The sequence below is a fragment of the Stegostoma tigrinum genome, chromosome 46 (genome assembly GCF_030684315.1).
Source record: "Stegostoma tigrinum isolate sSteTig4 chromosome 46, sSteTig4.hap1, whole genome shotgun sequence".
Taxonomy (NCBI): Eukaryota; Metazoa; Chordata; class Chondrichthyes; order Orectolobiformes; family Stegostomatidae; genus Stegostoma; species Stegostoma tigrinum.
Window position 1 is genome coordinate 3,000,649 of NC_081399.1, and position 72,089 is coordinate 3,072,737.

General features: G+C 42.9%; 2 protein-coding genes across 2 annotated transcripts; both read left to right on the forward strand.

Moving 5' to 3' along the window:
* Positions 1-9,074: 9,074 nt before the first annotated feature.
* On the forward strand, positions 9,075-17,421 carry LOC132207369 (probable G-protein coupled receptor 139). Its single transcript, XM_059642784.1, has 2 exons — positions 9,075-9,171; positions 16,514-17,421. The coding sequence occupies exons 1-2, from the start codon at positions 9,102-9,104 to the stop codon at positions 17,419-17,421; spliced, it is 978 nt and encodes a 325-aa protein (XP_059498767.1). The 5' UTR covers positions 9,075-9,101.
* Positions 17,422-41,587: 24,166 nt separating this feature from the next.
* LOC125449547 (probable G-protein coupled receptor 139) lies at positions 41,588-52,406 on the forward strand. Its single transcript, XM_048525363.1, has 2 exons — positions 41,588-41,681; positions 51,490-52,406. Exons 1-2 carry the CDS (start codon positions 41,612-41,614, stop codon positions 52,404-52,406), a joined length of 987 nt encoding a protein of 328 aa, XP_048381320.1. The 5' UTR covers positions 41,588-41,611.
* The last annotated feature ends 19,683 nt before the right edge of the window (positions 52,407-72,089 follow it).

Here is a 72,089-nt window from a genome sequence, read left to right on the forward strand (position 1 = left end):
AACGACATGACCCACTATCACTCGTATCCTTACACACAGATGAGGAAGGACACCACTTTGATGAGGACAACACATCCATCCTAGTACAAGCCAAACAGAGACACGCACGAGATTTCCTAGAAGCATGGCATTCCAACCGGAACTCCATGAGCAAACACATTCATTTGGAGCCAATCTACCATCCCCTGAGAAAAAGAACAGGAAATGACATCACCAACACAGGAAATGACATCACCAACCCAAGGAAATCGAAACAGATAAATAGAAAGCAGGACAGACCCAGCGGTTGGTCAGAGGCTCACTGATGATGTTACCTAGAATGGTGACAAAACATCTGGGAACAAACCTTCCAGCTCAGTGAACCAGCTTACATCTGGAACAAAATAAAGACCCACTCTTTTGTGGACCGAGAGGAGGAGAGCGCTGTGTTGGAGGTGGAAGGAAGACGTCGGGTTGGCTGTGCACCCTTGCAACCGATGGATCTTATTGCTGGCTTCGGCCTAACGCTGGTTCAGGGGAGCAGCCAACCTGCAACGATGGCTGCGGCAAGTGCTCGTGCCCCAGGTCAGGGGTCCGGAACACCATCCGTGTTTCCGTGAAGAAGGTGGATGAAGGTGCACCTGTGGACCGCACCTTCTTCGTGAAGAGGGTCCTGTTGGACTCTTGTGGGTTCGCTGCTGCGGACATTTACTGCCTGCAGGATTTCCCTGGAGGAGGTTTTTGCGATGTGACCTTCAGGAGTGCCAAGCTTTGCGAGCACTTCCTGGAGGTTTTCAAGGAGAAAGGAGGTGAGGGCCCTCTCTCTGTATTGACCGCTGTCCCGCTGTTTGTGATGCCAACACAGAGGAGCTGTATGGTGATTGTACACATGTACAACCCGCATGTGCCAGCAGTTGATGTCCTGACCTTCCTTGGAAGGTACGTGTAGGTGGAAGGGGACCTAACCGACACCATGGACCCCTTTGGCATCTGGACCAGTAAGAGGCAGGTCAAGGTGACGCTGAGGATGGGTGCAGATGGGAACATTGTACACCCACTGTTCAGCTTTGCAATCGGCGGGAGCAAGGGCTACCTGACCTACGCAGGGCAACCTTAAGTCTGCCATGCCTGTGGTAGGTCAGGTCACGTGGCGGCCGACTGCAAAGCCACCATCTGCAGGAACTGCAGGGAGGAGGGACACCTTTCAAAGGATTGCCCACAAGAGAAAAACTGCAACCTTTGTGGGGAAGCGGGCCACCTCGATAGGGCATGCCCGCAGCGGGGCACCACCTATGCCCTGGTCGCCGGCAGGGGTAATGTGGGGCCAGCTCCCCCAGAGGAGAGGAAGGCACCAGGGCCCTGCAAGGACCCCACTAATGTGCAGGAGGGCCAGGCAGTGCAGGAGGGCCCAGCCCCGCAGGATGGGACCGAGGCCAGCAAAGCGGCCCTCAGGCTCCACACTCCCCCCCCGACAACCCGGAGTCGATGGAGGCAGCGACAGGCGGCCCAGGGGAGTGGACAACAGTCCGGGAAGCAAGGAGGAAGGCGCATCGGTGGGCCCAGGAACCGCAACCATCAGGCGGGAAGAGGCAGCTACAGGGGGGCTATAAGAGCTCCTCTGACGAGGGAGATTCGGAGGGGGCCCGGCCTAAGCAGAAGTTAAAGATCTCAAGGGAGAAGGAAAGCAGCACCCGGCTTCCAGGTGACGGGAGGCATCCTGAGGCTCCCTCCGACACCCAGTCACGTGCCGCTGGGGCCCTGGAGTGCCCCCCAGAACTTCCAGGTGGGAAGGATGAAACAGCGCATCCCCAGCCTGTCCCAGAGCCGGACTCTCCTGCCTCCATACCCCCAATGGGCGGATGCCGCCCAGAAGGCAGCACGGACGGTTTCCTGATCCCGGAGAGGGTCCAGCAGTTAGTCTGGGCAATGGGCATGAAGGGACAGAAGGAGGGGCTGGACCTTGGACTTGGAGAGGGTACTGCATTCACTGCCCACAATGAGGGTACGGGTTGCGAGCATTAACGTGCACAGCGTCAAGTCCACCGCAAGATGTGTGTCCACATTGGCCTACCTGACCACCGTCAATGCGGACCTCCTGTTTCTGCAGGAGTGCGGGATACCGCACCTCAGCAGGTACGGGAAATGGTCCGGCGCCTGGACCTGTGGCCTTCGATCTGGTTGGGGCGGAACGACTGTCGCTCCTTGGGCCTGGCAATTCTGTTGCGGGGGAGCAACTTCACCATCTCTCAAGTTCAGGAGGTGGTGGGCGGGCGCCTCCTAGTGACTGACATCACCTTCAGGCACGCTCCCCTGAGGCTGATCAACGCATATGCCCCAGCGGTACGGAGTGAGCAGTTGGCCGTCCTCCAGCGGCTTCCACCCCTGCTGGCTACGTCCAGGCCGTTCATCCTAGGCGGAGGCTTCAACTGCATCATCGATGCAGATGGAAGATCCGGCATGGGGACAGTGGGTGGGGGAAGTCAACTGGACGTCACGTCCAGATTCCTGATGGGCACGGTGAAGGATGCCAAGCTGCTCGACGTCTTCAGCACCCCTGTAGACGGAGCACAGCGGAGGTACACCTGGTCGCGGCCAGACAGGTCTATTCGCTCAAGGATAGACTTCCTGTTTGTGTCACGGGCGTTCTCGGTCATGACCACCGGCGTCAAGCCGGTGTTCTTCTCTGACCACTGCCTCCTGCTGGCCGACTGTCAATTACAGGACAACCAGCAGGCCGGCAAGGGGACGTGGAAGCTCAACATGACTCTGTTGACCCCAGAGAACATAGAGGTGCTTAAGAGGGAGTACGCCGGTTGGAGAACCGTGAAACCCCTCTTTGAGTCTCCGGGCGACTGGTGGGAGACGGTGAAGGAGAACATCAAGATGTTCTTTGTCCTCAAGGGTGTTCGTAAGACGAGAGAGAGGTGGGGAAAGCTGTCGCGACTCCAGAAAAGGGTGCAGAGCCTGCTCCTTCTGCAGTTGATGGGGGTCGATGTCACGGAGGACCTCTGCGAGGTGAGGGGTCAGCAAGCCTCGCTCCTCACCACGAGGCCTCCAGGATAATCTTCCAGTCCAGGGTACGCTCCGTGGAGCAGGACGAGACGTGCTCGCATTTCTTCTTTCAGAAGGTGCACAAAGAGAGCTCTGTGCTTAGCCGGCTGAAGGAGGACGACGGCTCGGTGACGTCGTCTCGGCCCGACATTTTGAGGATCAGCAGATCCTTCTGTACCAGACTGTGTGACACGAAGCCCACGGACAGCATGGCCTCTGTGTCGTTCCTGTCATCTATCATGGAGGTCTTAGACGACGGCACGAGGGAGTGGCTGGACCGGCTGATATCCCTGGATGAGCTGACCAGAGCCCTCAAGTCCTTGGAGAGGAACAGGACTCCCGGAAGCGACGGCTTACCAGTCGAGCTGTATTCTGCTCTGTGGGACCTGGTCGGCCAGGACCTGCTGGAGGTTTACAATTGTGCGCTTCGGGCAGGGGAAATGTGCAAGTCCATGAGGAAGGGCATCATCACCCTCATTTACAATAGGAAGGGGGAGAGGGAAGAAATTAAGAATTGGCGTCCCATTTCACTATTGAACGTGGACTACAAAATCATGGCCAAGGTCATAGCCAACCGGGTCAGGTCTGTCCTGGAGTCAGTGATTCACCCTGACCAAACCTGTGCTGTGCCGGGCAGAAAGATCGCTGAGAGCCTCGCGCTCATCAGGGATACGATCGCCTACGTACAGGACAGGCAGGTGGAGACCAGCCTCATCAGCCTGGACCAGGAGAAGACCTTCGACAGGGTCTCTCATGCTTACATGAGGGACGTCCTCTCCAAATTGGGGTTCGGGGCGGTCATCCGCAATTGGATCCGGCTAACCTACACCAAAATTGTTAGCGCAGTCTCGATCAACGGGTGGGAATCGGACAGTTTTCCAGTCAGATCTGGAGTCAGACAGGACTGCACGTTCTCTCCTGCCTTGTTCATGTGCTGTGTGGTGCCCTTCGCCACATCCATCAGGAAGGACGTGAGCCTGAAGGGCGTGACTATCCCAGGCAGCGGAGTTCTTCAGGTCAAGACCTCCCTGTACATTGACGATGTCGCCATCTTCTGCACTGATCGTCGGTCGGTGAGTAGGCTGTTGGACATCTGCGGCCAGTTTGAACTGGCCTCGGGTGCCAAAGTCAATAGGGGTAAGAGCGAGGTCATGTTCTTCGGGAACTGGGACGACCGCTCCTTCATCCCCCTTCACCATCAGGCCAGACTACTTGAAGGTGCTGGATGTTTGGTTCGGTGGAGCTAGGGCGTGCACTAAGTTTTGGGAGGAGTGTATCACCAAATTGAAGCAGAAGCTGGGCAGGTGGACGCTCCGGTCCCTCTCCATCGCGGGTAAGAACCTGGTTGTCAGGTGCGAGGGGCTTTCGGTACTGTTGTATGTGGCGCAGGCCTGGCCTATTCCCTGGAACTGCGCCACTGCGGTCACCCGGGCCATCTTCCACTTCATTTGGGGGTCGAGGGTAGACCGGGTCTGCAGGGACACCATGTACAAAGATATGGAAAATGGGGGAAAGGGCGTACCGAACGCCACCCTCGCTCTGATGGCTACCTTTGTATGTGGCTGCATCAAGCTGTGCATAGATCCTCAGTACGCAAACACCAAGTGTCACTACTTACTGAGGTTCTACCTGTCCCTGGTGTTGCGAAGGATGGGCCTGGCCTCGTTGCCGCGGAACGCTCCGAGTAGTTGGACCGTTCCGTACCATCTGTCCTACGTGGAGAAATTTTTGAAGGGAAACACCTTTGACCACAAGGCCATCAGGCAGTGGTCAGCACGTAGTATCCTCCGGACCCTTCGGGAAAAGGAGAGGGTGGATCCCGTCGTGTGGTTCCCCACGCAGACTGCCAAAGTCGTTTGGCAGAATGCCTCATCGCCAGAACTTTCAAACAAGCGCAAGGACGTTGCTTGGCTGGCTGTGAGAGGGGGTCTGCCAGTGAGATCCTTTATGCATGCCCGGAATCTCTGCACCACCGCACGCTGCCCTCGAGGTGGCTGTTTTGGGTGTGACGAGACTGTCGATCACCTCCTTCTGGAGTGTGTCTATGCGCAGGAGGTCTGGAGGGGGATGCAGTGGTATTTGTCGAGGTTCGTCCCGAGCAGCTCCGTGACGCGGGACTCCGTGCTCTACGGGCTGTTTCCCGGGACGCACACCGAGACCAACATCAACTGCGCCTGGAGGACCATCAATGCGGTGAAAGACGCTCTTTGGTTTGCCCGCAACTTGTTGGTCTGCCAGCTGAAAGAACTGACCCCGACCGAGTGTTGCAGACTGGCGCACTCCAAGGTCAAGGACTACGTGCTGAGGGACGCGCTAAAGCTTGGGGCAGCCGCCGCCAAGGCGCGGTGGGGAAAGACCAGCGTATGAAACCCCTCGTCTAGAATAGAAAAAAAGGCCCTATCTGGTAACTGTGCCCAGCTGGCGCCTTCCCCAACTGGTCAGGGGGCCAACGGGGACTGTGTGGGGAGACGACTGCCGGGGTGTTTTCTTTGCTTTGTTTTTTTTCTTTGTTTTTTTTCCTTTAGTTGGTGTATGTACCGCCTGGGTAACCCGGAGCAGCTTGCATGACTGGGTAGGTGTATAAATATGTTTTGTTTTGTACATCTTTTGAATAAAGTGTATTTTTTCAAATTAAAAAAAGGTGACTCAACATCTGAAAACTAACCTTCCAGTTCAGCGAGAAAATTAACAGGCAACTCTTGAAAACATTGCGCAGAATGTCTCTTGCTCCAGTTTCTGCTTTAAATTACTTCCACATCGCCCTTTCTTTTCATAATGCATATTAATTTTCGGTCTTATTATGCCATGGATACTTCCGAAATTTAAAAATGTCATAATATTTCGGGAAATTGAGAACTGCAACAGGACTGAAGAGGGAAGGTAAGCAACAGATGAAGTTTAATTCAAATTAGTTTATTGTTGTCCAACGAACAGAGATACAGTGAAAATAATTGTTTTGTGTGCGATACAGGCACACTGTTTGATACAAAGAATTTCACGGTACCACAATTGAGTGCAGAATACTGTGTTGTAGTCACAAAGAAGGCGCAGAGAGAGAGGGGGATAATGATAGAGAGAGATCATAATTAACATTTATGAAGTCTGTTCAAAAGTCTGATAACAACCAGGAATAAGTTTTTCTTGAATCTGTTTGTTACATATCGAGCCATAGACCTGTACAGCATGGAAGCAGAAACTTCGGTCCAACTTCATGTAGACTACTTGTCATTAATTAATCTCGTCCTAATTGTCCGCAATTGGACTATATCCTTCTAAACCCTTCCAGTCATACACCCATCCAGCTATCTTTTAAACATTTTAACTGTACCCACCTCCACCACTTTTTCTGGGAATTCATTGTACAAACAAACGACTTTCTGCATGAAAGAAAATGCCACTTATGTCCCTTTTATATCCTTCTACGCTCAAACTGAACTTACGCCTTTTAGTTTTTGACTTCCCTTCGCTGGTGAAAATATCTTGGCTATTCACCCTCACCATGAACCTCGTGATTTTGTACATTTCTATACAGTCACACTTTAGCCTCTGACACTCCAGGGAAAATAGCTCCAACCTATTCAGCCCCTCCCTATAGCTCAAACCCGCCAAACCTGACAACATCCTTGCAAATCGTTTCTGAGCCCTTTCAAGTTGCAGAGCATCCTTGCTGTAGCAGGGAGAATGAAATTGAACACAATATTCCAAAAGTGGCCAAGCGGTCAGCCAAACATGAACACTGAACTACAACACTCAATGCTCTGTACAGTGAAGGTAAACATATCAAATGTCTTCTTCCTCTGAATAGTACATACAGTTGTGGCCAGCACGCTCCCAGTAATATGCGGATGCTTTGGAAAGGGTATGGGAAACGTTTTACGAGGATGTTGCCTGGTATGGGGGATTTGAGCGATGAAGAAATGTTGGATATGTTGGGTTTGTCTCTACTGGAACGCAAGAGGTCAAGGGGGTACCTGACAGACGTTTATAGGATGATGAATGGCATGGATAGATTTCAATGTATGCGGCTTTTCCCGAGGTAGAGAGGTCAATTACTAGTGGACACAGGTGTTATGTGCGAGGAGGTATGTGAGGCACGTTTGTCACACAAAGGATGGTAAGTGTCTTGAACGTGTTACCAGAAGAGGTGTTGGAAGCAGCCACAATAACAACATTCAGAAAGCACCTGGATGAACATGTGAACAAGAAGGGATCGGAGGTATAGGGATTCTGTAAGTGAAGACGTTTTTAGTATGGGAGGGCAAAATGTGTTGGCGCAGCCTTAGATGGCCGAAGTGCCTGTTCCAGTGCTACATTACTCCTTGTTCATCGTTCAGAGTTCATTGTCCTGTCTAAGTGCGACTCCACTTTCATGGAAGTATGAGCCTCATTTTTCCAATTATATATCTTCTGCCTGACAGAAGAGGGTAGAAGAGAACATAACTAGGGTAGGACATGTCTTTGCTTATGTTACTTATATGTCACTTAGAACACAGAACAGTACAACACAGTACAGGCCGTTCAGCCCACGATGTGCTGACATATTATCCTAATAGCATCAATGTACCCTCCATGCCCTACATTTTGCTATCCTCCACGTGCCTATTCAAGAGTCGCTTAAACGTCTCTAAAGTACCTGACTCCACTACTACCGCCGGCAGTGCATTTCACACACCCACCTCTCTCTGTGTGAAGAACCTACTCGTGACTTCTCCCCTATACCTTCCTCCAGTCACCTTAAAATTATGCCCCCTCGTAATTGTCATTTACGCCCTGGGAAAAGCGTCTCTGACTATCCACTCTAACTACGCCTCTCACCATCTTCTAAATCTCTGTCGAGATACCTGTCATTCTTTTTCACTCCAATGAAAAAAGCCCAAGCTCCCTCAACCTTTCTTCATAAGACCTGTCCTCCAGCCTAGGCAGCATCCTGGTAAATCTCCTCTGCGCCCTCTCTAAATTTTCCACATCTTTCTTATAATGATGTGACCACAAGTGAACACAATATTCCAAGTGTAGTCGAACCAGAGATTTGTAGAGCTGCAGCATAACCTCAAAGCCCTTAAACTCAATTCCCCTGCCAATGAAAGCCAACACACCACACACCTTCTTTACGACCCTAACAACTTGGGTAGGAATGCTGAGGGATCTATGGACGTGGACCCCAAGATCCCTCTGTTCTTCCACGCTGCCGAGAATCCTACAATTAACCCTATATTCTGCATTCAAACTCGACCTTGAAAAATGAATCACTTCACACTTTTCTGGGTTGAATTCCACCTGCCACTTCTTTGCCCAGCTCTGCATCCTGTCAATCTCCTGTTGCAACCTACAACAGCCCTCCACACTGTCTACAACTCCACCAACCTTCGTGCCATTGACGAACTCACTAACCCACCCTTCCACTTCCTTATCCAAGTCATTTATAAAGATCACAAACAGCAGAGGCCCCAGAATAGATCCCTGTGGAACACCATGGGTCACCGAGATCCAGGATGAATACTTTCCATCTACTACCACCCTCTGTGTTCTATTGGACAGCCAGTTTTGAATCCAGACAGCCAAATTTCCCTGAATCCCACGCCTCCTTACTTTCTGAATGAGCCTACCATGTGGAGCCTTATCGAATGCCTTGCTAAAATCCATATACACCACATCCAATGCTCTGCTTTCATGGACGTGTTTTCTCACATCCTCAATGAATACAGTAAGGCTTGTGAGGCATGATCTCCCGCTCACAAACCATGCCGACTATTTCTAATCAAACAGTGCCTTTCCAAATAATCATAAATGCTATCTCTCGGAATCCTATCCAATAATTTGCCCACCACACCAGTAATTTATGTCCTTATTTGATTCAATAGCAATTTAACTGATGTATTTTGGAGTGTTTGATCACATGATAGCGTGTATTTTTAAGTCTGCTTGTGAAAAAGCATGCACCAACTATTTTCATAACAGACTTCACTAATTCCTTTGAGGGGTGGCAAGCAGTTAAATAGAAGGCGATTCATCTCGCACCGGTGTGGATTTGTCTGAGTCTGTCACTTCGAACAGAACTGCCTCTCAGAAAAATGGACGGTCCAGTGATTCTGCTGATGAAGGATATCTACTATCCCGTTCTTGCAGCCATCGGTTTTCCTGGTGAGACCGGCTTAAAATTTTTATTGTCAATTTGCGTGAATTGCTTCATGATTCCAAGCTATTCTTGAAAACCAAACTTTTCTCTCTCCGATCTCATCACTACATTGGCTGAATTCCTGCTAACCACCTGCCAGCCATCGATCCACATTATTTTTGGTGTGATAGGACTGGCAAACTTGCTGATGTTAACGCATTTTTAAGGTATACAAAGTTATAAAAGAATCGATAAAGTCGATGTGGAAATGATGGTTCCTCGTGAGGGGCAATCTCGGTCGAGAGTTCATGGGTTTTAGATGGCAGCAGCGGACTTTGGCACAGACGAGGAAAACTTGCTTATTCCAAAGGGCCATAAATCTATGGATTTTGCTAACCCAGAAAGTGGTAGAAAGTCAAACGTTGAGTAAACTTAATAAGGGGATAGGCTGACTTGTATATTGTCATGAGTTGAGGGGTTATGGAGAATTCTGGAGGCCGAGTTATGTTCGTGTTAAATGGCGGAGCATGTTCTCAGGGTTGGTAGGATTAGTTCTGCTACCAGATCTTATATTATTGAACGAATAACTCTTGGGTCTTTCAATTTCTTTCTCAATAAGGTTCTCATTTGAATGTTTCAATTGGTTTTCCTCTAGATGGCTTTAAAAATGTTTTATGCTGTCATCTGTACAACCACGTATGCAACTAAATTTACTTATTTTGAAATTGAACTCCATACCTAATCTGATGATAAAAAGCTTGCCTTCGTATTGTGGTCTTATCACATTGACTGAATATCTCCTCAAACTCTTTGGTTCCACACAGAATGGTTCCATTTGTTCCACTTTTTCCTATTTCTTCAAATGAGGAAATAATTTGGTGACATTCTCCCCGGATGGCTTGGAGAAGCACAAGGTGTGTGGGTGATAAATCCTTCTAACAGTACCAAAACACAAATTATCTGAAACTTGTCCAATACATCTTCCTAGCCAATTCCTTCTTTGTGAAACTTATGATTTCACGTGCTTTGCTGAGTATGATCCCACTGTATGTTCATGATGACTCCCACGAATTCCCACTCAGTTTGTAATGATTCACTACTAACGTTCTTCTTGGCTGCACTAACTCACTCACCAAAGTAAATTCCGTTCTGACAGGTACATATGTACATATTGAACCCTCAATCTCCGAATCGATGCTCACGAAAATTCAAGCTAACTGCTGTCTGCCCCGATCATCACTACAATTCTGAAGCAGTTGCTATTGGCAAGTTCTGAGATTGTGCTTCAAAGATCTTTGTCCAACATCCCGATATCCAAAAATATCAATGCACTGCAACTCACTTTATCGATTCGCTTGCTACTTCTTTATTTTATCCATGCTGATAGTGTTTATTCCAGTGTATGAAACGTGATGTTTTTGCAGTAAATGTCAAACATTTTTTGCCATTTTGCACAAACTGCTTTCTCCTCAGCAAAAGTGTTGACTGCAAAAGTTAGCCACTTTACGCATATGCTTTATGTTAATTTTGTTAATTCAAACAGTCTCCTTTCCTTGTTTTATTCACTCGTTTTAGGTAATTGTCACGCGCTAAATCAGCTTTTATTTTCCGTCCTTTCTTGAAAAAACTGACGTCTGTCTGCTGTTGGTAGAGCTACAATTTCCGTAGGAGAGGACATCCATGATTTATTTTTCCAGCGGCAGTGAAGGAATGGCGATAGATTCCCAAGTCACGGTGGAGTGGCCTGGAGGGGAGCTTGTAGGCGTTTGCGGTACCATGTATCTGCTGCCCTTGTCCTTCCAAACGACGTGATGTTTGCATGTAGGTTATTGTCATAGGATCTTTGGTGATGTTTTTGCAGTGCATCTTGAAGGTAATAGACATTTCTGCTACTGAGCGTTCGTCGTGATATTTATGGATATGGAGCCAACCAATGAGTTGCTTTGCCCTGGCTTGTGTCGGACTTCTTGACTGTTTTTGGAGTTGTACTCATTCAGCAAGTGGCATGTACGTTGCAAATTGTGGAAAAGCTTTGGACAATTAGTTGCTGATTTACGTTTCGCAGTAATTCTAGTCTCTGATCTGCTCTTAACGGCATTATATTTATATTGTGTGTCCAGTGTGATAGAGGCAAAAATCTGTCAGACTTTTTAACTGCTATTATTAAAGATTTTACATTCTGAGCCATTAGCAGTGACAAAATAAGGGCCAGAGGTAATTTGCAATGCAAAGTTTCTTTAAAAAAAATAGATTTCCACATTCAATCCTATAAAATCCTATGATAAGGCGGTGTGAGGCTGGATGAACACAGCAGGTCAAGCAGCATCAGAGGGGCAGGAAAGCTCGACGTTTCGGGTCGGGGCCCTTCTTCAGAAATGGGGGGCCGAGTGTGGGAAAGGGATTCTGAAATAAATAGGGAGACCCGGGGAGGCGGATAGAAGATGGATAAAGGAGAAGGTAGGGGGAGAGGAGACAGACAGGTCAAAGAGGCGGGTTTAGAGCCAGTGAAGGTAAATGTAGGTGGGGAGTTAGGGAGGGGATAGGTCAGTCCAGGGAGGACGGATGGTTGTGTTTCAATTTCGATCCTTCAGAGCTTGCCAGGAGAAGAGGCTATGATGACAAGAGAGGAGGGTTCCAAACATTCTAGATTCCATTTAGCAATCTCTTGGTGCAGATTTGATAATTCTAAACTCGACATAAATAGCCATTCCCAGTACAAGGTGTTTTATTTTTAATTTGAATCACTTTCAAATACTTTACAGTTTTGATTTCTTTGTATAATGTGCACAATCCTCTGACTTAGGAGACAAAGATCCATCAGAACCATGACATCTTCTAAGGTTTCTTTTTCCGTTGCTTGGCAACATATTTCGTATTTTCCATACATCGCCCATTTAATATTCTCTCCCAGCTGTAATGGTAAAAGATTTCAACGATGTTCCCAATGCACATGAGCAGCACATCAGGCTTGTTGAAAGACTACCTTCCAAGCAGGCGATATTACCTACTGTACCCTGATTTAGAGCTCATGCATGATAACATGAACTTTGTGTGTACTTGGTCCTATAAAGTTTCCCTCGCCATCACTGATGATCCTTCTTGAACTCCCTTCCAAACGTGTTTGATCAATACAAGATGCTGAGTCCAAGGTTGTGACTCTCCATCATATTCTGCAGCCCATTTAGGGATGGTTCGCCTAAACAAAAAAGATGACATTCCGAGGAAGAACACAATAAGGAGCTGATACAAAAATACAGAAGTCGGCTTTATGCCACCTTCTTTTGTTTTCATTTTTGTCTCTCTGAAAGTGCTGTTATTCACGCCAATTTTGATGATTTAAATTGCTGCACTAGACGTGCTTTTATGAGAGAATTGTGATAAAGAGAATTGTGAAAGAGGGGTGTTACATCCTGTGTGCCTTGGCTCAAGCGATTTTTCTTCAGAGCTGGAGTAGCACATTACATGGGAGAGCCCAGACGACACCTCACGTAGGGTACTGTTGCCTGTTAATGCAGCTCAGATCGGAGGTCAATGGCAATCTGAGTTCCCCAGAGAAATACATCATATTTTTTTACTATTTGAACAACATCATTTACGTGCAACATTGATACATTGTTAGCCACATTCCTAGATCTATACATTCAATTCAGTAAACACACAATCAATGATGGACAACGTGGTGGACAACTCTAGATCCTCCCAAGATCTCATGAAGTTTACGAGATACCTTCAGCATCTGTCTTTGGTATATTACAATGCTTATAACAGTTTGATTTCTTTTCAGGCATTTTCCAGCTGCATTGCATTATTTACCAATAGGCTAATCGTTGTTTTTTCACTAAGAACTCTTCCAAATCCTGTGGTAATTTTGGCATGGCACATTAGGAAAGATATTGATTGCTACCAAATGATATAAAGTATTTAAAATCAACTCTAATACAAAGTTACTAAATTTTCAATTCTATATAAGTATTTACTATTTCCACTTTGAAAACTTCCCAATACTAATTACTTTTTCTTAATGAATAACATCTGTTTGAATTCCATTGATGAGGGTGATATTGAATCGCGACAACTTTATCTAAACATTTAATGAAACTTATTTAGATTCCACCAACAACTATGCAACATTCACTTCTTCATGCTATATTTCGTAATCCATCTTTGTCACTTTTCCCTAAATCTATGGATTGAAGAATTTCTTTGGATTATCTACATCTGCACTTCAGTATAAATTATTTATTTCTCACCATCTTCTCCTCTCTAAGGATAACCAATCCAGTACCCGCTTCCCGTGGGAATTGATTCTTTGCAATAGTTACACTATTTATACATTTATCTTCCATAATAATGCATTGTCCATTTTGATTGCACATAAACATTCACGCAATGAATTAAACTAAGATTTCCACGCTAATTTGTTCTTTTTTTTCCCCTTTTAATTCTGCAATTACCTGAACAGATCAAAACGCCATAGAATAAGACTCTTCCTTTTGCTTCTTAACAAATTACAAACTTGGAACTGTGGCTAAAGTAGGCCTGACAAAAATGTCCCAAATGAAAATGTATTTATCTTTAGAACTGCCTGTTTACTGAAATCTAAATTCCTTAACGAGCCTTCCTGTGGAGAATCTTATCTTATCTCATATATCTGTATAGAGAGTACAATCAAGCTGTGACCATCTGTTGCATGTAACTGTCAAAAGCCTTCAGGTTAGATTAAAAAAAGTCCCAGGCAGCCATATTGCCAAGTTAGTGATGGGCTGTTACAACAAGAACAAAACCATGTCACTCAAGCCAGGCTTTACATGTTTCATCATATCCTCTATCTCCATAATATAAATGGAGGCCTGGATTCTGTTCTGAATCTATCCTTTTGGAATTAACAAATTACAAACTTGGAACTGTGGCTAAAGTAGGCCTGACAAAAATGTCCCAAATGAAAATGTATTTATCTTTAGAACTGCCTGTTTACTGAAATCTAAATTCCTTAACGAGCCTTCCTGTGGAGAATCTTATCTTATCTCATATATCTGTATAGAGAGTACAATCAAGCTGTGACCATCTGTTGCATGTAACTGTCAAAAGCCTTCAGGTTAGATTAAAAAAAGTCCCAGGCAGCCATATTGCCAAGTTAGTGATGGGCTGTTACAACAAGAACAAAACCATGTCACTCAAGCCAGGCTTTACATGTTTCATCATATCCTTTATCTCCATAATATAAATGGAGGCCTGGATTCTGTTCTGAATCTATCCTTTTGGAATTTTCCTCACTTGCAAGTAACACAACTGATCTTATGATTGTTGCTCCCGAAAATTTAACCTTTTAAATGTAGATTTAACTTTATGTTGGCTCTCTTCTCATTCTATTGATCAAATTCACCTTGAACATTGAAACTTCTTTAGTTTGTTTCTTGCCCTGATGGTTGGCCAACTGAATCAAGTTACTTTGATGGCCACACCACTCAACAGTTCCCTCGTTTCTCAACACAGAATCCTGAAAAATCAATCTGGACAACACTGTTGTCTGGAAAGTCCTGTTGAACATATTTCAGAAACGACTCCCACTTTTCCTTTGACTCTATGTATAACCCCACATGGATTGAGTTGCTAAGGTCCCTGGATGAAATATTTGAATGTATTTGGACATCTTTATTACACACAAATTGTAATCCACCACTATTTCCGTTATCCTGTTGTGGAAGAAATGCAAACAGGTAAAACAAGAACATTGAATTTCATTTATGAAAACTAAATTAATTTAAAAAATTTAAAAAAAGCATGCTTTGTCCACAGATCTTGACTGATTTGCCAAAATTCCCAGTAGTTTCTGAATCCATGACGCATATCTACATCCAAAGCTTATCGCCCACCCTCACTCTCAAACAACTAAATACACCTTCTTTGCCATTGTGATTCACTGTCCAGTCTAAAACTTTTTATTTTACAGTGTGCAATTATTAGGCACACATTCCATCTTGCCTTGAAATGACATTTCGGTAACTATTTAAAACAATTAGTCTTATATCTGATTGAATTTCACCAGGCAGATCAAATTTCATGAGATTCCACATCGATAGTATCTTGTCTCAGCAGAGATTCAGTTGCTCATCTGTCTTCAACTCTGAGGGAAGTGAGATGTCTCCTAGTTTGGACATAATCCACAAATTGACACAAAAGCCTCTGTCACATTTCTTACAAATGAACATACATCATCAGAAATGGTAGGGCATTTCCAGCCCCCGCACTCCTTCAGCTACCTGCTTTGCTTTGCCACCTTTTCTCCTAACTTTGCCTAGCGGCTTTCCATGAATTAAAACTATTAGTAACTGACTTCTATGAGATTGTGCCAAAATCCATAATGTATTTCACTTGTAGTTTTTTTGTAACAGATATCTCGCCATGGATTAGGCAAAACCAATCACTAATTTTACTAGACCAGCGATCTCACAAGGGCATTCCAAACCTACATTCTTAATGACTGAAAGTTTTCCATGATCACCACCACCATGCAGTGCATGTCCATGGTACGAAGATTTTATGTCCCTTTGATTTAGTGTAGAGAATCCATCCGAAGTTTGTAGATATTCACCCAAACGCACCAGAGCATTCAAACGTGAGTTTCGTTTTTTTGTTCCAATTTGCTTTTTTAACCTAAGTTCATCCAACTGAAAGTAGTCTCACAGTAGAGGGGAAAAATATCTTCAATTTAATAAGCTGGAGAATTTGATGACTCAATGTGTTCGGAAGACATTGGCTTGGGTTGATTGATTTTTGTTCAAAATTCGTGTGATGTAATGTCATTCACATTCCATGAACATTCCAGTTTCGAACGTTAAGACCAATATGTTCTAACTGCATGCAAATGTTATTTTGGAATGTTATGTTTTATTGTTTCCCAAAGATGATAAAAGCATATGTTCCCAGTCACAACATGCCATCAGCATGAAGATTGTATGCTATTTATAGAAGTCATGATTTCGTCAGTTGAATGATAGTGAGAAGTTGCATACAGAGAAAATTAATATAATGAAAGGAAATTCAATGCAGGATTTTCATGCCCCTCAAATTAACTTGTCATTCAAATAGACAAGCTACCTTTTGAAATTTTGTATTTTGAGCAATTGGAGAATCCACATGCTTAAGGTAGAGGCGGGTTGGTGCGATGGATGTGATTAGACTGGGAAGAACTCTGAGCAGATTTCCCAGAAGTGAGGTTGAATAGACTGGGGGTTTAGCATCAAATCAATGGAGAATGAGAGGGATAAGATTGAGTTCTGACAAATTATAGCAATATATGCAGATGATAATGGAAAACCTTCACACTTCTTGAAAGAATTAATGATCTCCCCTCTTACTTCCTTGCAGCAAACATAATGACAATTGCCATTCTTTTGCAAGGAAACTGCGGCCTCTCGAAATGTATCTCTCTCTACATGCTGGCCATGGCAACTGCCGATCTACTGGTCATCATCAACAATGTAATCATTTACAGCATTCTTATGTATCACTTTCCATTATCTTTTCTGTCTCAGACACATATTTGTAAGATTATTTTGTATATGGGTCGTGTTGTTTTGAATATATCAGTTTGGTTCACAGTTGCCTTCACTTTTGATCGCTTTGTCATCATCTGTTGTCCAAAATTTAAGACAAGGTATTGTACTGTAAGAATTCCCGTCACAGTTATAACTGTGATCTTTGTCGTCATGTGGATCAAGGATTTCCCCATTTTCTTTGCATATGAACACGAACGCATTATGAACAATGTGGAATGGAACTGTCAGCCAAGTGTTACATTCTTTTCCTCATTTGCAGGATTAGCATACATCTGGCTTTACATCATCTGTTTAGTTTGGCTTCCTTTCATTTTAGTTGCCGTTTTTAATGCATTGACAATCAAGCATATACTAGTGGCCAGCAAAGCCCGCAGAGAGCTTCGAATTGATGATCAATGTGATCCAGAGATGAAGAATCGAGTGAAATCTATTGTTTTGCTCTTTGCTGTCTCGGGAAGTTTCATCCTGTTGTGGTTGACGGCTGTGATAACACTCATAATGACCAAAGTCACAAATCCCAATTATTTCCGAGGAGACCTTGACAATCCAACATACATCAGTGTTGAAACTGGAGCCATGCTGAGATATTTGAGCTCCTGCTCAAACACATGCATTTACTCCATCACCCAGAGAAAATTCCGAGAAGAGCTTCTGGATATCCTCAAATCACCCTATGCATTCATTGTGAAGAGATTTAAAATGAAGAAAAACAATTAAAAAATGTTTGATGTCAAGCTACAATTCACAGTCACGCATACTTTATGATACAGGCATTCGCTTCTCATGTTTGCAATAAATGATTAATGGAGATTGAAAGAAAAGAAGCAGTCTTCATCAACTTTTACAATGTTGTGGGGAATGTGATACTTCTGTTTTTCTACATTTCATTAGATGAGAATATAGGCGGCATGGTTGGTACATTTGTGGATGACGCCAAAATTGTTAGAATAGTAGATGGGGAAGAATGGTTCCTGAAAAAGGAAAAGGATATTGATCAAATGGGTCAATGGTCTGAAAAATGGCAATGGAATTTAATATGAATGCATGTGTGGTACTGCGTTTTGCTGCAACAAACAATAATGGAGCTGAAACAATTAATGGTAGGATCGTGGGTTGTGATGCAGAACAGAGGAGCCTGGAAGATTATACAATGTGAGGCTGGATGAACACAGCAGGCCAAGCAGCATCTCAGGAGCACAAAAGCTGACGTTTCGGGCCTAGACCCTTCATCAGAGAGGAGGATGGGGGGAGGGAACTGGAATAAATAGGGAGAGAGGGGGAGGCGGACCGAAGATGGAGAGTAAAGAAGATAGGTGGAGAGGGTGTAGGTGGGGAGGTAGGGAGGGGATAGGCCAGTCCAGGGAAGACGGACAGGTCAAGGAGGTGGGATGAGGTTAGTAGGTAGATGGGGGTGCGGCTTGGGGTGGGGGGAAGGGATGGGTGAGAGGAAGAACCAGTTAGGGAGGCAGAGACAGGTTGGACTGGTTTTGGGATGCAGTGGGTGGGGGGGAAGAGCTGGGCTGGTTGTGTGGTGTAGTGGGGGGAGGGGACGAACTGGGCAGGTTTAGGTATGCAGTTGGGGAAGGGGAGATTTTGAAACTGGTGAAATCCACATTGATACCATATGGCTGCAGGGTTCCCAGGCGGAATATGAGTTGCTGTTCCTGCAGCCTTCGGGTGGCATCATTGTGGCACTGCAGGAAGCCCATGATGGACATGTCATCTAAAAAATGGGAGGGGGAGTGGAAATGGTTTGCGACTGGGAGGTGCAGTTGTTTGTTGTGAACTGAGTGGAGGTGTTCTGCAAAGCGGTCTCCAAGCCTCCGCTTGGTTTCCCCAATGTAGAGGAAGCCACACCGGGTACAGTGGATGCAGTATACCACATTGGCAGATGTGCAGGTGAACCTCGGCTTAATGTTGAATGTCATCTTGGGGCCTGGGATAGGGGTGAGGGAGGAGGTGTGGGGGCAAGTGTAGCATTTCCTGCGGTTGCAGGGGAAGGTGCCGGGTGAGTTGCGGTTGGAGGGCAGTGTGGACCAAACAAGGGAGTCACTGAGAGAGTGGTCTCTCCGGAAAGCAGACAGGGGTGGGGATGGAAAAATGTCTTGGGTGGTCGGGTCGGATTGTAAATGGCAGAAGTGTCGGAGGATGACGCGTTGTATCCGGAGGTTGGTAGGGTGATGTGTGAGAACGAGGGGGATCCTCTTTGGGCGGTTGTGGCGGGGGAGGGGTGTGAGGGAAATACGGGAGACGCGGTCAAGGGCGTTCTCGATCACTGTGGGGGGAAAGTTGCGGTCCTTGAAGAACTGGGACATCTGGGGTGTGCCGGAATGGAATGTCTTATCGTGGGAGCAGATGCGGCGGAGGCGGAGGAATTGGGAATAGGGGATGGAATTTTTGCGGGAGGGTGGGTGGGAGGAGGTGTATTTTAGGTAGCTGTGGGAGTCGGTGGGCTTGAAATGGACATCAGTTACAAGCTGGTTGCCTGAGATGGAGACGGAGAGGTCCAGGAAGGTGACGGATGTGTTGGAGATTGCCCAGGTGAACTGAAGGTTGGGGTGGAAGTGTTGGTGAAGTGGATGAACTGTTCGAGCTCCTCTGGGGAGCAAGAGGCGGCGCCGATACAGTCATCAATGTACCGGAGGAAGAGGTGGGGTTTGGGGCCTGTGTAGGTGCGGAAGAGGGACTGTTCCACGTAACCTACAAAGAGGCAGGCATAGCAGGGGCCCATGCGGGTGCCCATGGCCACCCCCTTAGTCTGTAGGAAGTGGGAGGAGTCAAAAGAGAAGTTGTTGAGGGTGAGGACGAGTTCAGCTAGGCGGATGAGGGTGTCGGTGGAGGGGGACTGGTCGGGCCTGCGGGACAGGAAGAAGCGGAGGACCTTGAGGCCATATGCATGTGGAATGCTGGTGTATAGGGACTGGAAGTCCATTGTGAATATGAGGTGTTGGGGGCCAAGGAAATGGAAGTCCTGGAGGAGGTGGAGGGCGTGGGTGGTGTCACGGACGTAGGTGGGGAGTTCCTGGACCAAAGGTGAGAAAATGGAGTCCAGATAGGTGGAGATGAGTTCAGTGGGGCAGGAGCAGGCTGAGACGATGTTTCGACCAGGGCAGGCAGGTTTGTGGATTTTGGGAAGGAGATAGAAACGGGCCGTGCGGGGTTGGGGAACAATGAGGTTGGAGGCTGTGGATGGGAGGTCCCCTGAGGTGATGAGGTCATGAATGGTGTTGGAGATGATGGTTTGGTGCTCGGGTGTGGGGTCATGATCGAGGGGGTGGTAGGAGGTGGTGTCGGAGAGTTGGCGTCTGGCCTCGGCGATGTAGAGGTCAGTGCGCCATACTACCACTGCGCCACCCTTGTCTGCAGGTTTGATGGTGAGGTTGAGGTTGGAGCGGAGGGAGTGGAGGGCTGCCCGTTCTGCGGGGGAGAGGTTGGAGTGGGGAGCCTGGAATACAGGTACAGAATTTTTTGAAGTTAGCATATCATATAGAGTGGGCAAAAAGGCATTTGACAGTTGAGATTTATTGCTCTGTTCTTTGAGTATAGCAATTGGGAAGGTCATATTGAGGTTGTGCTACACATTGTGGCCTCTTTTTGAGTATTACGTCCAGTTCTGATCACCCAGTTCAAAGAATGGTACTATTAAGGTGGGCAGGTTTCAGAAGAGATTTTCCAGGATGCTGCTGAATTTGGAAGGATTGAGTTGTAAGAAAAGCTGGATAGGCTTTTATTTTTTTAATGGCGCATTGGAGTTTGAGAGGCGACCTGACAGGTGCTTATAAAGTAAGGAGAGGTATAGATAGAATTAATGACAGTTGTATTTTCCCTATGATGTGGAATTTTAACAAGCGAGAGCACATTTTCAAGGTGGGAGGAGAGAGATTAAAAAAAGGGACTTTTGTTTTACAGATGGTGTTTCACGTGTGGAATGAACGTCCTGAGGAAGTGTTGGATGTGGGTGCAATTCCAACATTTAAAAGACAGATGGATGAGTCCATGAAGAGGAAAGGTTGGCAGGGATTGTGGGTCAGGAACAAACAGGTGGAGCGAGTTTTGTTTGGGATTATGCTCGGCATGGAATGCTTGGGCTGAAGAGTCTGTTTTCATCCTGTATGACTGACTCCATGACGTTAAGCAAGCGACCGTACAAAATGCCATGACTCAAAACAGATCAGCAGATTTAGTGACAGATATGACTGTGTCAGAAATAAATTTCTACCTTATTGGACAGTCTAGCATCAATGGTAATAGGCTCAGAATAAAGGAGCATCAATTGAAGACTTAGAAAATTCTTCCCTCAGGGAGTTGTTATCTTTGATATTCCTGACCACAGGGAGCTGTAGGTGTTGATGATGATGGAGGATGCTTGTGTCTGCTTAAGGCTGTGTGTGTGTGTGTGTGTGTGTGTGTGTGTGTGTGTGTCTGTCTGTGTGTGTGTGTGTGTGTGTGTGTGTGTGTGTGTGTGAGAGAGAGAGAGAGAGCCTCTTGATCAGTTGGGAATTGAGGGTAACAGGGAAATGGCAGGAATGTGAACATGAGGAGTTCTGGAACAGCCTAGGTGGGCTGAAAGATCTGCTCCTGTTCTTTTTGGTATGGTCTTATGGTCTTATTATGAAACTGAACTGATGATTCATTCCCTCTATGGAATTTGTTTTGATATTTGTTTACCACTACAATTTTGTTTTTTGGCAGATCTGGCGAAAAATTTGCCTTGATTGTTTGAGCATCAATTTTTAAAACTCGATTTTGTTGTAGTAATCCCTGTGGGAATCAGTCAATAATTTGTTGTAACTCAGTATATTTTTTGAACACACAAACGATGTTTCTTCTTTTCATCACTGTTTTGCTAATCCTCGTGATGAATGTGAAACAACTTTCAAATACTCAACAATACTAGAACAAGGTGTTTTATAGTTGCAGAGAATTTGTCATTGTAAAAAAAAAGAAATGTAATTCATGCAAATCAGCAAAAATGTGATAAATTGGCATGGAAAGCAAGATTTTTGCAATCATTAAAATTCAAGCCGGTGGAATTAGGGGGTAGTAACAATTCATCAGTTCCACTAATATATGTGTGTTGATCTCCACTGTTAGTCGGAGATTAAATTCCCACTTCCCAATGTCAGTTTGTGGACATCTGTGAGATAGAAACATGGACAGTGCCACTGGGGAAGGGATTTGAAGAATGTCGTCTGAGCACATGACTCTTTATAAAAAGGGAGAGGCAGTATTTAGTTTTCCAAATGCTGCCAGTAGCTAGAACAATCTTGCCAAATACTTTATGATACAACACACAACATATGGTTTGGGCAGTTTCCACTCATCATCTCACACTGATGTTGCAGGACTTAGAAACAGACGATGTCTTAGTTCACTGTTAGTTTTAGATTGTTTCAGTATCCGTTGAACACAGCAAGTATTGTCACAAGAGGAGAAACAGCTGGAGAATTGCTTCAAGTCTATTGGAATCCGTGTAGACAAAACAGAGTTAACGTTTTGGAGCCAGCGATCTTTCTTTTGAGATGACAACTCTGAAGAGTGAACACAGAACATAGAACAATACAGCGCAGACCAGGCCCTTCAGCCCTTGATGTTGCGCTGACCTGTGAACTAATCTAAGCCCCTCCCCCTACACTATCCCGTCATATGCTTATCCAAGGACTGTTTAAATGCCGCTAATGTGACTAAGTTAACTACATTTGCAGGCAGGGCGTTCCACGCCCTCATCACTCTCTGAGTAATGAGCCTGCTTCTGACATCTGTCTTAAATCCGTCACCCTTCAATTTGTAGCTATACCCCCTTGTACAAGTTGAAGCCATCATCCTCGGAAAAAGACTCTCACTGTCCACCCTATCTAATCCTCTGATCATCTTGTATGTCTCTATTAAATCCCCTCTTAGCCTCCTTCTCTCCAATGAGAACAGACCCAAGTCCCTCGGCCTTTCTTCATAGGCCCTGCGCTCCAGACCAGGCAACTTCCTGGTAGATCTGCTCTGTGCCTTTTCCAATGCTTCCACATCCTTCCGGGTAGTGGGGCGACCGGAACTGCACGCAATATTCCAAATGACGGCGCACTAGCATTTTGTACAGTTGCAGCATGACATCACGGCTCCGGAACTCAATCCCTCTACCAATGAAACCTCACACACCGTAAGCCTTCTTAACAGCACTATCAACCTGGGTGGCAACTTTCAGGGATCTATGTACATGGACACCAAGATCCCTCTGCACATCCACACTGCCAAGAATCTTTCCATTGACCCGGTATTCTGCCTTCCTATTATTCCTCCCAAAGTGAGTCACCTCACATTAATCTGTATTAAGCTCCATTTGCCACCTTTCAGCCCAATTCTGCAGTTTATCCAAGTCTCCGTGCAACCTGCAACATTCTTCCACACTGTCCACCACTCCGCCAACTTTAGTGTCGTCTGCAAACTTACTAACCCATCCATCTATGCCTGCATCCAAGTCATTTATAAAAATGACAAACAGCAGTGGTCCCAAAACCGATCCTTGAGACACACCACTCGTATCCGAACTCCAGGCTGAATATTTTCCATCAACCACCACTCGCTGCCTTCTTACAGAAAGCCAGTTTCTAATCCAAACTGCTAAATCTCCCTCAATCTCGTGCCTCTGTATTTTCTCCAATAGCCTACCATGTGGAACCTTATGAAAGGCTTTACTGAAGTCCATGTACATCACGTCAACTGCCCTTCCCCCATCCACCTAAGCCATGCTGATACTTAACACATTTTGTGGCATACTTTTGCATTATTCTGTTCATTTAAGTTTAAAATCAAATGGGGTGTTTGTGTGTTTTTGTTACTTTGGAAAACAATTTTCTATTTTGCAAAATGTCTTCTCGTAACTAGCAAATATCTGTACACTCACTATAAGCGTTGGTTTGGGTGCATGGACACACCAAAGCAGAACTCACACATAAACAAGTTAGTCCCATACTCTGATTAAAAAGAAGCAATGGTTGGTGGTTTAAACTGATGCTTAGTGTTTATGGTAACTGCAGCAAGCCCAATCAATAACATGTTGACATTTGACAGTATCACAGAGCAGAATAGTTATCCAAGTCATAATTTCCTCATGAAAGTTATTCATTTGCAGTTCTTTTTTTACAAAAAAAATCAGTCACATGAAAAGTTATTTCTTTCACAGTTCAAATACATATGGACATTAGAACTTCAGAAATAGGCGCAGTATCATACCATTGGCCCCTTTGAGTCAGCCCTGCTTATCACTAAGTTCAAAGCTGCCATTTGTGTTTCACATTTCTCATCACTTTGCTTCCTCCCTTATGACCAAATAACTGTTGTTTGGCTTACCAAAAAAGGAATATACCCTGTCCTGAAAAAAAAAAACATTTAATGACTCTACATCTACCAACTTCAGAGAAAGAAACCTCCAGCGCCAAGCAACAAACCAAGAGAAAAGAAAATAACAACGTATTCTATGCTCTACAAAGGTGAGCCTTAATTTGCAAACAAACAGTTCTGGATTGATCCACAAGAAAAATCATTCATAAGTAAAACAAAATAAAGAGTAGAAACAAGTCATTCCTGAAAAAATCTGGTCAATAAGGGTATCTATGCTAGGCTCCTACTTCTTGAACTCAGATCTTCTTTCAAAACTATAATCCCAATGAAAATAACTTTCCAACTCCCAGACCCAGTCTCTGCTCTGCCCTCTGTAACTCGACCATCGACTTCCTGTCCCACAGGCTGCAATCAGTCAGGATAGGAAATGATATGTCCTCCACAATGATGCTCAATACTGGCACCCCACAAGGCTGCGTAGTCAGACTCAAACTGAAACCCCTGTACAGTCATGACTACGTTACTAATTTTAGTCTGAAATCCATCTACAACTTTGCATGGTCTAAAGTTACCAATCTCTCCTCAGAACTGATAATTCAATTCAGGAAGAAAGGAGGAATGCACTCCCCTATTTGCAAAAAAATGCACTGAAGTGGAGATGGCCAAAATCGTGAAATTTACAGGAGTGACCATCACCAAAAATTTGTCTTGGAAAACTCAGGTTCATGCCATGATTAAGAAAGCAGAACAAAATCTCGTCTTCCTCAGGACGCGAAGCAAATGCATCATGCCAAGAAGGGCTCTCCATAACTTTTACATCTGCGCCAGAGAAAGTATTCTATCTGGATGCATTATGGCTTGGTATGGCAACTGCTCTGCCAAGGACCATAAAAAGACCACAGGGAGTTGTGAACAGAATCATACCACCACATGTGGTAGGTCATGCCTTACAAACCTTATCGAGTTTTTTGAGGATGTGACTAGAAAGGTTGATGAGGGTCGAGCTGTGGATGTGGTGTATATGGATTTCAGTAAGGCATTTGATAAGGTTCCCCATGGAAGGCTCATTCAGAAGGTCAGGAGGAATGGGATACAGGGGAACTTAGCTGCTTGGATACAGAATTGGCTGGCCAACAGAAGACAGCGAGTGGTAGTAGAAGGAAAATATTCTGCCTGGAAGTCAGTGGTGAGTGGGGTTCCACAGGGCTCTGTCCTTGGGCCTCTACTGTTTGTAATTTTTATTAATGACTTGGACGAGGGAATTGAAGGATGGGTCAGCAAGTTTGCAGACGACACAAAGGTCGGAGGTGTCGTTGACAGTGTAGAGGGCTGTTGTAGGCTGCAGCGGGACATTGACAGGATGCAGAGATGGGCTGAGAGGTGGCAGATGGAGTTCAACCTGGATAAATGCGAGGTGATGCATTTTGGAAGGTCGAATTTGAAAGCTGAGTACAGGATTAAGGATAGGATTCTTGGCAGCGTGGAGGAACAGAGGGATCTTGGTGTGCAGATACATAGATCCCTTAAAATGGCCACCCAAGTGGACAGGGTTGTTACGAAAGCATATGGTGTTTTGGCTTTCATTAACAGGGGGATTGAGTTTAAGAGTCGTGAGATCTTGTTGCAGCTCTATAAAACTTTGGTTAGACCGCACTTGGAATACTGCGTCCAGTTCTGGGCGCCCTATTATAGGAAAGATGTGGATGCTTTGGAGAGGGTTCAGAGGAGGTTTACCAGGATGCTGCCTGGACTGGAGGGCTTATCTTATGAAGAGAGGTTGACTGAGCTCGGTCTCTTTTCATTGGAGAAAAGGAGGAGGAGAGGTGACCTAATTGAGGTATACAAGATAATGAGAGGCATAGATAGAGTTGATAGCCAGAGACTATTTCCCAGGGCAGAAATGGCTAACACGAGGGGTCATAGTTTTAAGCTGGTTGGTGGAAAGTATAGAGGGGATGTCAGAGGCCGGTTCTTTACACAGAGAGTTGTGAGAGCATGGAATGCGTTGCCAGCAGCAGTTGTGGAAGCAAGGTCATTGGGGTCATTTAAGAGACTGCTGGACATGCATATGGTCACAGAAATTTGAGGGTGCATACATGAGGATCAATGGTCGGCACAACATTGTGGGCTGAAGGGCCTGTTCTGTGCTGTACTGTTCTATGTTCTATGTTCTATGTTCTATGTGCTAACCTTCCGTCCACTGAGTCCAACTACACTTCTCACTGTCTTGGAAAGGCAGTCGAGGTAATCAAAGACACTTCCCACTTTGGTTGTAATCTCTTCCAAACTCTTCAATTAGGCGCAGGATACATGAGCTTAAACACATTTATAACTAAGTTCAAGAATAGCTTCTTCCTCGCTGTTTTTAGACTTCTGAATGGACTTCTCAAGTTTCAAATCAACCGTGGATCCTGTTAATTGTGCACTTTCTTTGCAGCTGTTACTGTATACTAAACCCTGGGCAACATCTATGATCTTTGACTGTTACAATCTGCTAATACTGCATACAGAACGAAACTTTTCACTGTACTTAGGTACATATGACAATAATAAATCAAATCAAATCGTCTTTGAACGGAAAGCAAAGTTAACGTGCCAATTCCATTGATTCTTCTTTCGAGTTTCTCCAGCAATTTTTATCTACTTGGTCATTTTGAAGGAATCACGTACATTTCTGCATTTTACAGCAATCTTTGCAAGATTATTCAGGATTTTATTGTTGAAATTTCAATCAAGTTAACATCACTCTTCTGAACCCCAACTAAAAAAAAAATCCCTACCCTGTCCAACCAACTCTTGGGGCAGGTTTGCTATGTTAGCTGGTTTATGATACTGAGTAATGGCAGGAACGCGGGCTCAAATCCAATACCAGCTGAAATTACCACGAAGGATTCTCCTTCTCAACTTTTCCTTGTCTGGGCTGTGATATTGCCAAGCAGAGAGACCTCCAAAAGCTGTGTATAGCCAAGGCGATACTTCATTTCTTCTGTGCGGCAGTAGAGAGCCAATAACAGCAGCAAATGAACAAGAAGAGAGGGGAAAAAAGAAAGAGGCAAGAAAGAAAGTGATGAGTGCTCGAGCTCCACTTGAAGCATCTGACTCTATCACCATCAACGTTAAAAACATTAAATATGGCTGTAGAATAAGTATCATTCATTCAATTAACACTTTATCACTGACGAATATGGAAGGCCGCATATTATGCAGGGTTTCTGCCTTTCCTGTGATAAAACATATTGTATGGTAATCTTGAAAATGCTTTGCTCAGCCTCTTCTTATATCATCTTTTCTTTTGATTTTTTTAAAATTGCAGTTGAGCAAAAATTCAAGAACGCCCAAGAGCAAAAGACCATTATAAAAGCAACAACAGTAGGCCGCTTGGCCCCTCGATCCTGCTCCATCATTCAATTAGACCATGGCCGATCAGACAATCCTCACGCCCATTCCCTCCCCCCTTTACTCATAGCCTTTGATTCCTGCCCTGATGCAGAAATTATATGCCACAGATTTAAATATATCCAGTGAGCCCCACAGCTCACTGCGACAAGGAGACAATAATCTAAATCACTAATAGTATACCATGCACCCTCCACCAACATCAAAAGATGGTCAACACATTTGATGATAAATTACTCTGATCAATGATAACACAGAGGACAATTCAAAAATAATTTGTACAAAAATGCTTTAAGATTCAGCATATTCATCAGAATTGACAGGAAGCCAACATGATGGCAGACTGCAACTCATTTATGTTCTTCTGTGATTGTGCCAATCACTTACTTTCAGCGATGTTATTCCATTCATTCAATTTCATGAAATGTCTCATCGTCACTCATTTGCATTATCTCCATATTGGTCTGAGAAGGAGAGTTAAAATGTTTACAAGTTAGCAGGCCACAAATCGGATACAGCCGGAAGTGGGGAAGGGCCTCAGATCTGAGGCCTGTTTAACAAAGCGGAGATGAGATGGCATACTCTGCAAGTTTTGAAACAAGTCTTGAGACCCAGATGTTTGAAGTTTCTTCGCAGAAAATGACGCAGGTCAGCAGCTCTTAAAGACGTCTAAACAGAAATTGAGTGTTGTTTAGTGACATTTAGTAATCACTCTGAATTCCGTAACAGAAAACATTTAGTGATGACGTGCCAATAATCTAAGCCAGTTCTGAATGCTGACCTGCTGATTTCTGTGTACAATCCTTCAGTGCAAATAGTGAACATCAATCATTTCACAATCAATACCATCTGAGTGTATACCTGATCTTATATCCTGTATGAGAACCCTTGCTGATTCTTCACAATCTCATTTTATTCTTTCTATCATTTGGTTTGGAGGAATGAACGTTAAGCTGGGAGCTGAATTGTGACCCGTGAACTATGATTGATTTTTTTTTCTACTTTAAAAAAAAACAAGAATATAGAAGCTGGTGTCAGTTTTTGACATCAGGACCGAATGTTAATTGCAGGCTGTTTCTAATTAAATATACTCTGTAAGCAGTTTCACTCCAGATCGGCACGAAGATCAAGCAGATGGTTGATGGTAATGTTAAGTGGTATCTTGTGGCGAGCAGTCAGTCAGGCGGAGAGAGGCTAGAGCTGGATTGGTTTTTGGACAACGTTTATGTTAGAAAACGTCAGGAGAGGTTTGATTGATCTCTGGTTGCACTTTCAACTCATTGAAAGCTCATAGCCTCTAACACCAGCGGTAAAAAAATAAATGAATATTCATCAGAACCTAATGTAAGCCGTCTGCATGCATCAGTGTCATCAGAAACGAAGCACCATACCATCCCACGTGCCTGTGATGTTATGGATGGTTGAAGCAACTAAGGTAAACTAGCCAGTTACATCTCATATATGTTTTTCCATATGATATCTCCCTTAACTCTGTCTAGTGGTCCATCTGATTTTGTGTGAGGGCCAATGTTAAAGGGGAATTGATTAAATCTATGGCATTATTTCCATGAATATGTTAGTTAAATTTGCTCTGCTAAGCGTAGGGTTTTTTTTTCACAGTTAGTCTTTTGTTTGAGCTGTGAACCTGAAGTCTATCATCAGGCATTCATAAAATGCAAAAATAATTATTCAAAATGTCTAGGATAGAACAGTTGAGGTCAAATTGATTGTTCACTGCAATTTTTTTTGTTGCAAATACATGGATAGGGAGGCTTATTCAATTTATCCCCCAGTCTCCATGTCATAATACCTATACCTGTGAAGAATTGTATTGCTGTACTCGGCTTTGTTCCATGCAATGGGTGAAAACACTTAATTTGAAGATGTTTAAACTCACCTCAATTTCCGGTCCCTCTGTACTGAATGTTTAGTGCTTTGTTTTTCCATGATATAAGTTCCAAAACTTGTTTGATGTTAGCTTTCTGAGTGACCCCATTTATAATCATGTTCTATTTGACTTGCAGTGACCCTGATGAGGATGATCGTTCCCTTCAGGGGAAAATGCGCCCTAGGGATTGTGCTTCTGCCTGTATGTTCCTCACAGCAGCTGCAGCACCTCTGCCCATGACCATCAGCGTACTTGTGAATCACATTTTCAGTTATCACTTCAAACGTCCCTTCTGCTCCTACTGTAGAACTTGGAAGTTATTTAAATGCATGAACTCTGTCGGCCCGTTACTGACAGTGTGGTTCACTCACATGTTCACATGTGATCGCTGGGTGCCTATAAGTTGTGAGAAGCGAAAGAAAAAGTATTGCAGAGTGAAGACAGTAGCTGCAGTTATAATAGTCACATCTGCCTTGGTGTACCTGGAAAGCATACCCTTTTGGTTTGCATATCGACCAGAACAAGTAATCATCACGTTCAGTGTGGTTGGTGCGCTAATTTGAACTTCTTTAAAATACTGCTCGCAGTAGCATTCTTCTAGTTACAAAGCACTTCAGTTCGTTAGATTTCACTTTCCTTATATGTGTATTTAACTGCTTGGCCATCAGACCTACTGTATTTGCCAAAGGAGCTCAGAGGGCCAATCAAGGACACAATAGAGACAAAGATATCCAGAGATTGAGAGTCGAAGAATGCACATTATTTTAAATTTCATTATATCGGGTAGTTTTGTTTATCTGTGGCTGTAAGCAGCTGTGAGCTTTTTATCCATGAGGATGCAAACACTGTCGATTCTCTGAAATATCTTGTTGATTTATTTTTGGAATTTGGGCGTCGCTAGCTAGCCAGCATTTATTGCAGGTTACCACTTGCTCTTGAGTACTTGGAGCTGAGGTGCATTCTTGAACCGCTGTCGAGTCCCTGCTTTGGGTTGATCCACAATACCAGTGGGGAGGGAATTCTATGATTTTGATCCAGCGACAGTGAAGGAACTGCGCTGTATTCTCAAAGCGGGATGGTAGGTGGCTTGAAGGGAAACTGAAGAGGGTGATTCTTTCGTGCACCTGTCACACTTGTCCTTTTGGATGGAAGTCGTCGTGTCTATGGCAGGTGCTGTATTTGGTGAATTATGCAGTACATATTGTAGGTAGTACACACTGCTACTAAATAAGGTCAGTGGCGAAGGGAGTAGATGCTTGTGGATATAATTCCAATCAGGGAGCTCCATTGTCCACGTCGATGTTAACCTTTTGGAGTGTTGTTGGTGCTGCACTCACCTAGGAAAGTAGAGAGTATTCCTTTACACACCTGAGTTGTTCTTAGTAGATGGTGGGCAGGATTTGGGGTGTCAAGTGGTCAGCTACTTGCTGCAGTATTCGTAGCCTCTGACCAGCTCTTGTAGCCACTTTGTTCATGTCATGAGCCCAGCTGAGTTCTTGGTCAATGCTAATCCCCTGGATGCTGATAGTGCACAATTCCGTGATGGTAACATCATTGAGTGTCAAGAAGTGGTATTAGGTTGTCTGTTATTGGTGATGGTCATGTTCTGGCATTTATGTGGTGCAAATGTTATTTATGGCTTGTCAGCAAAGCCTGGATTTTATCCAGATCTTGTTGCACTTAAACATGGACTGTGTCTGTACCTGAGGGGTCATGAACAGAGCTGAAGATTGTGCAATAACTGGCCAACAGCTCGACTTTTGATCATATGACAGAGTGAAGGTCGTTTATGAAGCAGCTGAGCATCATTGGGCCTCGGACACTAGGCTGAAGAACTCCTGCAGAGATGTCCTGGAACAGAGAGGACTGGCTTCATGCAACTATGGCCATTTTCTTTTGTGATAACAAAGTGTGAAGCTGGATGGACACAGCAGACTAAGCACAGGTGCTCCTGAGATGCTGCTTGGCCTGCTGTGTTCATCCAGCTTCACACTTTGTTATCTTGAATTCTCCAGCATCTGCAGTTCCCATTATCCCTGCCATATTCTTCTGTGTCAGGTATGACTCCAACCATTCGAGATCTCCTGCCACTCCGGTACCAGTTGGTTGCAGTTTGGCCAGTGCTACATGAGGTAGCAATTGGTTGAATGCTGCCTGTATTTGAAAGGTTGTCACTGTAACGTCACCTCTGGAAATTAGCTCTTTTGTCCATATTTGAAACAATGCTGTATCAAGGCATTTATGAAGCCCCTGCTTATTTTGCCGCCGAAACTGGTCACATTCTCATGTATTTCAGCTCGTTTACAAATATCTATATACATGCAGCTACACCAAGTAAATTCAGGGAATGGTTGAAGGAAGTGTTGACATCTTTGTCATACATTCTCATATTAGTTAATCAAAAGGAAAAGTGAAAAAGAGATAACATTATGTGTTTCTCCTTGCATTGCCGTTTCGCAGAAAACCCATATGTGGAGAACTAAATTTCTTACTGTTTACTTCCTTCACTTACATAATTATAAGGGAAGCAGGAATCTAATGGCATTGTTCCTGAAATATTAATTCAGAGACCCAGGTAATGCTCTGGGGAACTGGATTCCAATGCTGCCATGTTAGATGTTAGAACTTGAACTCAATAAATATGCAGATTCAGGAGGCCAATAATGGCCATGAAAGCATTGTTGATTGCCAATACAAAAACTCATCTCGTACTGTAAAGTACTTTTGGGAATGAAGCTACTGTCCTGTCCTAGTCTGATCTTTATCTGAGTCCAGACATAAAGCAATATGGTTGGCTTTTAATTGCATTGTGCGCATATAGGAATGGGTAATAAATGCTCGCCTGAACAGTGGCATTCACATTCTGTGAATGAATTTAAAAAAAACTGAATTTGCTGTAAATGCACTAACATAGAGGAACAAATGTTACATATTATAAACACCATTTACAATTAACAGCCCTACCAGATCAATGATAATTTGCAGGAAAGCCGTACTGAGTGACAGTGAGTGTGAGGGATGTATCTCCAGGGTGAATGGCCCAGTTAGCTAAAGAACCGGCCGCCACTGAATGAGGGGGTAATCCTGGGAAGCATTCAAGAGAAGACGCAATACTCAAACTCCCGAGAACAGGGGTGTAAAAGATCTCCAGTCCAGGGTTCACAGAGCATGAGCTCCTTGTGCATCTGCCTTCAGAGATTACGCGCCTTCTGTATTCAGAGGATGGACAGTGCTCGTATTCCACAGTTCAGGGAAAAATAAGCCGCATGCACGTGCTTAAAATGAGTGAACTTTCAACTTGCACAGTTTCAGTAAAGTGGAAGGAACGAAGATAACATTCCCAAGAACTGAAAGCTCTTGAGTATTCTTCATTCATATGTAAAACGTAACAGTGATGTTGTAGAAGCAGAAGGAATTTGTAGAGATAAGGGAATGATTTTGATATTTAAATGAAAATAAATTTTATCTGTTCGTAATCAGTTACAGATTCTATCAGATTCTATCAATAAAACCATATCTTATATAAAATACAATATATCTATTATTCGCCCATTTGACTTTTTACAATCAAATTGTGACCCGTGGGCAATCATTTAGCTTTCAGTGAAAAATAAACTTTGTAAACAATGCTGATATCTTCTGTTCATTCTGAATTGCTCCTGACAATATTGCTGGGGAAAAATGCTTTCTTGAAATCCATCCTCAAGCCGTTACAGCTTCCTCAATAGAATACATTCGTTCCTGACGTGTTGTTTCACGCTAAGTGTCTGACAGAATTTTATTTTCTCTTCTCTCTTGAAGGTATGCTCATTGATTGTTTTGTGTTTGTAACCATACAGTCATCTAGCATCATTGTAGGATCTGGTCAGTTTTGAAATCCAATATTGCCTGCATTATCTTTACAGCTGGTTTTTTTTGAGCACAGTGGAAGATAAACCATTGGAAGGTGTCCATTTCAGTTCTTGCTGATTTTCATTCGTATCATTCACTTTTGGTAATTTGCAGTTTTCTCTCAATTTCTACTATATAACGTGTGAGATCTACTTTGCAAATGGACAGTAAAAAGTCCCTTTGCTTTTTGTGTACTGTTTTATTTTATTTCAGATGCTTTTGAAGGATGGAAACTGGAGGCTTTTTTTATTCCCTAGTGTGAAATGCTGTCACTAGCTGGCTAGCATTTATTTCCTGTAGCTAGCTGACCATTTGAGAAAACGGTGGTGAGCAGTCGCCTTGAATTGCTGCAGCCCATGTACTGCAGGTAGGCTAAAAATGCTAATAGGAAGGGGATTCCGGAATTTGGACCCATTCATATATTTCCAACTCAGTCTTCGAAGGGAACTTTCAAATAGATTGCAGAACAGTACACAATACTCTAACTGTGTCCTACACAACAATTTGTGGGGTTCCAGCATTCGCCCCCCCCCCACCCCGCACTTAAACTTCATGCCTCGGATAATTGAGGCGAGTACACAATGACCTCTTAATCTACCTCTCCGGACGTCCTAAAGGACCGTTGGACTCACATACCAAGTTCCGTCGGAATATCAAACTTTGCAAGGGAGCAACATTTTGTCCTGTATTCTCTTCCTTTGCTTTTCCTGCACGAGTGCATCAACTGATATTTGTCTAGATTAAAGTCCACACAGAGGCATGAAATGGTCTGATTGGTTGGAAGATGAAATGCATACCCCTGACTTCAGGGATCATTCTTTTTGGGATAATCATGCCTGTAGCCACTGGCAGAGAGAGAGAAAAAGAATGTTTTTCTTTTGCCAATAGATGTAAAATAAAAAAAACTGTATAAACAATTTTCCAAATTTATATTGATTTTTTTCATAGATATGACAGATTGCAACACTGAAACAGTCTGGTTCAGAACGACTGATACACATGCGTAGAGGCAAATGCTCAAAGGCAGTATTTAAGTCATATTATCATGAATATCACCATTATAAGGCTGGAAGAACTAGGGGCAGGAGAAGATCATTCTGACATCTGAACCGGCTCCGTCATTTGAAGCAACCACGTCTAAACTGAACTCGCTCTGAATCCTACTTTGTTGCCTGATCCACAACCATCCAACCAATTATTCATTTAAAAAAAAATGTTTACACTGTTTACATATGCTCAAGATTCCAGATTGCTCGCAGTCTGGACTCGTGAATTCCACAGAACCATAGCTCTTTGATAGAAGTAATTTTTTTTCACCAATATTTTAAATCTGTGATCCCTTACTTTCAGACAATGAACACGTCTATTAGATTGCCCCACATGAAGAAGCTAAATTTCCACGAATACTTTGTCAATAAACTTGAGCATCGTATCTACCACAAGTAGAGATCATCTCATTCTTTGAAACTTCAGAGAGTAAAGACCTCAACTGCTTATTCTTTCTCCATAATAGAAACATTGGGTTAATAGGCTGAATGTTCAGGCATTTGTTAAATAAATAAAAAATAAATAAACAGTAATTTAAAACAAAACCTTGGTACGATAACAGGCAGCAGGATTTAAGGTATAAAAGTAGAAAAAACCCCACAGTGGATAAAATTACCATTTGACATTGTAAGTACACATAATCACAAATTTCTGCGAACAGATAAAAAGAACTACCACGCTTATCGCAAGCCCCTAACATCCGACTGCTGAGGCCAGTTTTCAGCTAATAATGAGTTTACCAGTTATATCGGGAGGACAGTTTGCAAGTCTGTGTCCCTGAACGAAGGGACAATTGAAGGTTAGGATAAAAAGAGATACACAGGACATCCAAATATGGCCTGGATCTAATGCATAATTTCAGGAGCTAGATTGAAAACCAGTTGATACCAATTGATAGACTTTCAGTGGAGATCCACTGAAAGTATAATACTCAGTCATGAAACCTGAGGTCAGGATTCATACTTCCATCTTTTGACAAATCAGGACATTATACATCTCACAGTTGAATTCAATCTGGACAAATGAGTGGGAATGTCCTTGGTCCAGCCAAAAAAAGCAAGGGAATATAAGATGAAAGGCAAGACGCTTGGAAGCTCTGTGGATCAGAGGGAACTTGGTAGGCATGCATACCATTCCCTTAAGCCATTACGGCAGATGCACCTCGTGATTACAAAGGCACATGGTATACTTGTTTTCATGAGTCAAGGGATAGATTTTAATAGGTGGAAGGTTATTCTGGAACTGTGTAAAATGTTTTTTACGCCACAACAGAGTATTGTGCGTGGTTCTGTAATTCATCTGCAACTTCCCCATCAAGCCTCGCGCCATTTTTACTTGGAAATATATCGGGGTTTCTTCCCTCCCATTGCGTCAAAATTCTGGAATTCGCTCTCTATTAAGAACTTTGTAGGTATACCCACACACATGGTGTGCAGCGGTTGAAAACCACAGTTCATCCCCAACTTGTCAGTAGGACTTTTACGGACAGACAATAAACCCTGGGCAGCCAGTGAAACATGTCACACAAGAGAATTATGATAAGACAAACTCATGATCCTTCTCGTAAAATAATTGGGAATAAAATAGCATCAGCAATGCAGAAAGTGCAGGGGGTTTTAAATGTGACTTTACAAATCCCACATGTTATCTATCAGAAATTGAGAGCTCTAAGACACCAACAGTGAAGTGTGTGATAAAATCAGAAAATGCTGAAAGGAGAGAGACTGAACGGATCCTTCCAAGGGTTGGCCTTCGATTTTCTAAAAACAGACACAGCTGCAAAGATAGTGAAAGCAATGACAAAGCATCTTAATTGTCAGACAATCGAGCAAAGAACAAAGAACAAAGAAAATCACAGCACAGGGTCAGGCACTTCGGGCCTCCAAGCCTGAGACGATCAAGATCCTCTGTCTAAACCTGCCATCAGTTTTCTACGGATCTGTATCCCTTTGCTCCCTGCCCATCCATGTACATGCCCAGATACATCTTAAAATACACTATTGTGTCAGCGTTTACCACCTCCACTGGCAACGCGTTCCAGGCACCCAATACCATCTGCGTTAAGAACTTTCCACGCATATCTCCCCTAAAGTTTCCTCCTTTCACTTTGAACTCATGACCCCAAGTAATTGAATCCCCCACTCAGGTAAAAAAAAAGCTTTTTGCTATCCACCTTGTCTATACCCCTCATGATTTTGTCGACCTCAATCAGGTCCCCCCTCAATCTCCGTCTTTCTAAGGAAAATAATCATAATCTCCTCAACCATTTTTCATAGCTAGCACTCTCCATACATCCCAGCGAACATCCTCTGCACCCTTTCCAAAGCATCCACATCTTTTTGGTAATGTGGCAACCAGAACTGTACACAGTACTCTAAATGTAGCCAAACCAAAGCCTTATACAACTGTAACATGACCTGCCAATTCTTGTACTCAATACCCCATCCGATGAAGTCCAATACTTTTAGAGTTTTGCAATGATCATTGCTGTGTCTCCAGTTATAAGCATATGCTATTGATAACTTGAATGAAAAGAAACAAATATTAATGCATTTTGGTTTGTTGACAACACAAAGCAATTGAAGAGGTTGGTTCACAGCTTTACAAAAAGGCATGAAAAATGAACAGATTGTGTGAAAACAAAGTCATGTAAAGTATATTGTGGAAGAGTGCCAACTTGCTCACGAGAAAGTATTGATGATACCCACAGGTCTAGGAGTATCTGGGGAGAGAGAACAAATTTTAATGTCAAACTCTAAGGGGACTCCTCTTCGGAACTAGACAGAATAGTTGCTAAGTAATAGATTTCCTGGTGTACAGCTTTTGTGTGAGGCCATTCACGAAGGCAGAATGGTGTTCATATGACATACAATTTGTCAATGTTTTTGATTGGAGAATCTGTTGTCTACTTATCCATTTATCATAGATATTTAGAAGCATATACAACACATAATTCAGTAAACAAAATGTTTTTAGATATTATGACTTTCGGATGAGAGTACAGCACTAAAGCCATCTTAATGCAGTTCCTCAGAGCTAATTTTAAAACTTACTTATCTGATAAATGTTGGTCTTCATTTCTAGGTGAAATCCAATTGATATGAAAATGAAGGCTCTCCAGTTTAGTCCGTGGGATGAGAGCACTCTCTGATAATAAGACACTGAATAAATTAGAAAATCTACATGAAGTTGAGAATGATGAGTATTTGAAGCATAATTCAGAAGAGTCTTGGCAGAACAGATACTGTTCTTACTTCTAGTTACAGAATCTGGAACACATGGAGATGACCTTAATGTAAATGACTGACATTTGGAATTATGTCACAGGCAATGTTCTTTCTTCATAGTTCTGAAATTTCATAATTTTCTACCTTGGTGAGCTATGGATTTTCCATTGAAATTAATGAGGTGAAGTTAAGTTCTGCAATTGTGACAATAGATTTCGCAGCCTGATCCATGTCCCTCTTGTTCTTCTTCCTCATAGTCCAAGGCTTCTATTACCCCATTCTCTGGACTCTGATACATATCTGCAGCAGCTGCCCACTGTATTTCACGTCATCTTCTCCATGCCAGTTTACTTTCATTTTGGTATTGTTTCACGCTTGCTTTCGAATGAAGTTAACAGGCAACTTTTAAACAATTGCACGGATGAATATCTCTTGATTCGGTTTTTGTTTCTAATTGCTTCCACATCGCCCATGCATTTCCTGGCGCATTATAATTATCTGTCTTATTATGTGATGGATAATTTCGAAGGTTGAAAATGTCATAAAATGTAGGGGCATTGAAGAACCGCAGTAGAACTGAAAAAAATGTGATCAAATGAGAAGGGAAGCAGCTGATGCAGTTTGATTCAAATTGGTTTATTATTGTCCAATAAACAGAGATACGGTGAAAAGTGTTGTTTTTGTGTGTGATACAGGCACATTGTTTGATACAAAGTGCATCAGGTTAGCAGAAATGTGTGCAGAATACTGTGTTGCAACTGTAGAGAAGGTGCAGAGAGAGAGAGAGAGAGACAGAGAAAGATAGAGAGAGATCAAAATCACCAATGTGAGGTCTGTTCAAAAGTATGATAACAGCCAGGAATAAATCTTTCTTGATCCTGTTTGTACGTATAGAGTCACTGAGCTGTACAGTGTGGAAAAAAGACACTTCCATCCACTTATCCAAGTCATTCAGACATCGTAAACTAATCTAGTCCCATTTGACAGCACTCAGCCCATAGCCCTCTAAATGCTACCCATTTACACACCCTAACAGCTACCTTTGAAATATTTTAATTGTGCAAGCCTATGCCACTTTCTCCTGAATTCATTGTATCCACAAACGACATTCGGCATGCCCCTTGTGTCCCTTTTAAATCTTTAACCACTCTACCTAAACAAATGCCTTCTAGCTTTTGACTTCCTTGTGCTTGTGAAAATACTTTGGCTATTCACCCTAACCATGCGTCATGATTTTATACGTGTCTATACAGTCACTCCACAGCCTTCGACGCCCCAGGGAAAATAGTCCAGGACTATTCAGCCTCTCCCTCTGGCTCAAACCCTCTAAATCTGGCAACGTCCTTCAAAACATTTCTGAACAATTTCAGATTCTATAACGTTCTAGCTATAGCAGGGAGAAGAACATGGCCAAATGGTGTCCTGTACCCCGAAACATGACCTCCCAACTACAATACTCAATGCACTGACCAGGAAAGGCCAATATATCAAATGTTTTCTTCATTGGGGAATTTGCATGCAGTTGTGGCCAACACACGACCAGTAGAATGTGGTTGCTTTGGAAAGGGTGCACAAAAGGACAACAAGGATTTTGCCTGGTACAGAGAATTCGAGCTACGAAGGAAGGTTGGACAGGTTGGGTTTGTTTCCAAAGGAATGCAGGAGTTTGAGGGGCGACTTGATAGAGATTTATAAGATGATGAATGGCCTGGATAGAGTGGAAAGTAAGTGGGTTTTCCAGGGGTGGAGACGACAATTACTGGGAACACAAGTTCAAAATGCAAGACGTGAACTTTAAAGGAGATGTGGGAGGCAAGTTTGTCACACAAAGGGTGATAAGTCCCTGAAATATATTGCCAGAGGAGGTGCATTTTTCCTTGTTATTTGCTGTTTGTTCACTATTCTGTATAAGTGTGACTCCACTTTGAAGGAACAATGAACCTGAATATTCAAATTTTAGATCTTCTGCCCGATCTAAGAGAGTAGAAGAAAACATTTCTAGGATAAGACAGACCTTTGCTAATGTTGCTTAATGTGGAGATGTGTGAGGTGAGACATTTTTGTAGAAAGGCCTTGCAGATGCAAAGTATGATAATGCCAACTCTGTTAAAGGGGCTTCAGAAGCAGCAAAACGTGGGGGTGCTTGTATGTAAGCTGTTAAACGTGTCAAAACAGTAATAGAGAGAGCTGAAATAACAGTAAACAGATTGGTGCAAACTTACCAGAATTGCTGGTCATACCTGAGCTGGAGTATCACAGACAGTTCTGAGCACCATACTTTTGGAATAACTTGAATGCACTGGAACGAACAGAAGGGATTTACATGAATATTTCTAAGAATGAGAAACATCAGTTCAAGAATAGAAGAAAAAAAATACTGTCCCAGAAGCGAAAAAGGCGAAGAAGACATTCTATAGAAATGTTCAAAATGACGATGAACATGACCAGATTGGCTCTCGAGTAGTTGTACCTATTCAAAGATAGATTAAGTCCTGGAAGGATTGGGAGTCAGTTAGAAAATAGAGAGCAAGTGAGGTGAAGAAGAAACAAGAATCATTTTTAGATTGTGCATAATTAGAGCAGAGAAAGCTCTGTCTGGCAGTGTGATCGAGACAACTTCGAATGAGACATTCAAATATAAGCAGTAATCATATTTAAAGAGTTAGAAGAAGAAATGGACAATGGAACAAAATGCTCAGAGAAGCAGAATAAGTTTCAAGTAGCATGGTTCAGTCCAATGAACATAGGAAGATAACATTAAGTACCAATTACATTTCATAAGAAGATGCATCTTCCAGAGACATGGATGGATATGTGCATGAATAATTGAAGTTGGTAGGTTGGGAGAGAATCCTCTTCGAAAAACAGCTATGCTTCATTAATAGGGATATGGACTACAAAAGCGAGGAGTTTAGTGTGGGCTTCTATGAAGCATTTGTTGTATCTCAGCTAGGAACCATTTACAAATCTATATTGCATTTAAGAATGATGTGAGGACCTTGAAGGTAGTGTAGAACAGGTTTATAAAAAAGGGCTCGTGGATGTAAACTTTCAGTTATGAGTTATGACTGGAGAAGATGGAGCTGTTTTATCTGGAGAGGAGAAGTGTCAGAAGAGAGTTGGTCGAAGTTATGAAAACACGGCCAGGCTTGGATAGTGCAGTTTGGGATAAACCTTTCCCGCTCAAAAAAATAATTAAGTACCACAACGTAATGATTGGAAGTGCTTTGAAAATGAACCAAATGCAATGTGGTAAAGAAACACATAGAGTGTACCGGATTTAAAGAGTTAAGTGTTAAATGCAGGAAAATGGATTTGAGGAGTGTCAGCTATGATGGTAATGAATGGTGGAGGCGTCTTAAGAAACTGAATGGTATAGTCCAGCTCATTCGTACGGATTTGAAGTCTTATGGTCCTATGCAAAATGAAATATGCTCCCTGTATATATAGTGGAAGGTGCTTTCATTTGGCATATTCATTAAGACATAAAGAAATTTGACAAATCGAAACAGGAAGCAAATTCACATGACACCAAAATACTGAGAGCCTGTTCACGCACAATGGACATAATAGTCTCCTTGTTTACTGCGAGATTTGTTTTTTTTGGCTCTGATACTGCTACAGTTTTGTTTTTGTTCCTGTATATTTGAATGTAATTCGACAAACAATAACAAAACTTCATATTTCAGGCGCCCCATCTTAAAAATGACACAAACAGGTGCAGAAAATAACCCAGGGGTCTAATGGGATTCTAACCTTTATAATGAGAGGGCTGGAGTACAAGAATGCGGCAGCAGCTAGCGACGACCGGAGAACATTGTGAAAAGCTTCACGAGCGAAATGTCCTGCTCCAACAGCAAGTCGACACAGTTTATATTGCTCATCACATCAACTGCCATTTTTGTTTCAACAGTAATGTTAGTCATGCATCCTCACGTGATTGATCAAATGATAGTTTGCATGTTTGAGTGTATTTGTGGAAAACATCCACCAATGTTCATTCAGCATCGACTTCGCCAATTCCCTTGAGGGTTGGCATGCAGTTAAATAGAAAATGATCCCTCTCGCACTGGTGTGCACTTGTCTGAGTCTGTCACTTCAAACAGAACTGTCTCTCCTCAGCAAAATGGAACGCCCAGTGATTCTGCTGATAAAGGAAATATATTATCCCGTTCTTGCAACCATCGGTTTTCCTGGTGAGCCCGTTATTGGCATTTTATTGTCAATTTGCAAGAATTGTTTCATGGTTCCAACCTATTCTTGAAAACGTATTTTTTTTCTCAGATCTCATCACTGCATAAGCTGACGTTCCTCCTCCGCACTTGCCAATCGTCTATCCACATTATTCCTTGTTTGATTGAACTGGTATATTTGCTGATGTTAACGTCTTTCTCAGGTATACACAATGCTAAAGGGGTTGAGAAAGTAGATGTGGAGATCATGGTTCCTCGTGTGGGGCAATCCAGTGCAAGAATTCACAGGTTTTAGATGGGAATAGCAGAGTGTAAACAGAAATGAGGAGAACTTGTGGATTAGGAAGGGCCGTAAATCTGTGGAGTTCGCTGCCCGAGAAAATGTTAGAAAGAAGAACATTGAGTAAACTTAATAAGGGGACAGGCCGATTTGTAAGTAGTCATGGTTTGAAGGGTTATGGAGAATGGCGTGGGAAATGGAATTAAGGCCCAGGTATGATTATATTGAACGGTGGAGCAAGCTCTTGCGGCTGAATGCTTTCTTCCTGCTCCCAGTTCTTATATTTTTCGGACGATTAATGCTTGAGTACTTCGATTTCTTTCTCAATAAGGTTCTCTTTGGAATGTTTCAACCGTGTTTCCTCTCGATGGCTTAAAAGAAAAACTGTCTTATTTCTTTGGTCTGAACAACTACTTTTGCAACAAAATTTACTTACTTTGAAATTGAACTCCTACCTTAATCTAATGATAAAACGTTCGCTCTTCATATTGTGGTCTTAACACATCGACTGAATGTCTTCTCAAACGATTTGGTTCCATACGGAACAATTTCATTTGTTCCAACGTTTTTCCTGTAGCTGAATTTCTTCATATCAGGAGCTAATTTGATAAAATTCTCCCCGGTGGACATGGACCAACATACCTTGTGCGGGTGATAAATCCTTCTAACAGTGCCAAACCCAGGTTATTTTGTATCTGTCCAATACATTTTCCTTGCTTATTCCTTCTTGATCAGACCGAAGATTTTACGTGCTTTACTGTATGTTTGTAATGATCCTCAGGAATTCCCACTCAATCTGTAATGAGACACTCCTTACGTACTTCAGAGATAATAGGAACTGCAGATGCTGGAGAATCCAAGATAACAAAGTGTGAAGCTGGATGAACACAATAGGCCAAGCAGCATCTTCTTGGCTGCAGTGACTCATTCAGCCACAATAGATTCCACTCCACGAGGTGCACAATTTCCATGCCCATGTTCACCACCAAAACTCTGAATCAGAGTTCATGAAAATTCAAGCCAACTACTATTTTCTCTGGCCGTTGCCGCAATTCTGAGACAGTTGCTATCGGCAAATTCTGGGAATGTGCTTTAAAGATCTTTGTGGAACATCCTTATATCAAAAAAAATCAATGTATTCCAACTCACTTTATCGATCCGCTTGATAGTGTTTATTCCAGTCCATGAAACATGATGTTAACAAACATTTTGTGTAGTAAATGCCAAACATTTTCCGTCACTTTAGACGTAGTTTCCACTGCTTTCTTGTCAGTGGAAGTGTCGATTGCAATGGTCACTTTACTCATATGCATTGTTTTATTTTGGTTAATTCAAGCAGTATCCTTTTTTTTTGTTTTTAATTCACTCCTGGTCGGTAATTGTAATTCGAAGAACCAGTATTTATTACTCATACCTTCTTGAACCCCAGCTGTGTAGTGTAGGTCGACCACAATGCCCTTAGTGAGGAGATGCATGACTTTTTTTGTCCCTAGTGGCACTGGAGGAAAGACGATACATTTCCAAGTCAGGATGGTGAGTGGCTTGGAAGAGAACTTGCAGGTGTTTGTGTTATTATGTGTCTGCTGCTCTTGTCCTTCTAAAATGACGCGAGTATTGCCTGTAGGTTGTTGTCTCAGTATCTTCGGTGAAGTTTTTGCAGTGCTTCCTGTAAACAGTACACAGTTCTGCTATTGGTATTTGATGGTGAGGGAATGATATTTATGTAGTGCATTGTAGATGGTAGAAAAGCTTTGAACAGTTAGCTGGTGTGTTACTTTCTGCAGTAATTCTAGTCTCTGATCTGCTCTTGTCGCCAATACATTTATACTGAAAGTCCAGTGTGATTGAGGTAAAAATCTGTGAGACTTTGTTATTGCTATCACTGAAGATTTTACATGCTAACAAAAAAAAAAGGCCAGAAGGAATTTGGAATGTAAAGTTTTCTTTTTAATCGAATTGCATATTCAACCCGATATAATCCTGTGTTGTGTTTCAGTTTTGATCCTTCAGAGATTGCTAGCAGAGGAGGCTGTGATGACAAGGGAGGAGAGTTCCAAGCATTCCGGTTTTCATTCAGCAGTCTCTTGATGTACACGTGATAATTCTACTCTCATCATCAATAGCCATTCTAGCTTCAAAGTGTTTTCGAATATGAATCACTTTCAAATTCTTCGAGCTTTGATTTTCTCATATAACGTGCACAATCCTCTTACTTAGTAGACATAAATCTAAGAGAACCTTGACGTCATCTGACCTTTTTTTCTGTGGCTTGGCAATATCCTTCGTCTTTGCCATAAAATTCAGCACGTTCCCGTTTGAATATTCCCTCCCAGACGTAATGATAAAAGATTTCAACGCTGCTCGCCACCTACAGGAAGAGCACATCAGGCTTGTTCAAAGTGTCCCTTCCAAGCAGGTGATATTAACTACTGTAGCCTTAATTAGAGCTCATGCCTGAGAAAGTAAACCATGTAGAGATAAATAATAGCTATTAATAATGTACGTGGACCTATAGAGTTTCCCTTGCTGTCACTGGTGACTCTTCTTGAATTCTCTTCTGAACGTGTTTGCGGGTATGGCTTCATCAATACGAAATGTTGAGTCCAAGGTTTCGGTTCTCCATCACTTTCGGTTCTCCATTACTTTCTGAAGCTCAAATGGAAAAGATCACCGCTAGTTGCCCTAAACAAAGAGGATAACATTCTGTGGAAGAAAACGATGAGGAGATGTTAGAAGAATATGGCAGTCTGTTCTGTAATACCCTTTTTTTCCAGTGCTTCTCTCTGATAGTGCTGTTATTCACGCCAAATTCATTGATATAAATTGCTGCCATTGACTTGCTAAACAGACAACTGTTATAAAGCGAAATATCAAAGAGGAATATTAATTCCTGTGCGCCTTGGAACAAGGGAATTTTAATTGGAGCTCGATTAGCACATTACTTTGGAGAGCCCAGATGCCACTTCAATACTGACCTTCACGGAGGATACTGGTGCCCTGTTAATGCAGCTCAGATCGGAGATCAATGGCACTCTCCAGAGAAATACAACATTTTAACAACATTTGCATATCATTAGTTACATGCAACATTGATATTATTGTTAGCCACATTCCCTGGTCCATGTATATCCAATCCAGTGAACACACAATCAATGATGGACAACTCTATTGGCAATTCTAGATCCTCCCACAATCTCATGACGTTTACGAGATACCTTCACCATCTGTCTTTGGGATCTAACAATGCTTCTGACAGTTTTTTTTCTTCTCAGACATTTGCCAGCTGCGCATCATTATTTACCAAAAACCTAATCATTGTTTCTCATAAGAACGCTTCCAAACTCTGTCCTAACTTTGCCATGGAACATTAGGAAGAGCATAATTTCTTTTTTAACCAATTGTCATAAAGTCATTAAAATCCACTGTAATATGAAGTTACCAAATTTTCAATCTTAAGTAAGTTTTTACTATTTCCACTCAGAATACTTTCCAATAATAACTACCTTTTCTTGATAAATAATTCCTGCTTGATTTCCACTGATGAGGTTGAAATTCAATCATAATGACTCTATAAGCCATTGAATGAAACTTGTTAAGATTTCATAAACAACTACGAGTCAACTACATCTTCATTCTGTATTTTGTAATCTGACTTTGCTATTTTTCCCGGAAATGTTGGATTTAAGAATTTGTTTGGATTACCTGCATCTGGAATTAATAGCTATTATTTATCTCTCCCCATCTTAACTTTGCTTTTAACGAAAAATCCAGTGACCCCCTCCCCCACAACTCCTGTGGGAATTGTTCCTTTGCAATTCATGTTAACACCATTTATAAATATATCTTCCATAATCATGCAATTGACATTTTTCTTGCCCATAAACATTCGGTCAAGAAATTAAACTAACCTGTTCACACTAATTTGTTGCTTTCCATTCTAATTCTGCAGTTAACTAAACAGCTCAAAATATAACAGAGTCACAAATTTCCTTTGGCGTTTTACCAAATTACAAAGTTGGAACTGTGGCTAACCCAGTCCTGACAAAAATATCCCCTTTTTAAAAAAAGACAAAAGAACAATGAATGCTGTAAATCAGGAACTAAAGCAAAGTTGCTGGCAAAGCTCAGCAGATCTGGCAGCATCTGTGAAGGAAAAAAAAGTTAACATTTCAGGTCTGGTATCTTTCCTCAGAACTGTACCTCTGCTGTACGTATTTGTCAAATGCCTTTGGGTTAGAAAGAAGAAAAGCCCCAGGTGGCCATCTTGCTCAGTTAGTCATGTGCCATTACAAAAAGAAGAAAATTACTTTACTCAAGCCAGGTTTTAGCTGTTTCATCATAGTCTTTATCTCCACAAAATCAATCGTGATTTAGATTCTGCTCTGATTGCTCTCCTTTTGGAAATTTCCTCACTTGCAAGTAACATAATCCTTCTTACGGTTGTTGCTCCCTTCAGTTTAAATGCAGCTTTGACTTTATGTTGGCTCTGCGTTTCTTATTCTATTGATCAAATTCACCTTGAAAGTTGAATCTTTTTCAGGTTGCTTCCAACCATGATGGTTGGGCAATTGAAACATGTTATTTGATTACCACACCACTCAACAGTTCCCTCATTACTTAACACCAAATCCTGCAAAATCTATCTGGATAACCAAATGCGAGGCTGGATGAGCACAGCAGGCCAAGCGGCATCTCAGGAGCACAAAAGCTGACGTTTCGGGCCTAGACCCTTGATCAGAGAGGGGGATGGGGTGAGGGTTCTGGAATAAATAGCGACAGAGGGGGAGGTGGACCGAAGATGGAGAGAATAGAAGATAGGTGGAGAGAGTATAGGTGGGGAGGTAGGGAGGGGATAGGTCAGTCCAGGGAAGACGGACAGGTCAAGGATGTGGGATGAGGTTAGTAGGTAGATGGGGGTGCGGCTTGGGGTGGGAGGAAGGGATGGGTGAGAGGAAGAACAGGTTAGGGAGGCAGAGATAGGTTGGACTGGTTTTGGGATGCAGTGGGTGGAGTGGAGGAGCTGGGCTGGTTGTGTGGTGCAGTGGGGGGAGGGGACGATCTGGGCTGGTTTAGGGATGCAGTTGGGGAAGGGGAGATTTTGAAACTGGTGAAGTCCACATTGATACCATTAGACTGCAGGGTTCCCAGGCAGAATATGAGTTGCTGTCCCTGCAACCTTTAGGTGGCATCATTGTGGCACTGCAAGAGGCCCATGATGGACATGTCATCTAAAGAATGGGAGGGGGAGTGGAAATGGTTTGCGACTGGGAGGTGCAGTTGTTGCCGGGTGTGGTGGGGTTAGAGGGCAGTGTGGTGCGAACAAGGGAGTCACGGAGAGAGTGGTCTCTCCAGAAAGCAGACAGGGGTGGGGATGGAAAAATGTCTTGGGTGGTGGGGTCGGATTGAGAACGAGGGGGATCCTCTTAGGGCGGTTGTGGCGGGGGCGGGGTGTGAGGGATGTGTTGCGGGAAATGCAGGAGACGAGGTCGAGGGCGTTCTCGATCACTATGGGGGGAAAGTTGCGGTCCTTGAAGAACTTGGACATCTGGGATGTGCGGGAATGGAATGTCACCTTTTTGTCACCAACCACGCATGGCCCGCTTCTATCTCCTTCCCAAAATCCACAAACCTGCCCGCCCTGGTCGACCCATCGTATCAGCCTGCTCCTGCCCCACCGAACTCATCTCCACTTATCTGGACTCCATTTTCTCCCCTTTGGTCCAGGAACTCCCCACCTACGTCTGTGGCACCACCCACGCCCTCCACCTCCTCCAGGACTTCCAATTCCCTGGCCCCCAACACCTCATCTTCACCATGGACGTCCAGTCCCTATACACTTGCATTCCACATGCAGATGGCCTCAAGGCCCTCTGCTTCTTCCTGTCCCGCAGGCCAGACCAGTCCCCCTCCACCGACACCCTCATCCGCCTAGCCGAACTCGTCCTCACCCTCAACAACTTCTCTTTTGACTCCTCTCACTTCCTACATGGGCACCCGCATGGGCCCCAGCTATGCCTGCCTCTTTGTAGGTTACGTGGTACAGTCCCTCTTCCGCACCTACACATGCCCCAAACCCCACCTCTTCCTCTGGTACATTGATGACTGTATCGGCGCTGCCTCTTGCTCCCCAGAGGAGCTCGAACAGTTCATCCACTTCACCAACACCTTCCACCCCAACCTTCAGTTCACCTGGGCCATCTCCAGCACATCCCTCACCTTCCTGGACCTCTCAGTCTCCATCTCAGGCAACCAGCTTGTAACTGATGTCCATTTCAAGCCCACCGACTCCCACAGCTACCTAAAATACACCTCCTCCCACCCACCCTCCTGCAAAAATTCCATCCCCTATTCCCAATCCCTCCGCCTCCGCCGCATCTGCTCCCACGATAAGACATTCCACTCCCGCACATCCCAGATGTCCAAGTTCTTCAAGGACCGCAATATTCCCCCCCACAGTGATCGAGAACACCCTTGATCGCGTCTCCCGCATTTCCCGCAACACATCCCTCACACCCCACCCCCGCCACAAGTGCCCTTAGAGGATTCCCCTCGTTCTCACACACGACCCCACCAACCTCCGGATACAACGCATCATCCTCCGACACTTCCGCCATCTACAATCCGACCCCACCACCCAAGACATTTTTCAATCCCCACACCTGTCTGCTTTCCAGAGAGACCACTCTCTCCGTGACTCCCTTGTTCGCTCCACACTGCCCTCTAACCCCACCACACCCGGCACCTTCCCCTGCAACTGCAGGAAATGCTACACTTGCCCCCACACCTCCTCCCTCACCCCTATCCCAGGCCCCAAGATGACATTCCACATTAAGCAGAGGTTCACCTGCACATCTGCTAATGTGGTATACTGCATCCACTGTACCCGGTGTGGCTGCCTCTACATTGAGGAAACCAAGCGGAGGCTTGGGGACTGCTTTGCAGAACACCTCCGCTCAGTTTGCAACAAACAACTGCACCTCCCATTCGCAAACCATTTCCACTCCCCCTCCCATTCTTTAGATGACTGCCTCCTGCAGTGCCACAGTGATGCCACCCGAATGTTGCAGGAACAGGAACTTATATTCCGCCTGGGAACCCTGCAGCCTAATGGTATCAATGTGGACTTCGCCAGTTTCAAAATCTCCCCTTCCCCAACTGCATCCCTAAACCAGCCCAATTCGTCCCCTACCCCCACTGCACCACACAACCAGCTCAGCTCCTCCCCTCCACCCACTGCATCCTAAAACCAGTCCAACCTGTCTCTGCCTCCCTAACCTGTTCTTCCTCTCACCCATCCCTTCCTCCCACCCCAAGCCGCACCCCCAGCTACCTACTAACCTCATCCCACCTCCTTGACCTGTCCGTCTTCCCTGGACTGACCTATCCCCTCCCTACCTCCCCACCTATACTCTCTCCACCTATCTTCTTTTCTCTCCATCTTCGGTCCGCCTCCCCCTCTCTCCCTATTTATTCCAGAACCCTCATCCTATTCCCCCTCTCTGATGAAGGGTCTAGGCCCGAAACGTCAGCTTTTGTGCTCCTGAGATGCTGCTTGGCCTGCTGTGTTCATCCAGCCTCACATTTTATTATCTTGGATTCTCCAGCATCTGCAGTTCCTATTATCCCAAATCTATTCTGGACGTTTATCTGGGAAGCCCTGTTGAATACATTTCAGAAGTTTCTGCCCCTTTCCTTTGACTGTATGTATAACCCAGCGGATTGAGTTGCCAAAGTCCCGAGATGAAATATTGAATGCATTTGGGCATCTTTATTACATGCAAAACGTACTACACCAGTATGTCCATTGTCTTGCTGTGGAAGAAATGCCAACAGGGTAACATGAACAAATTAAGTCTCATTTATTGAAATTAACATTTTTTAAAAAAAGCAATAAGCATGCTTCTGCCCACAGATCTTGACTGATTAGCTGAAAATTCCCAGTAGATTCTGTATCCAGTACACATATTTACATCCACAACATTTTGCCTTTTACTAACACAGATTACCCCCTTTACTCTCTGAAACAGCTCTGCAGTTTCCAGCCGGACAAAATCTTCACCAATAAATAAAACACCGTTCCATTATGATCCCCTGCCCAGTCCAAAAATTTTTTTTTCGTTGAGGAATTATTAGGCACACATTTCATTTGCCTTGAAATGACATCTTGGTAACTATTTAAAACAGTCACTATTATTTCTGATTGAATTTCACCGACAGATTAAATTTCACAAGTTTACACATAGTCAGTCTCTTGTCTCATCAGAATTCAATTCTCATCTGTCTTCGACTCTGAGTGAAGTGTGATGTCACTGAGTTTAGACAGAGTCCACATGATCATCAAATACTCTCGGTCACATTTCTTCCTAATGAACAGGCATCAGCAAAAATGGTAGGACAATTTCAGGCCCCCATACAGCTCTATCTGCCTGCTTTGCATTGTGATCTTTTATCTTTTCTACGATCCTTGTCCAGTGTCTTGCCATGAATTCAATCTTTTGGGAACAGACTGCTATGAGGTTGCGCCAAAGGCCACAATGTATTTCACTTGCAGTTTTCTTGTAACAGATATCTCACATTGCATCAGTCAAAAGTGATCACTAATTTTACAAGCTCAGAGTTAGCACACAGGCATACCAAAGCTATATTCTTAATTCCTCAACCTTTTGCAAGAGCACTATTACCATGCAGTGAATGTCCATGGCACAAAGCATTTGCGGCTTTTTGATTTATAGTTGAAATCCATCCAAAATTTGCAGTTATTCATTCAAGCACCCATGACCACTCAACCCTCACTTTCATTTCTTTTTGTTCCAGTTTACTTTTTAAACATAACTTCATACAACTAAATTTAATCTCACAGCAGAGGTGTAAGATATCTTCAATTTAATACACTGGAGAATTTGCCATGTCAATGTTAGAAAGGCATTAGCTTAGTTATTAGAGTTTTGTTTAAAATTCTCCCTGTGTTGTAACATTGTTCAAATTTCATGAAAACTCCAGTTTTGATGTTAGCACTGATGTGCTGTTTTTGCATGCAATTGTTATGTTGGACTGGATTTTATAGCTAGCAAAGGATGATAAAAGCATAGGCCCCCATATCTCTCAATATGAAAATTGTGCACTATATATAAGTTATTTCGTCAATTGAATAACATTGAGAAGTTGCATATAAAGAAAATCAATGTAATAAATGTTCATTCTCTGGCAGAATTTTCATATCACTAAAATTAGCTTGCCATTTAAATTGAAAAGGTACCTTGGGAAATTTTGCCTTGTGAAGCAATTGGAGAATACACATGATTAAGGTGGACATGGATAATTGGTACGGCAGATGTGACTGCCCTGGGAAGAATACTGAACAGACTTCCCAGAAGACAGATGAGATAGGCTGGGGGTTTAGCATCAAAACAATGGAGAATGAGAGGTATAAAAATTGCATTCGTCAATTTATGAGTAGTTTAGACAGATGATAAGGGGAAATCTGCTCACTTGTTGAAATAATTAATGATCTCCCCTCTCCCTTGCTTGCAGCAAACATGATGACGATTGTCGTTCTTGTGCGGGGAAACTGCGGCCTCTCTAAATGTATATCTGTCTACATGCTGGCCATGGCAACAGCAGACCTGCTGGTCATCATCAATAATGTAATCGTTTATAGCATTCTTATGTACCACTTTCCATTGTCTTTTCTGTCTCATACACATATTTGTAAGTTTATTTTTTACATGGGATGTGTTATTTTAAATATATCAGTTTGGTTCACTGTTGCCTTCACTTTTGATCGCTTTGCCATCATCTGCTGTCCAAAATTTAAGACAAAGTATTGTACTGTGCGAATTCCAGTCACAATTATAACTGTGATCTTTGTATTCATGTGGATCAAGGATTTCCCCATTTTCTTTGCGTATGAACATGAACACATTATTAAGAACGTGGAATGGAACTGCCAGTCAAGTGTGACATTCTTTTCCTCAATTGCAGGATTAGCATACATCTGGTTTTATAGTATCTGTTTAGTTTGGCTTCCTTTCATCTTAATTGGCTTGTTTAATGCACTGACGATAAGACATATTCTCGTGACCAGTAAAGCCCGCAGAGGGCTTCGGGCTCACACATTTGACAATCATTATGATCCAGAGATGAAGAATCGAATGAAATCCATTGTTTTGCTCTTTGCTATCTCTGGCAGTTTCATTATGTTGTGGTTGACAACTGTGGTAAACCTTGTAACAACCAAAGTCACAAACCCCAATTATTACCGAGGAGACCTTGGAAATCCAACTTACATCATCGTTGAAACTGGAGCCATGCTGAGGTATTTGAGCTCCTGTTCAAATACATGCATTTACGCAGTTATCCAGAGAAAATTCAGAGAAGAATTTCTGGGTATTCTCAAATTGACCTGTGCATTCATTGTAAAGAATTTAAAAGTGAAGAGAGATGATTAAAGAATGCCTGATGTCAGATTACAATTCATATTCACGCATGATTTATATGATATTGTGATTGTCCAGTCATGTCTGCAACAAATGATTAATGAAGAGAGAGAGAAAAAAAAACAGTCTTTGTCTGCATTTATTATGTTGAACAGTAATGTGACGCCCGTGCATTTCTATATTTCACCAGATAGGAATACAGAAAGAATGGTTCATGCATTCATGGACAATGCCAAAACTGGAGGGACAATAGACAGAGAAGAATGTTTCCTCAAGAAAGGGATCTTGATCACATGGGTCAATGGCCTGAAAGAAGGCACATGAAATTCAATCTGGATACATGTGAGTTATTGCATTTTGGTACAACAAACAATGTGGTTTATTCAATTAATGGTAGGATCATGAGTAATGTTACGGAACAGACAGTACAAGTACATAATTCTATGAAGTTTAGTAACATAGAGGTTGATCATATATTTAAAAAAAGCCATTTTGTTGGTTTGCTTCATCGCTCAATTGTTTGTGTATAGAGTTGGGAAGGTCATGTTGAGATTGTTCAGGATTTTGAGACCTCTTCTGGAGCATTTCTAGTCACCAGTTATAGGAAGGATATTATGAAGCTGGACGCGGTTCAGAAGAGATTTACTCTGATAATGCTTGGTATTGAAGGACTGAGTTACTTAAAAAAAAAGATGGATCGGCTGCGACATTTGTTCCACTGGACCACACGAGTTTGAGAGGTGGCCCACAAGACGTTTATGAAATAATGAGAGATATATAAAGAAATTATAGCAGTTGTCTTTTCCAAATGGTGTGGGATTTTAAGCCTAGGGGACGCATTTTTAACGTGAGAGAAGAAAAATTAAACAAAAACATGAGGATTTTTTTATAACATAAGGTGTTTCGCATATAGAGCGAACTTCCTGAGGAAGTTTTGGATCTGGGTACTTATTACAACGTTTAAAAGACAGATGGATGAGTACATGAATAGGGCAGTTTTTGAGGGATATGGGCCAGGAGCAAGCGGGTAGGCTTAGTTTAGTTTGAGATTATTTTCAGCATAGACTGGTTGGACGGGTGTTTTCATGTTGCCTGACTATGACCCAATTACGCTAAGCATGGGCCTAAACAAGATGCCGTGTTTCAGAACAGGCCAACAGATTTTGTAACAGATATGGTCATGTCAGAATTTTTTTTTAACATATTGGACAGTGTTGCATCAATGGCAATAAGCTCAGAATGAAGAGGCACCAATTTAAGACAATAAGTTTCTTCCATCCGAGGGTTGTCAACCTTTAGAATTCCTTACCATTGGGAGCTGTTGACGTGTTGTTGTTGATGATGATGATGAACTGTTTTTGTGTCTCTTTAAGGATGTGTGTGTGTGTGTGTGAGAGAGAGAGAGAGAGAGAGAGAGAAGGAGAGGAGTCTCTTGAGCAGTTGGAAATTGAGGGTAATGGGGCAACGGCATGAAAGTGAACGTGAGGAGTGGTGGAGCAGCCTGGTTAGTCTCAATTGCTTTCTCATGTTCCAGTTGTAATGGTCTTTGGGTCTTACAATGAAATTGAACTGAAGCAATATTTTTTGTCTTTGTTTATCTCTACAAATTATTTTTCTGGTGGGTCTGACCAAAACATTGTCTTGATTGTTAGATCCCCAACTTTTAAAAATCAGTTCTGGTGTAACAATCCCTATGGAAAACACAGTCATGAATTTATGGCATCTCAATCAATTTTTTGAACTCGCCAATGATGTTTCTTCCTTTGATCACTGTTTACCTGAACCTTTTGATTAATGTGAAACAATTTTCAAATACTCAACAATGTTACATCAAGGTGTGTTTGCAGTTGTAGAGAAATTGTTATTTTTAAAACAAAATGAAAAAAACATATAATTCACATAAATCAGCAAAAATGAAATAAATTAGCATTGAAAGCAAGATTTCATAAATCATTAAACTTCAAGCAAGTAGAATTAAGCGATAGTAACATTTCACCAGGCCAACTAATATATGTGTGCGGTTCTCCACTGTCAATCGTACATAAAGTTCCCATTTCCCAAATGGCACTGCGTGGGCATCTGCAACACAGAAGGATGGACAGCAGCACTGGGCTAAAAGTGTGAGAAATGTTACCTGAGCTCATGATTTTTACAAAAGGAAAGGCAGCATTTAGTTATCCAAATGCTGTCAGTATCTAGGAAAAACCTTGCGGAATACTTTATCGTGCAACACACGATTTATTGTTTGGACAGTTTCCACGTGCATCATCGCACACCCAGAAAGACTTAGAAAGAGACAATATCATAGTTCATGTAACTTTCAGTACATTTCATTATTTTTTGTACACAGCAAGTTCAGTAACAAGAGGAGAAACAGCTGGAGAAATATTTCAAGTCTGGAAGAATCTCTGGAGACAAAATACAGTTAACATTCTGAATCCACCATTTTTTCTTTTGAGCTGAGCACTCTGAACAGTGAATTCTAAGCCTTTCTGACATTTACACATTTTTCAGGACACTTTGCATTTATCTGTTCATTTAAGCTTAAACTGAATCAGGGTGTTTGTGTGTTTGTGTTATTTTGCACATCGATTTTCTATTTTGCAAGATGTCTTCTCGCAGCTAACAAATATCAGTACATTTCCTATAAGCATTGGTTTGTGCGCATGGACACACCCAAACAGAACTCACACAGAAACACGTTTAGTTTCTGGGTGTAAGTTTGCTTGCTGAGCTGGAAGGTTCGTTTTCTGATGTTTCGTCACCATTCTAGGTAACATCATCAGTTAGCCTCCGGTGAAGCGCTGGTGTTATGTCCCACTTTCTATTTATGTGTTTAGGTTTCCTTGGGTTGGTGATGTCATTTCCTGTGTTGGTGTCACAAAATACCTTGCAAGAACTGTGACAAACACTACATTGGACAAACAGGCAGAAAGCTAGCCACCAGGATACATGAACATCAACTAGCCACAAAACGACATGACCCACTATCACTAGTATCCTTACATACAGATGAGGAAGACCACCACTTTGATTGGGACAACACATCCATCCTAGGACAAGCCAAACAGAGACACGCATGAGAATTCCTTGAAATATGGCACTCCAACTGGAACTCCATCAACAAAGACATAGATTTGGAGCCCATCTACCATGCACTGAGAAAAAGAACAGGAAATGACATCACCAACCGAAGGAAACCTAAACACATAAATGGAAAGCAGGACATAACACCAGTGCTTCACCGGAGGCTCACTGCTGATGTTACGTAGAATGGAGATGAAACGTATGAAAATTAACGTTCCAGCTCAGCAAGCAAACTTAGATCCAGAACCTCAACCTGAGCGACAAATCTTCTCAAAACATGCTAACATTTAGTTTCGCACTCTGACTAAATAGAATCAGTTGTTGGTAGTTCAAGCTGGTGGTTAGGCTTCATGGTAACTGCAGCAAACCTTTTTGATACCAAATCGACATCTGAGAGTAACACTGAGCAGAATAGTTATCTTTGTCATCATTCCCTCAAGAGAGTTATTCATTTGCAGTACAGAATAATGTCAGTTACATGAAAAGCTATTACTTGCACAGTACAAATGCATATGGACATTAGAACTTTGGAAATAAGAACAGTATCATGCCACTAGAACCTTCGTACCTGCCCTGCTTATCATTAAGATGAAAAGTGTCATTTGTGTTTAAAATTTCTCATTGCTTTCCCCTCTCTTAGCATCAAATAACTGTTGAATGGCTTTCCAAAAAAAAAATCAGCCAGCCCTGACCTGAAAAAAAAACTCAGCATTTCCCATCTTCAGAGGCAGAAATCTCCAGGGTCAATCAACGAACCGAGTGAAAAGGGAATAAGATATTCTATGTTCTACAAAGGTGAGCTCTAATTTTCAAGCAATGAAAAGTAATTTCTGGGTTGATCCGGAAGAGCAATCACTCATAAGATAAAAGAAAAAAAACAGAAGCAATTCATGACTGAAAAATCTGGACAATAAGGATTTCTATGTCAGGCTTCTACTTATTGACCACCGATCTGCTTTCAAAAGTATAATCCCAATGAAACTAACCTTCAAACTGCCAGGCCTGGGTCTCTGTTCCGCCCGCTGCAACTGGATCATCGACTTCCCGTCCCACAGGCTGCAATCAGTCAGCATAGGAAACAATACGTCCTCCAGGACAATGCTCAATACTGGCACCCCACAAGATTGTGTAGCCAGCCCCTTCCTGTTGCCCCTGTACAGTCATGACTATGTTACCAATTCTCGTCTGAAATCCACCTAAATTTTTGCATCGGCGAAAGATAACAATCTGTCCTCGATACTGATAATTGAGTTCAGAAAGTAAGGAGGACCAAACACTCCTCTTTGCAAAAGTGCAGCTCAGGTGGAGATGGTCAAGATAGTCAAATGCCCAGGAGTGACCATCACCAATAATTTGTCCTGGACAACCCAGGTATCTGCCCTGATTAAGAAAACACAGCAACATCTTGGCTTCCTCAGGAGGCTAAGGAAATCAGGCATGTTCATAAGGACTCTCAACAACTTATACAAATGCAGTATAGAAAGTATTCTAACTGGATGCAACATGGCTTGGTATGGCTACAGCTCTGCCCAGGAACATAAGAAACCACAGAGAGTTGTAAACAGAGCCATACTACCAGCTAAGCCAACCTTCATTCTATCTACACTACTCACACAAAGACACTTGCAACTTTGTTTATACTCTTTTCTAACCTCTTCCATCAGGCATAAGATGCATAAATGTAAACACATTTACAGCCAGGTTCGTGAACAGCTTCTTCCCCGTTGTTACTAGACCTCTGAATAGAATTCTCAAGTTTCAAATCTACCGTTGATATTGCTATTTGCACACCTTCTTTGCAGCTGCTACTGTATTTCTCCACTTGTTCAATCACCTATGCTCTTTGATTATTGTAGTCTGCCTATACTGCACGCAGAACAAAACTTTTCACTGTATTTAGGTACCTGTGGCAATAACAAATCAAGCCCGAAACGTCAGGTTTTGTGCTCCTAAGATGCTGCTTGGCCTGCTGTGTCCATCCAACTCCACACTTTGTTATCTAGCATTCATTCAGTTAACACCTTCTCTCTGGCAAATATGAGAGGAAGAATATAATGCAGGGTTTCAGCCTTTCCTATGGCAAAACATGATATATGTTAATCTTGAAAATACCTTGATCAGCTTCTTATTGTATTATCTTTTCTTTTCATTTTTTTCTTAATTTCTTTGGAACAAAAATTAAAGGACATTCCAGATCAGAAGACCGTTAAGAAACAGAGCAGTAGACCATTCAGCCCCTCAATGCCCTTCTATCATTCGACTGGACCATGATTGATCAGACAATCTTCATGCCCACTTTCCTGCACTTTCCACACAACCCTTGATTCCTGCCATGATGCAGAATCTATCTACCTCAGCCTTAAATGTATCCAAGGACTCTGCTCCACAGCTTACTGTGACAAGAGGACAATAACCAGAATCACTAACAGTATATCATATACCCTCCACCAGTGTCAAAGTGCAGTCAATAAATTTGATGATAAATTATTCTGATCAATGGTAATACACAGGACAATTCAAAAATGTGCATGTTACAGTCAAGTCAATGTATACATCAGTTGTACAAAAATGCTTTAAGATTTGCCATGTTCACCAGAGGTCAATTTGAATGTTCAATGCAATATTTTGTGTTGTGAATACATGGTAGGCTTATTCGATTTGCCTCCCATTGTGTATGTCATAATACCTGTAACTATGAAGACAAATATTGTACTCCACTTTATTCCATGCAATGGTTGAAAACACTTAACTAAGAGATGCTTGAAACCAGTAGAACAGGTAATCATCTTGTTCAGTGGAGCTGTTGCGCTAATTTGAAATTCCTTAACTCAACATTAGCAGTAGCATTCTTCTGTTTACAAAATATTTTAGTCAATTCAATTTCATTTTCATCGATATATGTATTTAACTGCTTGACCGTCAGACTTACTGTAATTACCAAAAGAGCTTGTAGGGCCATTAAAGGACACAACAGAGACAGACAAAGACAAGCAGAGATGGCAGGTCAAAGAAACTGCATCATTTTAAATTTCATTATATGGGCCATTTTATTGTTCTTTGGCTGAAAGCAGCTGTGAGGTTTTTATCTATGCGGTTATAAACACTTCATTTAAAAAAAAATTAGCTTATTCATTTGTGGGAGTTGGACATCACTGTCTGGCTAACATTCAATGCCATTTTGCACTTGCCCTTGAGAAGGCGGGGGGGGGGTGCGTGGGGAGCTTCATTCGTGAACCACTGCAATGCCCCTACTGTGGGTTGATCATCAGTGTCGTTAAGGGAGCGAAATCCAGGATTTTGACACAGCGACAGTGAAGGATATGTGATATATTTTCATGGCTGGATGGTAAGTGGCTTGGAGAGGAAACTGAAGAGGATGGTGCTTTCATATACCTGCTGCGCGTGTCCTTCTGGATGGAAGTGGTCGTTGTTTGGAAGGTACTGTCAAAGGATCTTTGCTGAATTCATGCAGTACATCCTTTATGTAATGTAGATAGCAGACACTGCTGCTACTGCACATCAGTGGTGAAGTGAGCAGATGCTTGTGAATGTAGCGCCAATTAGGGGGGCTACTTTATCCAGGAAGTAGCCAGGAAAATGGAAGTATTCCTTTCCAGTCATGACTTGTGCTTTGCAGATGGTAGGCAGGATTTGGGCAGCTATGTGGTGAGTTACTCACTGCAGTATCCCTAGCCTCTGACCTGCTCTTGTAACTACTTTTATTACATCATGAGCCCAGTTGAGTTTCTGGTCAAAGATAATCCGTAGGATGTTGACAGTGGGGAATTCAGTGACGGTAACACCATCAAGTGTCAAGAGCTACTGGTGAGATTGTCGCTTATTGGTGATGGTAATAGTCTGGCATTTGTGTAGAGTGAATGTTTCTGTACCGGAGGAATCATGAATGGAGCTGAAGATTGAGCAATCGTTGGTGAACATCCCCACTTCTGATCTTATGATACAACTAAGGTCATTTATGAAGCTGCTTAGGGTCATTGGGTCTACGACACCTCTCTGAGGAAATCCTTTAGGGATATCCTGGAGCTGAGCAGAATGACATCTAACAATCTCGACCATCTTCTGATGTGTCAGGTATGACGCCAACCATTGGAGAGTTCACCCCCTGATACCAGTTGGTTCCAATTTGGCCAGTGCTACTTGAAGCAACATTCAGATTTCAAGGGTTTTCACTCTAACTTCACCCCTAGAATTCAGGTCATTTGTCCATGTTTGCACTAAGGCTGTATTGAGTCATTTATGTAGCTCCTGCCTATTTTGCCACCGGAACTGGTTACATTTTCATATATTTCAGTTCACGTACAAATCTGTATAAACATGCACCACACCAAGTATATTCAGGAAAGGGCTGAAGGAAGTGTTGATATCTTAGTCATTCATTCTCATAATAGGTAATTAAAAGAAAAACGAGAAAAGAAAACTAAAAAAAACCATTATTTCTTTCTCCTTATATTTGTGTTTCTCAGAAAATGGAGATTCGGAGAACTACATTTTCGACAGATTAATTTCTTCAGTTATATAATTACAACGGAGGCAATAGCCTAATGGCATTTTTCCGACAATATTAATTCAGAGACCGAGGTAATGTTCTGGAGGCCTGGATTCCAATGCTGCTATGTCAGATGTTGGATCTTGTATCCAATAAAAATGCAGATTCGGGAGGCCAATACTGGCCATGAAATCATTGTTGATTGTTAATACAAAAATTCATCCAGTTCTGCAAAGTCCTTTTGGAAACAAAACTGCTTTCCTGATCTAGTCTGACCTTTATTTGAGTCCATACATACAGCAATATGTTTGGCTTTTAACTGCATAGCTCTCATTTAGGAATGGGTAAGAAATGCTAGCCTGGCCAGTGAGCTCACATTCCGTGAATGAATTAAAAAAAGGGAAACTGCTCTCAATGCATAAACATAGAGGTTCAAATGTTACAGATTACTAAAACACCATTTCACACTTATCAGCACTAGTAGATCAATGGCAATTTTCAGGAAAGCAGCATTGAGTGACAGCGAGTGTGAGGGATGTACTTTCAGGGTGAATGCCCAAGTTAGCTGAAGACTGTTCATCACTGAATAAGGTGGATATACTGGGAAATGTTTAACGGAAGGTGCAATGCTCAACTCCTGAGATGAGGTGTGTACAGGATCCCCATTCCCAGCTTCACATAGCATGGACCCCTTGTGCATCTGCCTTCAGAGACCACGCGTCTTCTGAATTCTGATGACACACGGTGCAGGCATTTCCCAGTTTTGGGGGAAAAGCGTATGCACATGATTGAAATGAGTGAACATACAAACTTACAGTTTTGGTTAAGTGGACGTCACGAAGATAACAGCCCCAAGAACTGAAAACTCTGAGTAATCTTCATTCCTAGGTGACATGCATTGGTGATGTTGTTGAAGCAGACGGAGTTTGTAGAGGTAAGGGAATGTTGTTGAAACGGCATTCTCCTGTGTTTGCAAGTAGTGACAATACTTATTTACCATCTATTCATGGGATATACATGTCACTGGCCAGGTCATCATTTCATGCAAATCCCCAAAGTGAGTTTTTAATGAACAGTCTCGACAATTATATGAACACCGAATGGATGTGAGTTTGCTCTCTGAGCTGGAAGGTTAGTTTTCAGACGTTTCGTCACCATTCTAGGTAACATCATCAGTGAGCCTCCGACGAAGCGCTGGTGTTATGCCCTTCTTTAAAATTATCTGGTCAGGTTTCCTTGGGTTGGTGATGTCATTTCCTGCGTGGTGATGTCATTTCCTGTTCTTTTTCTCACCGAGTGGCAACATGATTGATTCTTTTTGCTACAAGCTGTGGCAACATGGAATTCTTTGCTGACAAGAAAACCAAAGGTGTTAATTCTTAGAGTACTATGGCATCCCCAAGAGAGTGTGGGACATTTGTTCCATTTTCATTCTCCATGATAGCACATGGATAATGTAGAGACGACAACTGATTAGCAACATTTTCTACTGCTCTAAGGGGCAGACGATGGTCCAGTGTGATTATCGTTAGACTATTGTTCCAGGCGCCCCGGTAATGTTCTGGTGAACCTGTGCTCACATCCCACATTGGCATTATTGTGGAATATGAATTCAATACACATCTGGTGTTGAGACCATGAATCTATTGTTGACTGTTGGGGAGAATCCCGTCTTGTTCACCTTTAGAGAATGAAATCTGTCATTCTTATCAGTAATTTCTGACATGCCATTGATGCCCATGTTCCAAGAATGATTGTTTGATAGTTTGTTTTACCCTTGCAATTTTGGATTGTTGCATCTGCCCAGCATGGTGGAACTGAGATATCTTGACAGCAATTCTGTTGTTCCAAAAACATTCATTATGAAACTATTTGTTACGACAGGCATTGAGCTTTAATGCATGTGAGTTTTAGAAATGAATTTCCAGTTAACCTGTCATTGATTTTATGAAACTCTTGAATAACTTGCTCTCTTTCATATTTACTCAATATATTCTTTGATACCAAAATGACAAATAGATATAAAATGAGCAGTGGTGACACTTTTCATTGAGTTTCTTAGTGACGATATTTCTGAGCATTTCAGACACAACAATTTCACATTACTCCACAGGTATAATTATTTACTTATATTTTAGTGTAGGGTTGTATATATCGCATTAAAAGAAATACAAACTTTTAAAAATGAAAACCATATCATCACCTGTGCCATTAATGGGTGAAAAAAGCCACAGAGTGGTTGCCAGATAATTACAGCGAGGAAGTCAAAAACTGATAACGCCGATAAATCTTGACAAAAGATCACCTGAAAGGAGCAGTTACACCTACAAAGAGAAGTCAAAACGTGGGACGTTATCTTGGAACAAGAGAAATAAGGAACTTTAGGGTGTGTCGCTGAGATTGGCCGGAAGAATTTTCAACTTAGCTGTTGATAACAAATTTGTCCAGTAATTTATCTGCATTCGACGAAGAATAATGGCTGGAGAAGTTTTTTTTTAGCTTCATTGAGAGATAATGACTAGCAAGCGAAGCACCATGAAATAAAGAATTGGTACAGACAGTTATTAGGCTATTTCTCCGACCTCACCTGATGTCATTTCAAGTAACCATAGGCGAACGTGTACAACACCTACTGAAGCTGAGTACCATCCGCAACAAAAGGGACAAATTCATTGCCTTCCTTATTCTCAACAAATCCATCCATTTCTACAGCATGCATAAGTGATATTATTATCATTTCAAAAGCTAAATTCTTACTGATACCATCACAAAAAGACACACTTCACTTCTACTCCAATAGCCTTGCACATCTATGCTCCTGGCACAGCTCATCCACTGCTTTATTATCTCCACACACTACCTAAACAAACAGTTTCTCCAGTTTTCCTTGGCAAACAAATTTAGGCTCATTAAAAATTGCTGAAAATTGAATGATTCACAACAGTTTCAATTTCCCAATCACCTTGCTCTTCCTTGATGACTTTAAACTATATTGTTCCCCAACTACGCTCCTTTACCATTATTCACCTTTCACCTGGAGTCTGAAAATAACATTGTCTGGGTGAATAAGATTCTCCTCACAACCCTTTAAACCTCACACCCCTTACGTTAAATCTATTCACCTTAAATAGTTTGCCAAGGAAAATTGTGATTCCAGTATACGTTGTCTATGTCCCTCATTTTTTTTCTTACAAATCTCAAGTATATTCCCCCTCAATCTACTCTGTTTTGATAAACAATTCATGTCTCACCAACCTTTCGTAGTGATTGAAGATTACTAGCCCAGGTACCATTCCTGTAAAACTCTCCTGAATCCCATTCAAATTTCACCTATAATATGGATTTCTGAACAGCACACAGAACTCTGCCTGTGGTGTTATGGACCAGATCAAATCTATCCAATTTTTTTTTTTAATTTTAAAAAGTTCTGAGTTTCAGGTGCAATTGAATTGGTCAAACTATTTGACGTTACGCGAGTCACAATGTATTCAAACACAGAAATCGGAACTTGGGATAATGGAACTCTGTTGGAAAACTTAACAGGGTACCAGATACAGTAACTGTTACTAATGAGCTTTTCCCATATAGTAAAACCCCATTAACACACCTGTTTAAAAAGGCAAATGTAGATACCGATTCTTTCACACAGTTGCAGCAGACGAGGAAGGGGAAAATCAAGAGAAAATTCATAGAGAGGAGTAGCCAGGGGACATTTCCAGAAGCTTTGAACCCTGTCAAAACTCCAAAATCTTCTGCGACTGTCAAGCTGAAAATAAAGGTCTTAGACATGTGGCAGTTTGATGCCCTCAAACCCCGAAATCTAGTTCAGAGTCTCTCTTAAAAGAAACCAGGACAAAATACACATTATAATCACAGTACCGTTACAGTAGCTTCACAAAATTTTTGTGCATTTCCAGCATAAGTTTCCTACTCTTGACCTCAGCTAGTAAAAACAAGTATCCTATTGCCTTTCTTCTTGCCTCTGTCATTTTGCACGACTATTACCACATAGGAAACATGCTCCCCCTTTTCCACCTTACTGGGAATATGCCTTGTCAACTCGATTCTGTGACTTCCATGGTTCTTCATGCTATAGCCATCAGTCTTAATCACTTGTGGACTCTGCACCCATAGTTTATTCAGTACAGAAAAAAAAGAGGGAGATCCCATTAAAATATAAAGAGTACCGAGAAGCCTGGGTAGAGTGGAGTTGGAAAAAAATGTTTCCACTAGTCGGAGAGACTGAGGAGCACAGATTCGGGGTGAAGGGAGGACCCTTCAGAAATGAGACAAGGAGTAATTTCTTCGGCCAGTGGATGATATATCTGTAGAACTCATTGCCACAGACTGTGGAGACAAAGTCATTGAGTGTACTTAAGACAGGTAAAGAAGAATTCCAGAACTATAAGGAAACTAAGGATTATGGGGATAAGGCAGGATAATAGGGTCGAGAAATTTAGCAACCAGGATTGAATAGTTGAACAAAATTAGTTGTTCAAAAGGTCAGATTCTACTCCTATGGACATGAACATTCCATAAAATAAACCGTGAACCAAATTGGCTTTCATTCAAATCCACAACATTTCATGGCCATCGTTAGATTCCTTATTCCACCTTTATGAGCATAAGAACTAAGAACAACGAGCATGAACAGATAATTATCCCCTTCACTCAGCGATCGCGCCCTCCCAGCCTGATATAGAACATAGAACAGTACAGCACAGAACAGGCCCTTCAGCCCACAATGTTGTGCCGACCATTGATCCTCATGTATGCACCCTCAAATTTCTGTGACCATATACGTGTCCAGCAGTCTCTTAAATGACCCCAATGACCTTGCTTCCACAACTGCTGCTGGCAACGCATTCCATGCTCTCACAACTCTCTGCGTAAAGAACCTGCCTCTGACATCCCCTCTATACTTTCCACCAACCAGCTTAAAACTATGACCCCTTGTACTAGCCATTTCTGCCCTGGGAAATAGTCTCTGGCTATCAACTCTATCTATGCCTCTCATTATGTTGTATACCTCAATTAGGTCCCCTCTCCTCCTCCTTTTCTCCAATGAAAAGAGACCGAGCTCAGTCAACCTCTCTTCATACGATAAGCCCTCCAGTCCAGGCAGCATCCTGGTAAACCTCCTCTGAACCCTCTCCAAAGCATCCACATCTTTCCTATAATAGGGCGCCCAGAACTGGACGCAGTATTCCAAGTGCGGTCTAACCAAAGTTTTAGAGGGCTGCAACAAGATCTCACGACTCTTAAACTCAATCCCCCTGTTAATGAAAGCCAAAACACCATATGCTTTCTTAACAACCCTGTCCACTTGGGTGGCCATTTTAAGGGATCTATGTATCTGCACACCAAGATCCCTCTGTTCCTCCACGCTGCCAAGAATCCTATCCTTAATCCTGTACTCAGCTTTCAAATTCGACCTTCCAAAATGCATCACCTCGCATTTATCCAGGTTGAACTCCATCTGCCACCTCTCAGCCCATCTCTGCATCCTGTCAATGTCCCGCTGCAGCCTACAACAGCCCTCTACACTGTCAACGACACCTCCGACCTTTGTGTCGTCTGCAAACTTGCTGACCCATCCTTCAATCCCCTCGTCCAAGTCATTAATAAAAATTACAAACAGTAGAGGCCCAAGGACAGAGCCCTGTGGAACTCCACTCACCACTGACTTCCAGGCAGAATATTTTCCTTCTACTACCACTCGCTGTCATCTGTTGGCCAGCCAATTCTGTATCCAAGCAGCTAAGTTCCCCTGTATCCCATTCCTCCTGACCTTCTGAATGAGCCTACCATGGGGAACCTTATCAAATGCCTTACTGAAGTCCATATACACCACATCCACAGCTCGACCCTCATCAACTTTTCTAGTCAAATCCTCAAAAAACTCGATAAGGTTTGTAAGGCATGACCTACCCCTCACAAAGCCGTGTTGACTGTATTTGATCAAGCCATGCTCTTCCAGATGGTCATAAATCTTATCCCTCAGAATCCTTTCTAACACCTTGCAGACGACAGACGTGAGACTTACCGGTCTATAATTGCCGGGGATTTCCCTATTTCCTTTCTTGAAGAGAGGAATTACATTTGCCTCTCTCCAGTCCTCAGGTACGACTCCAGTGGAGAGCGAGGATGCAAAGATCTTCGCAAGTGGCGAAGCAATTGCATTTCTCGCTTCCCAAAGCAGCCGAGGACAAATCTGGTCCGGGCCTGGCGACTTGTCAATCTTAATGTTTGACAAAATTTTCAGCACATCAGCTTCCTCTATCTCTATCCATTCCAGCATGCACACCTGCTCTTCAAAGGTTTCATTCACTACAAAGTTCGTTTATTTCGTAAAGACAGAAGCAAAAAACTCATTCAGGGCTTCCCCTACCTCCTCAGGCTCCACACACAAGTTCCCTATGCTATCCCTGATCGGCCCTACTCTTTCTTTGACATTCTCTTATTCCTCACGTAAGTGTAAAATGCCTTTGTGTTTTCCCGGATTCCTTCTGCCAAGCCTTTCTCGTGCCCCCTCCTGGCTCTCCTCAGAACATTTTTGAGCTCCTTCCTTGCCTGCATGTAATCCTCTCTAGCTGAACTTGACCCTAGCTTCCTCCACCTTATGTAAGCTACCTTCTTCCTTTTCACTAGAAGCTCCACCGCTCTCGTCATCCAAGGTTCCTTAATCTTACCCCTCCTTGCCTGTCTCAGAGGGTCATATTTACTCATCACTCCCAACAACTGTTCCTTAAACAGTCTCCACATGTCTAGAGTTCCCTTACCATGGAACAATTGCTCCCAGTCCATGCTTCCTAACTCATGTCTAATCGCATCATAGTTTCCTCTTCCCCAATTAAATATCCTCCCATTTTGCCTAATCCTCTCCTTCTCCATAGCTATGTAGAATGTGAGGCAGTTATGGTCACTATCACCAAAATGCTCTCCCACCACAAGATCTGATACCTGCCCCGGCTCGTTTCCGAGCACCAAGTCTAGAATGGCTTCTCCCCTCGTCGGCCTGTCAACGTACTGCGTTAGGAAACCCTCCTGAACACACCTTACAAAAACAGCTCCATTCAAATCTTCTGCTCGAAGGAGGTTCCAATCAATATTAGGAAAGTTAAAGTCACCCATTACAACAACCCTACTGCGTGCACACTTTACCAAAATTTGTCGACCTATGCTTTCTTCAATCTCCCTGCTGCTATTGGGGGGCCTGTAGTAAACCCCTAACGAGGTGACGACTCCCTTGCTGTTCCTAATTTCCACCCAGACTGACTCGGTAGGCAGATCTTCCTCGACAATGGAAGCTTCTGTAGCTGTGATACCCTCTCTGATTAGTAGTGCTACACCCCCTCCTCTTTTTCCCCCCCTCCCTATTCTTTTTATATGTTCTAAACCCTGGAAGATCCAGCAACCATTCCTGCCCATGAGAAACCCATGTCTCTGTTATGGCCACAACATCATAGCACCAGGTACTGATCCATGCTCTAAGTTCATCACTTTTATTCCTGATACTCTTTGCATTAAAGCAAACACACTTGAACCGATCCCTTGGTTCCTTCCCAGGAAAATCCTTCCCACTAGCTGGTCTACCTCTTGCTACTGCCTCACCTGCAACAACGCTCACCTCTGGTATACAGCTCAGGTTCCCACCCCCCTGCCATACTAGTTTAAACCCTCTCGAACTACTCGAGCAAACCTTCCACCCAGGACATTGGTGCCCTTCCAGTTCAGATGCAACCCGTCCTTCTTGTACAGGTCCCACCTTCCCCAGAAGGCATCCCAATGATCTACATATCTGAAGCCCTCCCTCCTACACCAGCTGCGTAGCCACGTGTTCAGCTGCGCCCGCTCCCTGTTCCTCACCTCGCTATCTCGTGGCACCGGTAGTAAACCAGAAAACACTACTCTGTTCGTCCTGCTCTGCAGCTTCCATCCTAACTCCCTGAAATCACTTTTTATATCCTCAATCCTATTTCTGGGTATATCATTTGTGCCAATATTTAACACGATTTCTGGCTGTTCGCCCTCCCCTTTTAGAACCTTATACACCCGATCGGAGACATCCCGGACCCTGGCACCAGGGAGGCAACATACCTTCCGGGAATCCCGATCTTGCCCACAAAATCTCCTGTCGATTCCCCTAACTATCGAGTCCCCTACCACGAGGACTTTTCTATTCTGTCCCCTTCCCTTCTTTGCCACAGTGTCAGGCTCAGTGCCAGAGAACTGACTACTATGGCTTTCCTCTGGTAGGTCATCCCCCCCAGCAGCATCCAAAACGGTATACTTATTGCTGAGGGGAATGCCCACAGGGGATCTCTGCACTGTCTCTCTGTCCCCTTTCCTCCCCCTAACTGAAACCCATCTATCCTCTTCCTGAGCCTTAGGAGTGCCCAACTCCCGATAACTCCTCTCAATTACCCCCTCTGCCTCCCGAATGATCCGTAGTTCATCCAGCTCCAGCTCCTTGCTGATATATATGGTCACTGCTTTCCTTCCCGGCTGCCCCTCTGGTCCTTATCACTTCCTCTGCTGCTCCCGCTCCTTCTCTGAAAGAGGAAAAACACCGCTGCCCGCTACCGGTAAGTAATTTTAAAAATAAACTGCTTGACCTTAGCTGCAGTCTTCCGGGTCCGTCTTGCCTCCGCTGCTGCTCGCACTCAAAATGGCCATTGGCGTCGAAGGGTGAGTATTTATACTCACTGCTTTCCTTCCCGGCTGCCCCTCTGGTCCTCGTCACTTCCTCTGTTGCTCCCGCTCCTTCTCTGAAAGAGGAAAAACACCGCTGCCCGCTACCGGTAAGTAATTTTAAAAATAAACTGCTTGACCTTAGCTGCAGTCTTCCGGGTCCGTCTTGCCTCCGCTGCTGCTCGCACTCAAAATGGCCGTTGGCGTCGAAGGGTGAGTATTTATACTCACTGCTTTCCTTCCCGGCTGCCCCTCTGGTCCTGGTCACTTCCTCTGCTGCTCCCGCTCCTTCTCTGAAAGAGGAAAAACACCGCTGCCCGCTACCGGTAAGTAATTTTAAAAATAAACTGCTTGACCTTAGCTGCAGTCTTCCGGGTCCGTCTTGCCTCCGCTGCTGCTCGCACTCAAAATGGCCATTGGCGTCGAAGGGTGAGTATTTATACTCACTGCTTTCCTTCCCGGCTGCCCCTCTGGTCCTGGTCACTTCCTCTGCTGCTCCCGCTCCTTCTCTGAAAGAGGAAAAACACCGCTGCCCGCTACCGGTAAGTAATTTTAAAAATAAACTGCTTGACCTTAGCTGCAGTCTTCCGGGTCCGTCTTGCCTCCGCTGCTGCTCGCACTCACTATTGGAAACATCTTCTCCAAGTCCACTCAATACTGGTCATTCTATTGGCTATACTTTTCAACATTCTTGCCATTGTTCTGTGTATTTATGATCATCTTGATCTTTTAATGATTTGGTTCTCAAGATGGGCTTTCGATGGATCAAAAGAGGACGGATGGAAAGAGGTTACAGCAAGCATGGGGGATTTCAATAAGCAGGTGGGCTGTGAAAATCAGGTTCGTAATGCATCACAAGAAAAAGCATTTGTGAGATGTTTATGAGATTTCTTTTGGAGCAGTTGTGGTGGAGCTCAAGAGGGTTCAGACAATTTTGGATTTAGTGATGTGTAATGAAGCAGGCTGATTAGGGAGATTAAGGTGATGTGTCCCAGAGGAGACAGAGAAAATAACATGATAAAATTTATTCTGCAATTTGAGAGCGAGAAGGTGGGATCAGATATAATGATACTATAGATTAATAAAGTCAGCTAGCGAGGCTTGAGATAGGAGCTGACTAAAATTGACTGGGAGAGCAGCCTAGCAGGGAAGACAGTTGAACAATTATGGCAGGATTTTCTGAGAGTAGTTCTGGAGACACAGTACAAAACAAAAAAAAAATAAATCGCTAGGAAAAAAGAAGCTCAACAAAGGGAAGATGAGGCAACCACAGTTGACAAGGGCATACAGGGGGAGCATCAAAGCAAAGGAGAAAGCATATAATGTGACAAAGGGTAGAAGGAAGCGAGAAGATTAGGAAGCCTATACAAATCAACAGAGAAAAAAACAAAAAAAAAGAAATAAAGAGGTAATAGATTTAAATGAGGGTTATCTAGGCAGCAATGTACCAGACGATTGCAAGAATGTCTTCAGATATATAAAGGGAAAAGAGAAGCAAACATTGACATTAGGCCACTGGAAAAGGACACCTTAGATGCAGGAATGGGGAACAAAGAAATAGCAAAGGAACTGAACAGATATTTTGCATCAGTCTTCATGGAGGAAGATGCGAGTAACATCTCAATTTTATTTTCATTATTCGTTCATGGGATGGGGGTGTCGTTTGCTGCGAAGCAGTTATTGCCCATCCCTAATAGCTCAAAGGGCAGTTCAATGTCAGGCACATTGCTGTAGTTCTGGAGTCTCATGTACGCCAGATTAGTAACGACAGTAGTTGCCTCCCGCAAAGGACATGAGTGAACCAGATAGGTTTTTGTGAACCAGATAGGTTTTTTTTGCCAACAGTCGACAATCGATTTGTGGTATCCAGATATTTTATTGAATTCAAGTTCCACCATTTGCTATGGTCAAAGGCCATGGTCTCTAGAACATTATCTCGCTCTCTGGTTTAACAGTTCAACTATAAACTCACTAGGCCATACAAGCCCCCGCCACCCCCAATAGTTCATCATAGGGCAGGGGCAGAGGTGAGTATGGTGGTCCTCACCAATGAGATGAAGCTAGAAAAACTGAAACGTCCGAAAGTGGATGGAACAGGTGGACCAGATGGACCACGCCCTGAATTTCTGTAGGAGGCAGTCAAAGAGATAATACAGGCATTAGTGTTGATCTTCCCAGAAACACTGGAGTCAGGGTATGCCTCAGAGAAATGGAAAATCGTTAATGTAACCCTTCTGTTTAGGAAGGGAGTAAGGCAAAAGATGGGAAATTACAGGTTGATTAACCTGATTTCCTTGGGCCATTTCCTTGCCAGCCATTTAAAGGAAATATTGCATGCAAAAAATCACATCAATTGTCATAACGTCACTGTGTAGTGATGCCATAAGACTATAAGACATAGGAGTAACCTGATTAACCTGATTTCCTTGGGCCATTTCCTTGCCAGCCATTTAAAGGAAATATTGCATGCAAAAAATCACATCAATTGCCATAACGTCACTGTGTAGTGATGCCATAAGACTATAAGACATAGGAGTAGAAAGTAAGTCATTAGTCACATCGTCTGCTCTGCCAGTCAATTATGGTTGATAAGTTGCTGGGCATTGGTAAGGTTTTGGAGTCCATTGTGAAAATGAGACTTCTGAATAGTTGGAATACGCAGTGTAAAATAGAGCTAAGCCAACACGTTTCGTCCAGAGGAGTTCAAGCCTGACAAATATGTTAGAATTCTTTGAGGGGGTAATGAGCGGGTTAGAGCAAGGAGACCCAATGGCGTTTATCAGCTGTGACTCCCGGAAGGCCTTTGACAAGGTGCTGCACAGCAGGCTGCTAAATAAGATAAGTGCTTATAGTGTTAGAGGCAAGGCACTAGAATTGATAGAGGATTGGTTCCCTGGCAGAAAGCAGAGAATGCGTTTAATGTTGTCTTTTGCTGGATGGAAGCTGGTGACTAATAATTTTCCACAAGGGCCATTGTTGAGACCACAAGCATGTGCTTTAACATTAATGACCTACATGAAGGAACAGAGGGCATTCCAGCATAGTTTTCAAATGATAGAAAGATAGGTGGAGGGACAGGCAGTATTGAAGAGACACGGAGAAGGATTTAGATAGGTCACGAGGTTGGGAAAAAAAAGCTGTGAATAGAATATCATGTGGGAAAGTGTGAGTTCATCTATTTTGGTGGGAAGAATAGAGGCACAGACTATTTTATAGATGTGAAGAAAATTCAGAAATCTGACGTGCAAAGTGTCTTGAGAGTCTAGTCCAGGATTGTCTAAAGATACATTTGCACATTGAGTCTGTATATCAGAAGGCAAATACAATAGGGGCATTTATTTCAAGAGGACTGGAAAATGAAAGCATGGGTATACTTCTGAGGCAGGCTTTATATTGCTCTGGTCAGA

Bases quoted from the DNA above. Each gene is read 5' to 3' on its own strand.
- LOC132207369 (XM_059642784.1), top strand. From the start codon at position 9,102: ATGGACGGTCCAGTGATTCTGCTGATGAAGGATATCTACTATCCCGTT. The intron at 9,172-16,513 runs GTGAGACCGGCT...ACTTCCTTGCAG, and splicing joins TGCAGCCATCGGTTTTCCTG to CAAACATAATGACAATTGCC.
- LOC125449547 (XM_048525363.1), top strand. From the start codon at position 41,612: ATGGAACGCCCAGTGATTCTGCTGATAAAGGAAATATATTATCCCGTT. The intron at 41,682-51,489 runs GTGAGCCCGTTA...CCTTGCTTGCAG, and splicing joins TGCAACCATCGGTTTTCCTG to CAAACATGATGACGATTGTC.